This window comes from Pavona decussata, unplaced genomic scaffold (genome assembly GCF_977016875.1).
Source record: "Pavona decussata unplaced genomic scaffold, jaPavDecu1.1 SCAFFOLD_21, whole genome shotgun sequence".
In the NCBI taxonomy this organism is placed as follows: Eukaryota; Metazoa; Cnidaria; class Anthozoa; order Scleractinia; family Agariciidae; genus Pavona; species Pavona decussata.
Window position 1 is genome coordinate 2,708,057 of NW_028145444.1, and position 61,944 is coordinate 2,770,000.

General features: G+C 38.8%; 7 protein-coding genes and 1 pseudogene across 7 annotated transcripts; 2 read left to right on the forward strand and 6 right to left on the reverse strand.

The window, feature by feature from the left end:
- Nucleotides 1-1,711: 1,711 nt before the first annotated feature.
- Nucleotides 1,712-3,051, reverse strand: LOC146486227 (histamine H2 receptor-like). The gene has a single exon (XM_085099537.1). The coding sequence runs from the start codon at nucleotides 2,816-2,818 to the stop codon at nucleotides 1,724-1,726; it is 1,095 nt and encodes a 364-aa protein (XP_084955663.1). The 5' UTR covers nucleotides 2,819-3,051; the 3' UTR covers nucleotides 1,712-1,723.
- Nucleotides 3,052-8,969: 5,918 nt separating this feature from the next.
- Nucleotides 8,970-10,849, reverse strand: LOC146486228 (D(1A) dopamine receptor-like). Its single transcript, XM_085099562.1, has one exon. The coding sequence runs from the start codon at nucleotides 10,229-10,231 to the stop codon at nucleotides 9,221-9,223; it is 1,011 nt and encodes a 336-aa protein (XP_084955688.1). The 5' UTR covers nucleotides 10,232-10,849; the 3' UTR covers nucleotides 8,970-9,220.
- Nucleotides 10,850-17,563: 6,714 nt separating this feature from the next.
- Nucleotides 17,564-18,556, reverse strand: LOC146486229 (uncharacterized; annotated as a pseudogene).
- Nucleotides 18,557-21,848: 3,292 nt separating this feature from the next.
- On the reverse strand, nucleotides 21,849-22,853 carry LOC146486230 (histamine H2 receptor-like). Its single transcript, XM_085099590.1, has one exon. The coding sequence runs from the start codon at nucleotides 22,830-22,832 to the stop codon at nucleotides 21,849-21,851; it is 984 nt and encodes a 327-aa protein (XP_084955716.1). The 5' UTR covers nucleotides 22,833-22,853.
- A 4,226-nt stretch (nucleotides 22,854-27,079) lies between these two features.
- On the reverse strand, nucleotides 27,080-27,997 carry LOC146486231 (histamine H2 receptor-like). Its single transcript, XM_085096948.1, has one exon. It carries the CDS (start codon nucleotides 27,995-27,997, stop codon nucleotides 27,080-27,082), a length of 918 nt encoding a protein of 305 aa, XP_084953074.1.
- Nucleotides 27,998-33,503: 5,506 nt separating this feature from the next.
- On the forward strand, nucleotides 33,504-35,343 carry LOC146486232 (D(1A) dopamine receptor-like). The gene has a single exon (XM_085099548.1). It carries the CDS (start codon nucleotides 33,980-33,982, stop codon nucleotides 35,036-35,038), a length of 1,059 nt encoding a protein of 352 aa, XP_084955674.1. The 5' UTR covers nucleotides 33,504-33,979; the 3' UTR covers nucleotides 35,039-35,343.
- A 1,072-nt stretch (nucleotides 35,344-36,415) lies between these two features.
- Nucleotides 36,416-38,058, forward strand: LOC146486233 (D(1A) dopamine receptor-like). The gene has a single exon (XM_085099582.1). The coding sequence runs from the start codon at nucleotides 36,838-36,840 to the stop codon at nucleotides 37,828-37,830; it is 993 nt and encodes a 330-aa protein (XP_084955708.1). The 5' UTR covers nucleotides 36,416-36,837; the 3' UTR covers nucleotides 37,831-38,058.
- A 3,390-nt stretch (nucleotides 38,059-41,448) lies between these two features.
- On the reverse strand, nucleotides 41,449-60,707 carry LOC146486234 (uncharacterized). The gene is made up of 16 exons (XM_085099607.1): nucleotides 60,639-60,707; nucleotides 60,441-60,529; nucleotides 60,044-60,156; nucleotides 58,921-59,016; nucleotides 57,660-57,747; nucleotides 54,221-54,468; nucleotides 52,833-53,091; nucleotides 51,383-51,593; nucleotides 49,197-49,409; nucleotides 48,330-48,421; nucleotides 47,851-47,916; nucleotides 47,375-47,435; nucleotides 46,051-46,719; nucleotides 45,443-45,718; nucleotides 43,086-44,669; nucleotides 41,449-42,404 (listed from the first exon to the last, which is right to left on the reverse strand). Exons 1-16 carry the CDS (start codon nucleotides 60,643-60,645, stop codon nucleotides 42,373-42,375), a joined length of 4,104 nt encoding a protein of 1,367 aa, XP_084955733.1. The 5' UTR covers nucleotides 60,646-60,707; the 3' UTR covers nucleotides 41,449-42,372.
- Nucleotides 60,708-61,944: the final 1,237 nt, after the last annotated feature.

A 61,944-nucleotide genomic window follows, 5' to 3' on the forward strand; every position in this document is an offset into this window, starting at 1 on the left:
CTAGCCTTTGGTCCGGATTTTAATGAATTAATTACGTTTATGTTCATGCTTTTTAAACATGCCAGATATTGGACAAAGCCTTTTGACGTAGACACTACAGTTTTATTAGCAGTTTGCATGATCTTATAATCTCACTAACTACAATGACAAGCGTAGTTCAAAGCTAATATGAATCTGAGGGCAAATAATAATCTGAGGGCAAACGAACTTCGGTTCTAAGTTTTCTACTGATCTAGACATCTAAGTTGTGTGGCACTTTATTTCTACCTAAAGCAGAATGCCGCTATCTAACCTCATTGTCATTACTTTTTCTTAATTTTGAATGATAAGGGAAGGTTGACCAGATCAACATAAAGGAAACAAAACGGCATAAGATCGAACAGTGATCGTACAGAGATCATCTCTTCGATCGACCCACCAACCGATAGCAAGACTAACACCCACAGCATATCCTGGCAACAAGCTTTGCTTTCATACCTTATATACTAAGGTGGTACGCAAGGCTAAATTTGGCAATTCAAATTTCACAAAAGTAGATCGCTTTTTATCTCTTGACGCGAGTCAACTTTTTAATTTGTTCCGACCTAAATGACGTAAAAGTGGATTTCCACTGTCGCGTAAATTTTACGTGCGTACTTGTTGTACATTGGACTGGCTTTACGTACGTAACAATTAAAATAGGAAACGACGTATGAACGTCTTGCGTGAGGTAAAAAGGTGAGGCGTGCTGTTCAACTTTTTACGTTTACGCACGCGGCTCACACATCGCTTATTTTATTTACTTTCGTAAAGCCAGCTAAATTTACCTCTGTAAGCACGTAAAATTTACGCGACAGTACAAATCCACACTTTTGTGTTCAAGCCGGTTCGTTTGACGCGTTGAACTGAGCACCCTTTCACGTTGCCTGATAATTAGTGGTTGCATGACCAGCCAATCAGAACTTGCGTACTTTCATTACTTTGTTCAAATAGTTATCACTGGAAACTGACGCTTTTTAAGCACGGAAGAACTGTCAATTTCTAGGTGTCATCATCGAAACAGAGCATCTTACCTGGTGATTAGTTTATCAGTTGTAAATACTACATATCTTAGCAACAAAGTACCAACTCCGACGCTGAAAAATTGTTACCTATCGATCACTTGGACAGCAGCAAATTAGTTAGCTTTCAGCCTCAGCTGCGTTATAATTTCTCATATCGATCAGATTGATTTTATTTGCATTGACCAATAGTCTTTGTCGATTGTAGCTGACAATGCTGGCTTCATCTGTATCTATACTGAATTTTAGAAACAAGAAGAAAAATACAATTCAAGTAGACGGGGATCCGATTTTATATTTTTAATCATCCCGCGAAGCTACTTAAACATGGCATTGTAAAAAGAACTTTGAGCGGCAGTAATCGCTACTGCGCGAATTTATTACGTTAACATGAACATTATTAATCTATTCCCTACTGGGTTTTTAAGTTCAGTTCTTTCACTGATTTACCAAGTACACCGAAAGTGGCTTATCTCTTGGAAAAAAAATTCTTCGATGATAAAATACTTAGCCAAGCTAGTTTTTGTGTAATAAGTTGTTTTTTGAATGGCATATTGACCAACTGTCATGTATGTGAACATTAAGATACAGGTGTTATTTCCTGGCTGCGATCCAATCAGATGTAGCGGATACAAGTGCAATACTTGATCGTTACACTAACTTCACAAAATGTGAATCCTTAATTAACTCTTTGAGAACAAGTCAAAAAAAGCTGTTCGGAAATCCTCGCGGTAAAATGAATATATCAGTGGATTCACCGAGGATTGCAAGAATAGAAAAAACAATGAAAGTTTGACAAGCAATGGCGATACTAAATCAGGGCGACCAAAAACATGACTAAAATTGTAGAAAGCTCTCGGTATCCAACAAAGAATGAATATTAAAACGACGAGAACACACGATATTGTTCCTTTGTGCTTTCGATGCCCTTCAGTGAATTCCGTTTCTTTATCTAGATCACAGCAACCTTGGCCGTAGCGACTCGACAGCTCGGCAAAATTGTGTTCAGTTTGATGTTGGTTTCTTATCGCTCGTATTATCATGATATTCACAATTATCATGATGAAAACGGGTACCACCACAAATGCGAATATCAACACCGTGCTGTAAATGCGGTCGATATTCAACGACTCCTCCACTGAACTGCTGTGCTGCCACGCGTTGCGCAATAAAGCCAAGACAATGGGTACGGTCCATATCAGAAATAGAATCCAGAAGATGCGATTCTTGGTCATTTTAGCATGATACTCCAGCGGCCGCAACACGGCTAAATAGCGATCATAGGTGATTGCGAGAAGGTTAAATTTTGTGGCAGGGAACACCACGAAACGTGCTCCTCCGATGAACCAGCAGTGTTTAGTGAGAGAGTACTGACAACCCGTGCAGAAAATAGCGTAACCAGGGATGATCAATAAAGCCATCATGACATCCGCAAAGCCAAGACTGACAAGGAAAATGTTCATTTTGCTTTGTCTCATTTTCTTGTTAGCGAGGAATACAGCAATAGTGACGGTGTTGCCCAGAAAAATGACAATTCCCAACGCACCGAACAGAATCCAAAACGGTCTTTCTAAATTTTCCTGGCATTTAACAGACTGGGTATGTTTTGTTGGGAAATCTCCCATCCTAGCAGTGTTAGAGGTATTGACCTTGAAAACCGGATCAAGTTCCATTTGTGCTCTCAGCTCAGTTTTAATTTCGGTGTTCTCACGTTCGGGTTCATCAAGAAAAATGAAACGATAGGAAGAACTAAATTGTTTAAATAACAATAATCGCATCTTTTTTTTTAACAAATAGTACTTTTAAAGTGACATTGATGTGTGAAAGTTACAAGTAAAGTAAAAATGATCAAATAGCGGACGTAGGGTTTGATTTCCCACGAAATTCTTAGAAGTAAAATTAAAAGAATATTGATATCGATGAGTACGGAGAATAGGCACTTTGAGATAAGGGCAGGTTAATCTGTTCTGAACAGCTGAAGGTTGATTTCAATCAATTTTAAGTCTTCATTTCCAAGCAACAAAGTTCCGAAATTAAACAGTTTTCTGTTAATTGCGTCCGTCTTGTGCATACTTAATGAACCTATTTGCGAAATGCACCTGCCCTTTTCTGAAATAACCCTGTTGTAATTTTTCATTTAGCACTGCTCCTAGTTCTAATAAATGTACTTTTCTAAAAGGCTTCCTAGTTGGCTTTGCTTCATCATGGTGCAACCAGGTTGCAATGGGTACAACCAAAAGCCTTACATTTTTGCTTATACTTGCATACATACAATACAATACAAACGCAGGATAATTTAGTGTATACTTTTAAAAATCTATCGTTGTTAAACTTTCACTGTTGTCGATTTCCTCAACAGAACGCAGCAAAGGAAACAAAAAACATAGAAGAAATAGGGAGGACATTATGAGATTTTGTATTGTCAACCGTAACCAAGAGTAAATTGTCATTTTGAAGAAATCGACAACAGTAAAAGTTTAACAACAATAGATTTTTAAAAGCATACACCAAATAATTGTCCTGCAAAATCGCGCGGAATGTCGCCTGATACTTTGCCGACGAGGCCGTAGGCCGAGTTCGCTAAAATTAGGGGGATATTCCGCAAGATTGAGCAGGATAATTTTTTTATTCAACACATTGATAACAAAGCACAGTTTTATCGGCAGAAAAGTTAAAGACGATCTTTATTTTGCTAGTTTTTCCCGACACAGGAAATTACGTATATCCGGATAACTTTCGTGTACGGACGGAATATCGAGTGCACCATAACCATATTTGTGCAGTGTTACAATATGTTGAATAATAAGGGGTCTTATTCCATTTACTTAAAACTGGATATATGGATGACGCAGTTCCAGAGTTTTGATTGGCATAGCGGATACAAGCTATCAGCCTTATACCACGCCTGAAGCCATTCGAAATCGTCTTCTCGTTTTCGTTGCAAAATGAAACTCTATCATTTTCTCCCTGACTCTCCAGCTTGTTTGATCAGTGGCACGCCTTGTTGGTTATCAAGCATATCATATCCAACGCGCACTAGTGGAATAATTGTTACCCGTATTGAACAGATACTGAGAAGATTTTGTATTACAATTTACAAAAGCCACGTACCCATTATTGGCGTATTTTCATTTCCATTTAATGCTTTTTGATTGATACAATGTCCTGATAAAATATAGCGTTTTAATCTATCTGACTTAGTTGCGTGCATTACGCGATATGTCCGAAAGTAGCTCACCTTGCTTTGAACTTAGTCTGCTATATTCCAGATATTTGCCTCAATACCGACCACGATGTCACAAAAAATATGAAAATTTCCGATAGCGACAATGAGCTAACAACAGATTTGCTGACATAACTAAGCAGACCAGAGGCGGGATGTCGGATATCTTAGAATCGTATTTGTAAAAGATCGAGAATTTGTATCAGTTGCAAACATATATTAAGGTGCGTCTAAAATTAAATCCACGTTTTTCTTATATTTCTGTAAGATTTTAAAGTACATACTGATGTGCTTCCGACTTTACATATTTAGCCTCTGAACAGGAAATCTAAAAGTAGTAATCCCATATGAAAGGCCTTTTGAAAGTATTCCGCTTTGACCTTATAAGTGCTTTATATTCTACTTTGTAATTTTATTTCAGAACGTACGAAGCAAACGGGGCAGGCACCACTGTAATTTAAATCCTTTAATTGTTCTCTCTTCGCTTATCTATCAGTTCTCTCAACCTCGTTCCCAGGGTCTCTCCTTTTCCTGTCGGAAGAGGAGTGGCCCTGGGAACGAGGTTGCGATGCCCTTTGTTGCCACAGCTCAGGCTTTGTTCAAGTGGTGACGTCATTTCTCTGCTCAATGGAGACTGCTCTTGTTCCTGTGAATTTACAACCAATTAACTTGTATGCTGCTTGCCTGAATTCCGATCGATAATACCAATAAATAAAAGGGTTTACAGATGATTGTAAAAATAGAAGCAGCCATGCAACTTTCAGCAGAGTAGGAGTAACCAATTCGGGCCGACCAAATACAGAATTAAAATTTGTGAATGCTAATGGAAGCCAACTGATAAGGAAAATAAAAACTACTAAAATACACGATAAAGTTCCTCTTCTCGCTCGATTTCTTTCCAACCGAGTTTCCTGGTTTGTCTCGTCACTTGCGCGGTCGTCTGTGTTTCTTTGTCGGTGAATTCGTCCACTCTGCCTTCGTATCGCTTGAATTATCTTTATATTCATCCCAAGAATCACTAAGATAGGCAACAAGACGAAGACAAAACTTAAAATGCTGTAGTAGATCATGTCGATTCTCAGCGCTTCATCAGCCGTCTTTGCGTGTATCCACGATTGACGTATGAAGGCAAACGAACAACTGAAAGACCAAACTCCGAACAAAATACAAGTCATGCGTTTGCTTGTCATTTCGCTTTGGTAGCGTAAAGGTCTTACCACTGCAAGGAATCTATCAAGCGAAATGGCAGCTAGACTAAGCACTGTTGCACCTAAGGCAATGTCCTTGAGGCCAGCCATGAGCCAACAGAACTTGAAAGATGTGTTGCAACCGACGCATAAGACAACAAAAGGAACAACACACACGGCCATCATAAGATCAGCTACTGCTAAGCTAAGTAAAAAGATGTTCATGTAACTCTGACGAAGTCTCTTCGTGCTAACAAAGATGACTAACGTGAAAAAGTTGCCAGCAAATATTATCACCCCTATAGAGCCATAAAGAATCCAGAAAACGAACTCTAGTGCACGGCTGCATGAAGGAAGGGCTTGTGTTGGGCTGTAGGTCGAACTTTCCTCCATTTTCACTATTTTGCTTGCAGTAAGTGAGTCAATATTTTCTTCTCATCCAACCTGGCAAGCAGTGACCACCAAGCTATATTATTAGCCGGATATGAGTCACTCTACGTAAACCATCAACTCAACAAAGTCCTAGTCAGACACAAAGCAAAGCCGAATGGCATCCAATTTGCTTCTTCTTCGGCCAATCTGTTTGAAAGTTGAAATTTAAGTGAACGTCACGTCCGCAGAATAAACGGAAGGTATCTGTAAAGCTTTATCCATCCAAGCTCAGTTCAAATCAGTCAGTATGGATTATACGCGTATTTTTCTGTGCACTAAATCGGGAATTCCCGAAGTCGTATTTTCAGCATTTTAGTTAATTAATTTTTACAATCTAAGTAACACTGTATTGAGCTTGCACTTTGACCGCCCTTCAAATACCAAATCTTTTACTGATTGTATCAATTCCGGCGGAGAAATACTGAATTGTCTGTTACATGCTACGCTGCATAATGTTAAACGACCCGTTTAAATGTTTCACTCGTCTTACTGTAAGCAAAAAAAAAAGAAAAAAAAAACCGGGGTACTATTTGTATTGCAATTTCCCCTACAGGCTCAATTTTTTATTGACTATGAACTGTTTCCGTAGAATTCTCATGGGCAATATTTCCAGAGCAGGATATCAACATTTTAGCTACTAGATCACTTCCTGAAGGTTTTATATCTAATTGCATTTTTTTTCTTACATCTAATTACGCCTAAAAGTAAAGCTTGCAACCCTTTTAAACAATATTATTCTATATTTAAAGCAAAAAACGTTCTCTGGATAAAAAATTCTTATAGAGGGTGAAATAAGCTTTTGGCTACCAGACTGCAACCTTTGACGGATGATAAAAAGCACGCGAATGCATGAATATAATTATAATAAGTGCGAAAAATGGCGAAATAATAAACTAACTACGAGTAGCTATTTTAAAAGAATCGAACATTGTCTAACTTGGCACGGAAGTCATGACTCAAGAGTTTTTCGCACTCTGTGGTCACCGTTTATCAATCACACTTGCGTTTTCAAAGTCAATTGAGTGATTGTTAGTCCACGCATGATTAGAAATGTTGGATTCCTTGTGTCTCAGTTCTTAACATTTCTAATGTGTTCTTTCTCTCTTCGAGTTTGAAGGCATCTACCAGTTTCTCCGATGCAACTCCAATAGCAGTCTTTACTGGGGATCTTGTAAACTACATTAGTTTGGAAGTGACTGGGTAGCCTGAATTTCGGTGAGGGAAATTCTTGTTGTAGAATTCTATGAGGTTTTTTGACGACTCGAATACCGCTGTTACGAAGTGGTCTTGTAAGCGGTTCGGTAAGACCACTGATGAAGGTTAGTCGTCTATTCTTACTAATTCCTCGCGAAGCGAATCCGAGATGGAGAGGCCCCGGGGGGTACTCCCTTATATGGGCTATATAGGCTTGTGCAGCGCCAAAGGGTATCGTTTTTCGGCTGTTTTGGTCATAAATAGGGTATCGCTTTTAGCCATTTTGCGGCCATCTTGGTAATAAATAGGGTATAGATTTTTGCACTGTAGTCCTGGGTTCGATTTTTTTTTAGAAGAAGCTACTTCAGGTCATAAATAGGGTAGGGAAAATCGCAGATTTTAGTCATAAATAGGGCAAGGGTTTTGGGAAGCGGGCCGCACACCCCTACCCAATTTTTTCTAGAGTAACCCCCCCGGGGGAGAGGCCAGAGGTCGCACTATAAATTACTACATGTATAACTAGTAAAGGGCAAAACAAAACTGATTATGACATTGTTATGACAGAAATAGCTTTATAGGTTAACATTATGAAAGGTGTTCGTCATCGTGGTTTGAAATGATAGCTGAGTTTAATCGTTTGTCTCACGATTGAGTCACATAGATGTGGATCGCGACGTTTTGAACGCTATACTGCTGGTCTTCATCAGGCGATGGTGTCGACTGATTGCGTAACAGTACCTTGGTTTGTGTTGATTAGTGCGTTTCGATCCTCTCGAATGACTATGATTAAACCCAGCTATCAGCTATATAGGTTCTTAAACAGGTTCTTATTTTCTTAATAACAAAAAACTATGGTGGCTGGAATGTCTAATGTGTATAGTAGTGCCATAATGTGTGCACTGTAAATAAATATGTCTTCTTTATTACCATCAAAACAAAGAGATGTTTTATAAATTGTTGGCCTTTTCCTATACCTGAGAACTTATTTTATTTCACTTATAAATTCCAAATCTTAAAAATCAATTTTATAGAATATGAACCTGATTTAAATTTAAGGTGTAACAGTTTCTTATTTAAAGGGTGTCTAAATGAGAAATTTTAGCCTAACTGGTTCTTAAAATTCAGGTTCTTATTCGCGGGATTTTACCATATCATTGTAGAGCTTGGCAACGCGACAACGGAATTGTCTATTGTCAAGGCAACCAGAATTAAGGATATGAACTCGTCTGATCAAACTACTCCTAACATAATCTAAGTATGAAATCGTAAATAAAAAGCTTTGTTTGGTATCCTGGCAACAAACTACCCTAACCATCAGCCAGATCGTCCCTGGGTTTCCTTGGAAACTCATGCTGGTTAAGGGTAACATTAACTTTGGATAGAAAATGCACAACTTAGCATATTGTCTATATTGTGGTTGTAGATATTGCCTGTTTCTCGGCTCATGTCAGCGGAAAAGTGTTGGCGGGGACTTTTCCCGCCAAACATCTGTCGCACGTACCATTACGAACCACCAACAATGTATTGCAGGATTCATTTGTTTTGCTAAACCTGAATCGGACGTTTCCATTGTAAAAGCCTTTGAAATTCAATAGAAAGCTAACGCTCGAACTAACTAACGTCTGAAATGAGACATAAGCGACAATGAGATGTCATATGTGGTACTTTAGATGCCGACTAACGATAATGAACGTTAAAAGTACAGCGCATTTTACCAATTAGAGGTAAGCGGATAAAAGGGCCGCTGTATATATAGGGCAGGGAACTCAAAATCAAGAAGATAAGTAAAGAAGGCGGAAATAAAATTGTGTGCTAAAAAAACGCATTTCATTGACTTTCTGGAGAAAAATCAGCAGTCATTTTGTAAATTTTAATTCGTCATTTAATCCCTGGAGTTATCTGGAAGTATAATTACTCTCTTTACGCTAAAAAAGATCTAGATTTAGAAGGTCATCATTTATATTTTAAATTCTCAGTTTGAATTAAAGTCTACTTTAAATATGTTTAATCTTAAACCTACAGTGCCACTTGAACATATGTGTTTACGCCTAAAGCATCAGTGCTTCAGTTGCTATAACTAACGGTACAATACTGATATGAACTGATATCGTTTAAAACCATGCATGCATCAACTTTTAAGTCTTCTAGTCCAATGAATTTCGGGACTGAGACAGAGAAAAAACTCGATCAACTGACGAGTTTTGACATCGCATTAAGCGTAGAGCAGCCCGTCTAAATTCCACCCTGTAAAATGAATAAATAAATGGATTCAAAGAGGACTGGAGAAACAGACAAGACAACGATATCTTGATCAGCATCGGGCTAACTAAATCTACTCGTCGAGAAAGAAAACAAAAATTGTAAAATATACGCGGCAGCCAGCATAATATATACACCATAACTATGACGACGCAGGCTAAAGTACCTTTAAGTTTTCTGGCGTTCTGTGTGATAAGAGTTGGTTTTTGGGACAAACTTAAGCGCAGTTTAGTGGAATTTTCGGCCTGGATTCTTCGCAGTTGTTTTTTAATGGCGTACAGTATCCTTAAATTAATTGCCAGCAATAAAAAGAAAGGAATGATAACAAAAATAATAATGAGTATAATGGAATACACTCGGTCTATGTATATTGCTTCAGTCCTTGCATCGCTGTGCTGCCAGAAATTTCTTGCACCAGTTACAAGAAATGGAATTCCCCAAACCGCCGCTAGAACGAACGCCACTCGTTTAATTGTCATGTTTGAGTTGTAGCGAAGAGGTCTAAAAAATGCTTCGTGTCGGTCAAGCGAAATGGCAATCAGATTCAATACGTTTGCTCCGAAGGTGACGCCTTTGAGCGCCCTGATTAACCAACAGTGAGAAGTCAGTGAATACACACATCCCGAACAGAAAACAGAGTAGAAAGGCATCACTAACGCGCCCATAAACACATCCGAAACAGCCAAACTAACAAAGTATGTGTTCATGTAGCTACGACGCAGACGTCGCTCTTTCAGGAACACCGCACAAGCCAGGAGGTTTCCCGCCAAAATTACAACAGCTAGGATGCCATCCAAGATCATGAACATCGTGTCCAGTTGCGTGCTACAGGGAAGACCAAGATATCCTTTGTCGTCGGGCATCTTGGTCGCTCTTTCAAAGCCAGAAGAATTCATCTGCAGTAGCTCTCATTTGTAGTATACCACTTAGCTTCCTAAAATGTCTATAATTCTGCGGCTTTGAGTCAACAACGGATGCTAGTTTGTTTGAATCGAAATGGAATTTTCAAACTGGCAACCATTGAACGTTTTTCGAAATATAGTTGGTGCCAGTTGAGATGCTGACTTTTATATATAGTGTAGATAAATTTGACTGATAGCTTTTTACCCTTGAAAACAGGTTTTTTTGACAAAGAAGTCTCTTATCTTTTTCTCTCTACGCTGATTGAAGTTCTTTGTTAGATCAATGTCAACATCCGGGATTTGTGAAGGTAAAATTTACACAAGAAAGTGTTTTTAATAATGACAACCGCGAAACAGGTCGGATTTATAGGTTTATAATCAGCTTCGTGTTTCATCGTAGTTACTTTCAGTTTTAGCAAATATTATTTCTCGAAAGCGGAGCCTTCAATTCAGTAAAATACAATAAGGAATCGAAAGTTGGCAGACGACCTTGTTTTTCTTAATGGTTGTAGGCGATAGTGATCCTAATTAACTGAAACTAGGACAGTTTCTAGTAATGACTTAATAATACTGGCGTATTCTAGATGTAAATACAGCCTGATTCATGCGTTTCTCTTATCACCTTTGCGAGAATTGTACTGAATCTCTAAACAAAGAATGGGGCTGTGAAAAATTAACATATCGGATGACGTTTTTCTCGCTTCTCTCTCGCGTATATTAAGCTGATTTTAAAAAATTAACTTTATGGTTGAAATTCTTGTCACGTAGTGGAAAGACAAAATATATATTTTTAATTCTTCTAAGAACAATGATGCCCACTGAACACCTCTTAACTTAAGTATGCCCATTTTCCTAAATCCTGCTTAAATGGGCTTCATCTAAAGAGTTTTTTTATCGTTTAAAGTGTGCCAATTGAAAGTAGGATCACAGAAGGGAACCTTATGGCCACTAAACACCTTACGTCGGTAGTTTCTAAATATTCAATATTTTGATGAATACAGTACAGTCGCTCGATTTTTAATGAACACATCTCCTGTAAGTATTAATTACGCTAAAACTGAGCAAAAACTGAGGAAAACGTGTGGTTGGCGTGGTGTATTCAGTTTAAAACAATAAGTTAAATGCATGAAAAACTGGAATTAATGAATAAATTTAGTATAATAAATTTTAATAGCAAAAAACGTCAACGAATTTTCCCACAGATATGCTTCAGACTCGAGGAATATAGGGAAAAGTTAACATTTCACGATTTTTTTCAACAAAAATCGCCGGTGGGCCGCCACTGCGCGGAAGCTACACATTTATTTCTACAAATCGCAGTTCTTTTGGAAAACTTATTTATGAACTCGCATTTTAACTCAAATATTTTTAATACACAAGCGTAAAAGCAAATATCATGCTTACCGCAAATTGTGGTATTGTCCAAAATCTATGCTGGTGATAATAGTCCATCATGTATCATTCAGACAGTTTTTCCAAATTAACCTCCAACAAGTTTGTGAGGTTTTTTTTAGATGAAGCTGGAGAGTCCGCTTAAATATCGGGCAACAAGAGTGTTAGAAAACAAATGGTTTCAATTAGCAAAATACTCGGTGTGCACGTGCGTTTTAAGTTTTGGTACATTCTTTGCTGTCCTCTGCGAAACAACATCGTGAAATGGTCAAATTCAAGGTTTTAAGGAGTACGGAAATAAAGCAGGGTGGATTTTGCTTTCTCGCTGCTCTTATGAACTTGAAAGTCGAACAAACTTTTAGAGGACTGAGACGTTAGTTCATGCAGAAAATGCGAAGTTAATTGAATTTGTCCTCCTCACAGCTTAGTAAGATCCCTATAACTTCTCTCTATCTTTTCATATGTCTCTTTTGCATTAAGCTGACTATAGCTACGAGAAAAAGAAAATTGTCATGTTGATCCGTTTGCTTACTCTTAACTTAGCAGACGATGATTTGAGAATGTAGGCGAGGTAGTTATTAGTATCAAGCTAGTCACAATAGTCACAAAAGTGAGAAGAATATCTCCTTCTAATAACAAATTACTACAAAGTCTATAAAATATGTTAGTTACAAAAAGTTGTACCTTAAACGGCAATTATTGTAAAACTCTTTGAATTTAAGTCTCGATCCGATTTTCCACTTATCGTATAGAGTGCGTTTATCGACGCGTTGGTATATCGATAGAAAAACGATAAACAGAATCTAATCTGGCGAAGAAGGGACGGAGCAGTTTTTAAATAAACAAATTACAAAAGCTGTGTTTTACAATGGTTTAACGATACTTTCCAAGGAGTCGCTAACATTATCTCAAGGGATTTGTCAAGGGATTTCCTGAAACGTCAACATCTCGCTCTTATTTTGTGTAAGTCGTTAATAGGCCATTTCCGAGTTGCTTTGCCTCATTACGAAAGTGAGGCTAAGCGTAAAGGTTTTCATGTGAAAGTTAGCTTTAATTCTGAATATAAATAAAAACTAATTTTCATAATAAAAACTATGCACAAAGCTTCGCTTTCATAATGAGGTTCAAAGTAACTCGGAAATGGACTATCGTTTTGGTCTTCCTCACTGAAGGGAAGCTAATAGTAAAATTGGAATTTTACTGTGTTTTAGTCAAAACTGCGCAAAATATTTGACAAAGACACTTTACTGAAGAAAATAGTCAATATAGTCACACTACTGCACTACTGCACTACTGGAAATGAATTATTAACTACAATTCGTTCGCCTAACAGGTGCCGTGCTTTTTTTCTTTCTTTCTTTTTTTCGTGAAACTTAAATGGTGCTATTCTTTCATCTGCTGTTCTGACTTAACTTGTTTCAGAGCTATTTCATTAGTATCCTTATCAGAGCGCACTTTCCTGAGTAAAGCCAGGTGGATTAACTGCAGCTTTCCGTATGTGATTTCCAGCTTAAAAGGGAGAGGTGTTGATGATCTCTGTCGCGCAGAAAGGCTTTGTTTAAAAAACTGTTCAGTTGTACATGAAGGACCAATGCGACGTTCAGTTTTTAATAAAACTTGAGAATCCCTGCAACTTGTAAGTAAGAATACTTCAAAACGGGAAAATGATTATAAACAAAATAAAGAGACATGCATCCAGCGGTTAATTTCAATTGCGGTGCTAATAAATATTGTAATTACCATTTTTAGGAATAACGTGTAAAATATAGTTACTGAAAACTGAGTATTGACGAGTATATGGTTTTGGTTTTAATAACGTGTTTTTGCGTGTGAAACTAGATACCTAGCTACGCTAACATCAGTCACAAAACTGTAAAGACAGTAAAACACAAAGTGCGATTGGCCCAATCAAACTTTGCATTTTTGTGTATTATTATATGCAAGATGTCTGGGAAAAAGTCCATGAATTGATTTTTTTTTGTTTTTTTAGAAAAAATTAAAAAAAGCTCGGTACGGTCCGCGTTCCTCAGAAAAAAACAGTTGATGGTTAGAGATGCAGTGATCACATTACTTTTAATTTCCAGGTAGCTATGTTTTATGTTTTTAAAATTAGTATTTAGAAATTAAATAATACACGGAGCGAATGTTAATATATTGTCCTCTGCACGATTGGCTGTGTGATCAATTGTTGTCACAGTACAGTGTAATAAATTAAACACGAACTGTTTACTCCCAGTTCGACATGCGGTGCAAACGAATAGTTACTCTGTAGCGAAAATCACCTGCTGAATTTCCGTCGATCGTACCGTCGATCACTAACAGATCTGACTGCTCCTTTCAAAGCAGCTGAAGAATAAGAGGTTTGGCTTCCTACCACGAAAACGAACTTGTTCAGGTTGTTGAGTTCAATGTTGGAAAATGTGAAAGATGAATTTTAAGGTACCAAATACTTCTGTTCATGCATTTGAAAACTCTGGCACAATCTACCACTGCAGTAAAGCCTTAGATGAAGCATTTTTAGTGGCTTACGCTGTTCTTGGCCTCGCCATGTTCATTGGAAATACCTTCTGTTGCGCCGTCTTTATAAACACTCCTCAACTTCGTAACTGCTACATGAACATATTTTTGGTGAGCCTTGGAGCCGCGGATATTTTAGCCGCACTGTTCGTTATACCAGGGCACTGTGCATTTTGTACGAGCTGTTCAAAAAACTTCTTTTCAAATATTTTGGATGAAGGAACCTGCCGATTCCTAGACGGAGTGAAAGACTATGTTTGGCTCGCGTCCGTTCTAAGTTTGCTTGGAATCACTTACGATCGATACTTAGCAGTCATTCAACCGCTCCGTTATCACTTCAAGATGACCTCACGGACAGTAGTCAATATTTTGTTGATTACTTGGTTGTTACCTTTGCCTATATCGTTCGTTAAACCAATACTGAACGCTACAAATGTGGATTTCCTCAAAGATGGATCTCTTAGCGAGTCCGTCTTTGATGTCGCAGTGGTGATATCGCTGATCATTGTGCCAATGGCTGCTATAGTTATCGTGAACGTTATGATAACAATGGCAATCAAGAAACAGCTTCGAAGAGTAGCTAGCGAAAGGAAACGTGGAACCACAGACGTAACTAGACCAGCTGGAAACCGCGGGAAAACAATATCTTGCTTGATTGTCGTTTTGATATTTCTCGTCAGCTGGTTTCCTAGATCTTTGTTAAATTTTCTGTTTTTAACGAAAATTCATCACATAGAAGGTCTAAAACTCCTCGAGAAGATTTCCTTGATATTCCTCTTTTGCCAGTCCTCAATTAATCCCCTCTTATATTCCTTTTACAGAAGGGATTTCCGCCAGGCGGCTAAGCGTTTATTTAAGCGTATGGTTCCTTTTAAACACAGAACTTCGTGGTTTATTCAAATTGAAAGCCGTGGTGTTGCGAGCCACACGAATGTCGCAAACACAGAACCTGCGGCGAATTGTCAATTGACTGAAATTAATTAATAGCTACTGAACAACGATACGTACTTGAGAATTTTTTCCTCACAAAGCACAGAGGTTTCTTGAAAGCTAGTGTCGTTTCAAAGATCATTTGTAGCCGCTGGTAGCGAACTTTGATTTGAAAATCAGTTTTATTTGTATGTATTTCTCACATTCTCGGAAACAAGAAGCATCCGGATTATAGAGATGAACCGTATTCCAACCCTTATCGAAAACCAAACCACCCTCCTTTGGCTCGCTTTTCGATCGTTAAATTTCACGTTCCCTACTATGTACCCGAATATTCCGGGCTTTTGAAGGTATTTCATTCTCAATAATAATTGTGGATTCTCATTTTCGAAGGTTTGCTGTTATGATTTAAGAGGAAATCTGAAGAGCTAAAATTCGAAAAGTTTTTAAATTTTATAAAAACAACCGAGCTCTAAAGTTTTTCCAGGACACAAAAAGAAAGAGAGAAAGAGAAAAAAAAAAAATAGGGCTCGTGCTGATTTTGTACCAGCAGTAAACTGCTAATAAGTAGACAGGTGTTAAAAATACCATGTACAATATTTTTTCGCTTGTGTTCAAAATTATTTCTTCACCTAATGATTTGAACACAACATAAAAGGAAAAATTATAAAGCCTATATGGAATAAAGCCAAGCTTTTCATCACAACGGTTTTCAGTGCTCTTGGACAAAACCACACAACTTTCAGTTATATACTTTTGCATGCAAAACCACCTCCCGATTGATTTCACAACACTACGGGGCAGCCGGTTAAATGCAAAAGAAATGTATCCACAAATAGTTGTGGATGGTTATACAAAAAAAAGGTGCAAAAAAAAAAATGTTAATTACAGAGAGAAGAACCGTGTCGTTCATGTTCGTTCAAAGTCGACTTTTTCTAAGGGTAATTTACTTGATAATTAGTTTTGCTTACGAGAGAGCTAATTTATTACGCTCTTCTGCTGTTTAATCAGCTGTTGTATCACGTCATTTCGCACGTCATTTGGATTAAAATTCATGGTCCTCAGGTAGGTCTACACGCAATTGGGAAACTTTCCGACCGTTTGCCCATTTCCTCAGGCAGGAAAAATTTGTCTTGGAATTATTGAAATTGGCATCCGAGCCCGTACGAATATTTCTGTAATTTCTCAGACACATTTTGACTACCAAAAAGGAGAAAATTAAGGAAAACAATATGGCCGTAACAATATCAATGTTACCACAGGTGCTCGTGTTTACTCGCCCACGTACGTTATTTTCAGTTATTTTTAATTTACAGCCATTTTCAATATTAATGTTACAGAATGGTTTTCAGTTGAGTGTCAAATGTTATTTCACTTTTGCTTCAAGTTTGGGATCATTATCAGCATGTGGGCCCAAGTTTGTCTACGGCGTTCTGTGATTGGTGAACAAACCTTGCGCCACTTTCGGCTCAACCAATGACAAGAAGCGAAACCAAAACCAACTCAGTGCTCGCACGCGTTTTCCCGCGCTTGGTGCCCGTCACATGACATTGCTTTTAATGCGTCTCCTGTAACTGGCCAGTGTAAGAACTTTGGCTAGTTTTGGTTTCATGACACTCAATTGAAAACTTCTCTAGTTTATAACTTGGACATTCGCTTAAATTTCGAATTCATTTTACACATTTACAAGTTACAATATTTACAAGTAATGATGGGATCGTTGGTTCTGGAGAACTAAATATTCTTTTCGAGTTCATTTAAAATGCTTTTGCAAGAAAAAAAAATTAGATAACAAATTTGCGTCGTTTTGAACACATCTGTTTTAACTTAATCTCAGATAAATCCAGCTAGACAGGCTGAATGACGAAATTTTGATTATTCTTCCACCCTCTGTCAAATCCAAATGCTTGTGCCGGATAGTGCGATCGATAAGGACACTAAAAATACAACACTGTTTAGTGTTATTAGCACCTCTTCTACTCGGCTTATAATTAGTTAGCAAACCGTACGTCCTGGATTCATCACTTTACGAAGCTACAATCGTCGAAAAAAATCTTGGAAAGATTCCAAAGTTCTACTTCGATTCGACCTTCCTCCACTTCCCTGTTTCAATGTTGAGCTTCAAAAGTGAATCTTTACGCGTATATGAATTGTGGGGAATCCAACATTGAACAGGGGGGCAGGGGGGAAGGGGAACCGACAAACAAAGGCCTCAACATACGAAAGTAATAAATGTGCCGATGTCTTTATTTCATACCCACTTTCTGTTGCCTTGTTGAGTAACGTTCCCAGAACATTTTGTCGTTGATTGTAGTCTTCTTTTTCTTTTTCTCGACTTTTTCTGTATTACTTTGCTTAAAAAAAAAAAAAAAAAAGATTTTTTCCTGCTCACGTTTCGGGGTCATCGTGACTCCATTATCAAGTGACTTGTTAAATAGCATGCAAATAAGGAAAGATACAAGATAAGCATAAATTGCAATAAACGGCCTAAACAAACACCTTGGCGCGGATGGAATCCGTTCGCACGTTCAGTGTTGGTTTACGCATGCGAATGTTTTGCATTTCTTTGACGAGGTAGTCAAATTTCGCCATGATGTGAAATTGCTCCATGAAGCGTCCAGGCATTTCACTATTGTGTTGGAGGCTGTAATGTTTGTAAGTTGAAGATGACTTTCTAGTGTGCCCTTCTACTCGGTCGTGTAAGTGACCACGTGTATAACCCACATACCCTGCATCACACAGGTTACATTTAAATTTATACATTGTTGGTTGACAATAGGGGGCTTAATTTCGTGTCGCTTAAGTTGTTGCTCGAGCTTAGGGCTTACAAACACTGGTTGGACAGTCACGTTCAACTTCGAACTTAGGTTGTTCAGTTGTTGTTTAACATAATTAGCTGAAGACTGGTCCGTGAAGGGTAACACTACTCTCACAGTCTCCGATGGTACATCTGGTGATGGGCAGGGCTCTTGAGATGAAATCCTTCTCTCAACGAACCGCTTGATTGTAGTATCAACCAGTGGCTTTGGGTATTTCAAGTTATCAAAAACCCCTCTAAGGCGGTCACATTCCTCGGAGAAGAATGACCAGTTAGAAGATAATCGATAAGCGCGATCCACCATGGTGTTAACTAGGCTGCGCTTGTACTTAATGTCAACATGGCTCTGGAAATGCAGAAGGAGACCCGTGTTGGTTCTTTTGATGTAGACCTTGCTCTCAATCTTTGGTGCACGGTTAATCAGTTCAGTTCCTAGAAAGGGAAAGGATCCTTCCCGTTCAACTTCCATGGTAAACTTAAGGGAGGGATGGGTAGAGTTAAGGGTGTCTAGAAACCAGCCAACGGTCACCTTATCAGGCGTTACGGTCAGGGTGTCATCGACGTACTTTCGGTAACACCGCGGAAGTTGACCGTGTTGTTCGAGGTTCATCAATCGAGCACATGAAGACGTTAGCCAGCAACGGGCCAAGGGGATAACCCATAGCGACTCCGTCCGTCTGTTCGTTTAAAGCACCGTCAAACTGGAAAATCTGGTTTTTCGTAGCTGCTCGGAGGAGGTCGATTAAGTCCATTTTAGAGAGGTTCAAGCTGTGCGTCTCGTTGAACCAATCCTGGGCAAAGGCTTCTTCAGCTAAGATCTGTATTGTTTCCTCCCTCTTTCCTGGTTTTTTATATGCCTTTGCTTCAGCAAATCCCTGCTGATCAAATACTTTGCTTTTTGTTGCCTTTTGGAATATAACATTGCCACTTTCAAGCGATCTCTCAAACAATACCTCGTCGTTCAACGAGCTGAACTGATTAAACTCGCCCACTAAATTCATGCTTTAACTTGAAAAAATCAGTATAATGAATGATTTTTTTAACTTTAAGACCTATGTATTTCTTCTGTACTGTATTATTCCTCGCTGTAACTTGTCCTTGGCAATCAATTAAACAAATAAAATAAAATAAAAGGTCCGATTACTTCCAATTTCGCGTTTTTCGAGATCGTCTTGGTTGGGGCTCAAAACACATGCAGTCGATTTAATTAAACGTTAAGGAAACTAGGATACACAATGAAAACTAAACCAAAGAAATGGATGTTTAAAAATCTTATTCTTATAGATATTATACCGGTATTGGCCGATGAATTAATGCTATTATTTAAAATTGGATCATAAGATAATGCAATTTTCGAGTTTTTGATTGAGTTAGCGGCCATGAGAAATCAGCGATTATATTATACCCGAGAAATAGCGACGCTTAAATCGTCGTCTGCTGTTTCTAACAAAACAAAATCAACAGGATCTACCAATATTTCTTGATTGTTCTTTTACAAACAATTATTTCACTCGTGCTTCAAGGATATGGGATGATGAAAGCCAAAACTCGGCGCTCTGTGCCTCGGTCGCTATATATCTATCATTTCATATCCAACGAGCGCTCGTGGAATAATTGTTGAATAATTTGACTTTATTGCCTCCTTTAGTCATTAGTCATCAAGTCTTCATCAGAAATCAGAAACCAGAAATCATTAGAAATCTTCTCACGTCGATTGTATTTTCGTGGCAATTTGCATAATTTCATAAGAGAAATTTGTATAACGTATTAAAATTCTGTTTACGTTGTAGACGTTCAAATTCCGTATAAAAACTAATATATTTACTGTAATTTTAGCAGCCAATTTACTCTCTGCTAAGACGGTGTCAGAAACCGCGAAAATGATAAGTATTTTAGGGGCATGATCTGACCTTGGTCTCCTCCAAAAAGGGAATTAAAAACATAAAAAAAAGAACATAAAAATCAAGTCGAAAAAAATTAAAACGGACTTGACCAGCCCATTAAAGTTTTGAATCCAAGACATACCGATCAGAATTAAATAAACCCCGACAGAAAATGAAAAGAAAAAAGTCGAGCAAAAGTTGCACAGGTTTAAAGCCGAAAAAACGTCCATACATTTACTGCATTTTCCCAGCGAAGATAAAACTGTCAACAGTGGTCTATTTGACGCCGCAGAATGCTTTGATCAGTATTCACTATGTTCATAATAGGGGAACGGTTGTTCTTTTAAGGGGGCATTCTGGTCTAAAACAAGGACGATTGTGACCAATACTTTAAAAATTCATAAAAAATTCAATATGAAGCCAAAATGGCTGACATTTTCACCAAGGAGGTACTTGATCATACTTTCTTCAATATTGATCTTAAATTGCTGACTATGCATTTCTGAAGTTAATTATTAACCCTATAAAATAAAATATTATTGTTAGACTAAATACACTGCCCCCTTTTGTTTCCAATGAAAATGCAGTCAAATAAACTTATGTTTGGCACATGAACTCTACATAAAAGGGGCTACAACTTAATGGGGCAAAATTTGGTTACGGCTAAAATTGTTGTCATGGCAACCAAATGACCATTTAATTTACTTTTTTGCCTGTAAATATGCTTCTATTTTATATGGTCTAATTTTGTCCCATTAAGTTGTAGTAGTCGTCATGTCAAACACTTGAGCCAAGTTTGACTAACATACCTTAAATCTAAGTGACAAAAAAGTAGGGGGCAGGCCCGGCAGAAGGCAAAATGGCCATTTTTCAGAAACTGCCCTTAAACATTTGTAAAAGAGAAAAAACAATGAAAATGACTTCCAATCTCTCAATTACCTAATTTGCTTTGATATTTCACCATAATAGTATATCAAAAAGCAGTAAATGTCACCAGGGAATGGTTTTTTATGTCTGTTCAATTCTTTTTTCCCTTTCTTGGTGGTCCTCAGTTCAGTCCAAGATCATTGAAGCTTCCCACCTCATATGTCACACCTTGTCACCTGGCCTAGACCAGGTGCCATCAAAGCTCACTGGTACTTCAGCTATTGCGTTCTCATTGTTATCTTACTCGTTCATCTCTATAAATGCAAGTTTTCTAGCTTCAGCTCTATTCTTGGCCAGTTTTTCTCGGATGACATCAGTGTGGGCTCACCTGAAGAGCATGTAGAGTGTGAATGAATCTTGTTTCAAAATTTCTTTAAACTATCCATGCTAACGAGGCAATAGCCATTTGCTGACTCGAAGGCGTCATAGGAATACTCAACTGAGAGGCTTTCGGTCTCAGAAACTTGAATCTTTCGGGAAGATGCAGGCACATGCATGCAGCGGGTGGTGGAATTAGCTCGCCGACCCCATCGTCTTCATCGACAAAAGCAACTCCCGTTGTTGACCGTTTCTCTCTATTCTGGCGCTTTAAATCATGGATTAAAGTGCCTCTGAACCACTTTTTTCCTTTTTTGAAACATTTTCCATTAAAACAGCTTGTTTGCGTCCTTCTTTTGGCATTGTAATTCGAAAATATTATGGAGCAATGTGGAGTTTTGGCCGAGAAACAAATTGGCTTAGTAACCTAGCTTAAAAGGGAAGAGATGTATTTGTGGAACGGACTCTTATCACACCAGACTGTAGGAATGTGTTTTAACAAGTTATGACGCATTGATCGCAAAAATACGCAAAAATTTGAAACCGTTGCCATGGAAACGGAAAAACAACAAAAAGCCAAGGCTAAGAAAACCTCATTTTTACTAACTCGAAAACTGGAAGTGGAAAAACTGACATCGAAACTTTAAACTAGACAGATTTGCCCAACTGAAGAGGCCATCAAAACATTTTCGAAAAAAATTAAGTTTTTTTTATTTTTTTGACCAGAATGCCCCCTTAAGCGAAGAAAGGTCCAGGATCGAAAATCCGCACCCGTGGGATATTCCCTTGGAAATTTCCATTCAACGATCAAAACTGACTGTATGTTTTAGTTGCTCTTGAATGTCAATAATTTGACAACAGCCTGTCGGAAATCAGCCCTAAAGAAGGAGTAGATAAGTGGATTTATCGATGACTGTACAATGAAGAACAGCATGGAGACTTTTTGCAACAGCGTGTTAACCTTCCCTAGATCTCCACTGACCAAGAACTGAATATTAAAGCTGACTCTTGGAATCCACGACATCACAAACACGATCACCACAAGAGCGCAAGCTAAGGTACCTTTTCGTCTTCGCGCCATTTCTGCCTGATCTTCATCCGGGTTATTATCATCATCCGGGTTATCATCCTCGTTACCTTCATTGTGCGCATGCGGATTTCGCAGAGCGAAAACCTGCCTCGCTTGATTTCTGATGGTCAATATTATCTTCACGTTGATTACGGAAACGATCACGCAAGGGATGAGCAGTACAAAGACTAGAAGGAAGTTGTTGTACGTACTGTTGATAGCATCTAATTCAGCTCCAGTTTTCGTGTGTTGCCAAAAGTTGCGGCTTAAGGCGATGCCGAAGGACAGTCCCCAAATAAGGCTTAAAATGAAAATAACTCTGCGTTTGGTCATCAGAGTCGGATAGCGAAGAGGCCTGTAGACCGCCAAATAACGATCGAAGGAAATGGCAAGTAAATTGTAGATACTCGAGGCTAGAGCAATGTCCTTAGTACCTTCCATGAGCCAACAGTACTTGCTCAGTGGGTAATCGAAACAGCCAACACAGAATAACGAATAGCCTGGACCAACGCATGCGCCCATGATGATGTCTGTTACAGCTAACGACGCCAGAAATCGGTTCATCGCTTTCTGATGGAGACGGGGGGTTGCTGCTATGGCTACGAACACCAGGAGATTGCCAAAGAGTGTGATTGCCCCGACGATGAGGTTTAGGATCCTGAATGTTGTCTCAAGTGACTGGTCACAGGATGAATGTTTCCCCGTTATGTTGGTGATTGTCGCAGAGCTGTTCGGCAACATCCTTGTTTGACAGCCGTGCGATTTATTCAGCTCTTGATCTGTTAATGTTTTGGTGCCGGGGATGTTGATGTGGCTGTTAATGAAAGATCGGCTAGAGAACTGTTTCTTTGTAATATTCTAAGCGTTATATCCTATACTACAAATTAAGTAACCTTACGGTGAAGAGTTTTAAAGCTTGCTGCTAAATTAACTCGGTTGGAGCGTTCCGTTGAGTTTTCCGTGGTACCACTATGACCTTCCCCGACGTAGCAAGTCTCAGTCTTTTCTGAGTCACAATGAAATGATCCTGATTTTAATAACTTCTTTAAAAAAAGTCACCGCCGCCAAATAAAGGCACTCAACGAAATTGCGTTAAAAATCCTTTGACGAGAATGGCAGATATCCTTTTAAACTTAAGAATGACATGCAGCTTTTTGTTTTGGTTTGAATTATTGTAAAAGCGATAAAGGCCTAATATAAAAGCCATTACAGCGTAATTATAAAAAAAACATTGTTCGACGAAGAAACTTGACACTTTCCGTCAAAATTGTACTCAAAAGTTTATATCTACTTCAAGGGCCAAAGGTGTCATTAACATTTGAAAAACCCAGGGTTGATTTAAAAAGAAAATAATTATAATAATCATAAATGAAAACTTCACATATATTTTTAAAGTCTTTAATTAAATGCAAGGTACTTTAGATGAGAGCTTTTCGGTAGTTATGAGAGGACAAAAGATTTTCTAAGATTGTCAGAGAGAAGATCTAACACCGCTAGAGACTGAGTTCAAAATGAACCTGAAAAACAATATATCTACACTGTTACAATAACATTCAACTTTGTCGCTAGCTATTTCTACATTTCAAATTCAATTCTTTAGATAATAATCCAGAATCCAGTAATTTCAAAAACACTTACGAAGAGAGAAGACTAGCTTATGGTTTGAACAGAATAATATATCTTATCTGAATTAAGTTTTGATTGCATCAAGATGGAATTAACTGACAGGCCAATAACCGTAATCGGGTCAGTTATAGAAAACGAAAGTTAATTTTCAACGTATTGTAACGACTGCCAACTGGAACAAAATCTTTCTGACCATTACTGGTTTTCACCAGCAGCCGGCTATTCATTCGAGTGTCCATCAGTCACCTTTAAGTTTACATTCTCAAATTAAATGGCCGTGGCGGGAGTGGAGGTGGATTTTTCTTAATCCCCGTAAAGCGATTTAAGCAAATTGCCATAAAGTGAGGAAGCAACCAATTGAAATTTCCTTTTAAATCAAAGCCGGCGTAGCTTATCGCTGACTAATACTTAGTTCATAGGGTTTTTCTTTTTAATTTTTTTTTCCAGGAGGGGTGGGGGAAGGGGTTATTTGTTTGGGGTAAAGGAAACGAGCAACTAAGCACAAGAGGTTTTAAGTGAAGAGATGAAGAAAACATATCGGTCAGCCGCTGACCAAAGAGCCTGCGGAATCTGGATTCAAAATGGTGGAAGAGTGATTAATTAGGGCTGCTTATTCGAAGTTAAAAGGAAGAATGCATTCATTTTCTTGATCTCCTCATTCGATAAAATGTAGTATGAATGTAAAGATTAACGAGACCTCTTCACCCCCGGGGGGGGGGGGGGGGTACTCCAAAAAAAATTGGTTAGGGGTGTGCGGCCCGCTTCCCAAAACCCTTACCCTATTTATGACTAAAATCTGCGATTTTCCCTACCCTATTTATGACCTGAAGTAGCTTCTTCTAAAAAAATCGAACCCAGGACTAGAGTGCAAAAATCTATACCCTATTTATTACCAAAATGGCGGCAAAATGGCTAAAAGCGATACCCTATTTATGACCAAAACAGCCGAATAACCATACCCTTTGGCGCCGCACATACCTATATAGCCCATATAAGGGAGTACCCTCCCCCCCCCGGGCTCTTCACCCACAGCACCACTCTATTTTGGAAGCGTAGGAGGTCTTATTAAAAAAAAATGATTGAAAGTTGCTCGTGTCAAGTATATATTTAATTATCTGTACTACGATTCTCTAAAGTCGTCAGATTTCCTCCTTTGCCACGAAATATATGCGCTATTTTAATTTGTCCCCTCCGCCCAATCATAATGTGCCTGTATCTCGTTTGCTCGTTTTTTAATCTCTTTTCGTCTCCAGTCAGAATCAAATAAAAACCTTCAAAACCTGTAACTGGTTGAAACTGGGTACGTGCCAGGTTTTAACTGAGACGGAATTTCTAAAGACATCGAAATCCATCCAGTCAGTGCTTTGGTTAAATTGAAATATTAAAATTAAATTTTTTTAAGGCTTGTAATCATATACAGTTAGCTCTTTGGTTTTTTTTTTTTTTTTTTTTTTTTTTTTGTCGCATACTGCTGAATCCAAGCTTCTTGGAAACAAGTACGCTGAGTGGTAGCTATAACTTGCTGATCGGAGAGATGTGGGCTAAAATCTTTAGATTCTCAAATCCTTTGGTTGAGAACAAAACGATCAAGTGGCAGTGGCTAGGAACTCAAGTATCGGACAATGATTTTCTCGACGTTTTAATAGCTGCCTTTATGCGCCTTAAGAACAAAACAGATGTTTGGAAGGTTTTCGAATTGATGCGTCAGCCCCTTTATCGTTGCGATTTTACCGAGACATTGGCAAAAACATAACAACAAATACACGTGTAAAGAAAGAAAGAAAGAAAGAAAGAAAGAAAGAAAGAAAGAAAGAAAGAAAGAAAGGTGAAAGAAGCTTGGCATTAGGTCCCTCCGTATAACCTAAGCACAAACATGTAACTAATTAAAGACAATTGCCAAGAAAGAAAGAAAGAAAGACCATTGTTAAAAAAGAACCATTCTGCTGCACGCTATAAGAATTATGAACATTGCACTTTCACACTAAATTACGTTACGTTACGCTGTTTTTGTATATTTGTCTTAGTACACCCACCGGTACCCCACAAAAGGTGAAAGGAGCTTGGCATTAGGCCCCTCCGTATAACCTAAGACCAAACATGTAACTAATTACAGACAATTGTCAATAAAGAAAGAAAGAAAGAAAGAAAGAATGCATGTATGAATGAAAGAGAGAAAGAAAGAAAGAAAGAAAGAAAGAAAGAAAGAAAGAAAGAAAGAAAGAAAGAAAGTAAGAAAGAATGCATGAATGAATGAATGAATGAATGAATGAAAGAAAGAAAGAAAGAAAGAAAGAACGAAAGAACGAAAGAACGAAAGAAAGAATGCATGAATGAATGAAAGAGAGAAAGAAAGAAAGAAAGAAAGAAAGAAAGAATGCATGAATGAATGAATGAATGAAAGAAAGAAAGAAGGAAAGAAAGAAAGAAAGAACGAAAGAACGAAAGAAAGAAAGAAAGAAAGAAAGAAAGAAAGAAAGAAAGAAAGAAAGAAAGAAAGAACGAAAGAAAGAAAGAAAGAAAGAAAGAAAGAAAGAAAGAAAGAAAGAAAGAAAGAAAGAAAGAAAGAAAGAAAGAAAGAAAGAAAGAAAGAAAGAAAGAAAGAAAGAACGAAAGAACGAAAGAACGAAAGAACGAAAGAAAGAAAGAAAGAAAGAAGGTAAACCTTTTTAAAATCTCGGCGTCGTGAGCATGGAACAATAAAAGCAATCGGAGTCCCTGATGTCGTTGCTATTTCTTTGTTTATTTCTCTCTTTGATATCATACCAAACACGTCATGTCAGTCAACCAGGTCACTTTCCGCGATGCTTTTTTTTACAATACACGCTGTCAGCAGTCGAATTTCCCTGTTGCAGTTGCTTTTTGAACATGATTTGAAATACGTTTGGAACAAATAATTCTGAAGGTGAGTTTGTGTAAAACCATAGTAACTTAATAAAAGGCACGGGTCATGAAGCCTCACAAACTTCTTTGTTATTTGTTTTTGTGAACATTGAAACAAAGGATTGAGCACGGTCGTGGCCCTTCCAACATAAATTTGCAGCATCATTGTTTTAATGGCAAGGTTATAAAACCAGACCCTCAATTAACTATGATAAAACAAATCCTTTTGTCTTCCTCTGAGGCCTAGTGAAATTATGCGTGGTTTGAAATTTCAAACATGATTAAGTTTTTATTACAGTTCTCCATTGAATAGCTTGCTGTCAGCGATGCAAATTAATTCGATCCTTCCCTATAAACGTCATTGTTTCAGAAAGACAGAAAAATTTAATAGTATAATTATAACCGGTTGGTGTTTAACGCACTTGTGGGATATTCTCTGGGTACTTTCAAACTTGTAAAAGGCACCGGTCATGAATTAAGCCTCAGTTGTTTTTGCATGTCAATAATTTGAAAGCAGCCTGTCGGAAATCAGCCCTGAGAAAGGAATAAATAACTGGATTTATCGATGACTGTAAGATAAAGAAAAACATGGAGAGTTTATGCAATAGCGTGTTAACTTTCCCAAGATCTCCACAGATCAAGAATTGAATATTAAAGCTGATTCTTGGAATCCACGACATCACAAACACGATCACCACAAGAGCGCAAGCCAAGGTCCCTTTTCGTCTTCGCGCCATTTCTGCGTGATCTTCATTCGAGTTATCATCCCGTCTCGCTTGATTTCTTATGGTCAGAATGATCTTTACGTTGATCACGGAAATGATTATGCAAGGGCTAAGGAGGAAAATGATGAGAAGGAAGATGTTATAGAAGTGGTTAATCGCGTCTAATTCAGCTGCAGTTTTAGTGTGTTGCCAAAAGTTGCGGATTGAAGCAACGGCGAAGGACAGTCCCCAACCAAAGCTTAAAATGAAAACAACCCTGCGTTTGGTCATCAGAGACGGATAACGAAGAGGTCTGTAGACCGCCAAATAACGATCGAAGGAAATAGCAAGTAAATTAGAGATACTGGAGACTAGAGCAATGTCTTTTGGAACTTCCATGAGCCAACAGTACCTGCTCAGCGGATAATCCAAACAGCCAACACAGAATAGCGAATAACCTGGACCGACGCATGCGCCCATGATGATGTCTGTTACAGCTAACGACGCCAGAAACCGGTTCATCGGTTTCCGACGAAGACGGGAGCTTGTTACTATGGCTACGAAAACCAAGAGATTGCCAAAGAACGTGATTGCCCCGATAATGAGGTTTAGAACCGTGAAGAGTGTTTCGAGTGATTGATCACAGGATGAATTTTCCGTTATATTGGAGAGAGGAACAGAATGTTTCGCTAACATCCTCGTCTGACAGCCGTGTAATGTTTTTCAATTGTTGCCCGTGAAAGATTTCAGTGAAGGTGGCTGTTGACGCCAGGGCATCGAACTGTTTGTTTGTTTGTTTTTTTCGTAATAAGATCAATGATCTAAGAGTCGTGTCGTTTCCTTGACCACAAAGCAACCTTCCAGTGAAGAGTTTTCCTGAGAATACCAGTCTACTGCTGATAAAATCAACTCGGAGGAAGCATTGCGTTGCGTTTTCGGTTACCTGACGTAGGATCGGAGGTGAGCCAGGTTTCCTTGTTCGCCACACTGCAATGACCCTAACTTGATTAGAACAGTTTTCCATTGAGTGTCGAAAGTAATTTCGCTTTTGCTTTGGTTTTTGCTTTACCACGCTCTGTGATTGGTTAGCAAAATCCGCGTCACTTTCTCAACCAATGAGAAGCAAAATCAAAAACAAAAGGGATTTGTTCTCACGTGTTTTCCCGCGCTTGGCGACGGCTGCACGTTTTTGCTTCGAATGCTGATTGGTTCATTGCGCTGTTTGAGTCTTTTTCATTGGCCAGAGTATTACTTTGGTTTTGGTTTTACGACACTTAAGTAAACTGAAAGTCTTAGTGACAGTCGATAAATTATTGACAACACTTTTCATTAGAATAGCAGATGTCTAGTTCTATACATGGGGTACTTAAGTTATTAAGTTTAAGACGATTTGAACGATATAATTATATAATTAAAAGGCTCCGTGCGAAAGCCATTATAACATAACTGGAATTAAAGGTTATTTCGACACTAAAGTAAACCTAAAGTCCCTCTAATGGCTTTTAATAAGAATTGCTGACAGTCGATAAATTATTAACAACTCTTTGCATTAGAATGGCGGCTGTCTAGCGTCATATATGGGGTACAAACAATTATTCAGTTTAAGGTGTTTTTAACCATACAATTATATAATTAAAAGGCTCCGTGTGCAACATGACAGGAATTAAAAGATATTAGATAAAAAGAAGAGTGACGCATTCCGCTAAAAACCAAGTGAAAATGGCTTCATTCACTTTATGGTCGGAAAAGTGGTCATTAAAATATAAAAGACTAAGAAAGAAAAAAAGGAATTAATTGTCACGAATGAAAGTTGCATCTATATTAATGATGAATTAATTTACTGCACTCTTGATGACAGCTTTTTGTTTTTGTTTTGTCTTTTTCGGGGATAAACTCAGACACAATCTTGTATACTACCTGAAAGATTGAGTTGAAAACGAAAATAAGCAAAATATTTCTATGATGGCGTATTTACTTTGACGGTAGCAATTTTTAGTATTTCATATTTTCTTTAAATAATTAATTTCAGAAATACTTGCGAAAAGCAAGGCCAGCTTTCGAGAAGAATAGAAAATCCTATAAAAAATTTATCTTTTAGGATCGACTTCACCGCCTCGGCTGTTATTTGACCATTACTGTCTTTCATCAATGTCCACCTTGTTTTTTCAGTAAATGTTGTTTTCCCAATCAACGAAATGTTTCTGAATTCATGATCATTGCTGGCTTGATGACGCACTTTGTCAAAGTTGTTCAGTTCAGTTCAGTTTTCAGTATACGATGGCGATCTATAGATGAATAAATGAAAAAGTAAACATAGACTCCCATGATCATGAGGACACTATAGTTAATACGCATTACCATTTGAATTAATATGGACTCTTAATAACGTGTATTTAGGTTCGAAACCGAGAGTCTGACGATGTGTGGTTGAATTGGGCCTGGCTGTTTAAAAAGGAAGGTTGAACTAACCTCGGGTTAGGGCTAACCGAAGGTTAAATTTCTTAACCTCAGGTTTGTAAATTAACTCGTGGTTAAAACGCTTTCCAAAGTATTTTGTGTTTTTCCAAAATAGCTTTTTTCAATATAAATAATGTCGGCAGGTCTCTAAAATATGCTCAAGTTTTAAAGTTTTCGCGGACGCTGTCCCATAATACTCTTTTCGTATACCGTTGCCATGGTGAGCAAGTTGAGAGCTCAACAATGGCTTCCCCCAGGTGTCTCACGCAAAGCCCGAAAACAAAATTTTCTCCCGTCCGAAATTGCCGTTTTGACGGAAAAAGTGGAAAAAAATCTTTCGGTTATTCAAAGTAAACTTACAAACGGCATCACGACCCAGAAAAAGAATGACATTTGGATAAAAATTGCGGATGCTGTGAACGCTGTGCAACCGCCGAAGTCCGCGAAAAGTGGAAAAGCTTGCATTCCCAGGCCAAGAAAGAATTTATTGAGTTAGCGAAGATAAAATTCATTTTTGATTGTGGTACATTCGTCGTTTGTCGAAGGCCACTAAATAATCCGGGGCTGTTTCACAATCAGGGCAAAAGACACATCGGTAATTACTCTGGGAAAACGGTGGATTTATCCATACCGAAAGTGTCGCCTAAACCTTGAAGGAAATTTCCACTAGGAGCGGCGGTAAGGCGTGATTTCGTCGAGTGTTGCGACTTGTATCACCAGCAATAAGATTGGTAATAAATAAAATAGACTCTCGTCGAAAGTGGTAACGAACTGACGTAGCTCTTTATCTGTGAAGATGTCGATTTCGCCGTTTTTATTCTCCGTACGGTTTCAACGATGAGCTGAGTTCACCGTTTTCTTGCTTTCTCCGAAGTTTCAACCATTAGTTCAACGTTTTCTTCAGTTAACGCGTTCCAAATTAAAATATGGCGTTACGATTTGGATCAATATTCAGAGTAAACACAGGGATGTACACAGGGAAGTTTCTGAAAAATGACTTATTTTTCAGGGTACATTATAGCAACCTATATGTCGGAAAAATAGTTTCGCACGTAGCTGTCAGTCAAGTTAATTCGGAAAGGAGTGGAAAATCTGCCCAAAATGAAAGGCGCAGTTTTCACGGAACGGCAAAATCTCCACTTTATTCCAAGAATGATTTTTATCACGTTTTGATCTGAATCTAAAAATAATGCTTCAAATGACAAAAAGGATCATTGCTCTGTTTGCTCGGAAGTACAAAAGCGATATAAGATGTTTGGAATTAACTATTCTTTCAAAGAATATATAAGAGATTTGAGGACTAAAAGCTCGAGACGGTTCAGAATTTCTGACCCCCAAAAGATACCTAAACCTTAGCGGAGTCAGAATTTCTGATCCCCCCATCGCTTAACTCAACAGAGGCGGTTATTTATACCAAATTCTAAGAGACAGTCAGAATTTCTGATCCTCCCATCACTTCAAACTTGCAGTGTCTTGATCTGAATTTATTTTGTTGAGCTTGAGTTTCACTAAAAAGTAAGTTTTAATTTTGGCTCAAATATCTCTTGGACTAGAGACTGGGAAATTTGTTCAAGGTGAATTAATTTTGTTAAGCTTGACTAGGAAATATCTTGACCTTGCAAGAGAAAACTTGTTGAAGATGAATTAATTTTGTTGAGCATGGTCGAAATATCTCTTGACCTTGACAGGAAATTTGTTGAACGTGAAGCCAATTTCATTAAGTCTTGAATTGTGCACCATTCTGCTTTCCATAATAGTGTCGAGACAGAAGCACTCCAGGCTGTTCACCATTTAGTTTTCTTCGGGAAAAATAAGCGCTGGAACTGGCATTTTGAAGTGATTGGCCAACAATTTGACCTTTTAGTTGAAATATTGAAAGAAAAGAAGGCGAGTAAACAAAAAGAATTTAAATACAATGACGACAGCAACCTGTTTTGTTTTGTTTTTTTTAATTAGAAAAATAAATGCAAAGGTTTTTGAAGGTCGAGTGCGCTCCATCTGGGCATTGCCGCCGGGTGGACTCTATCTCAACAATAGAGTGTTCCTTTTCAGGGACTATCGGCTGATAGTTTTCCCGCAGAAATTTGATGTTCTTAAAACAAATGTTAGTTCGAGAAGCGAAGCCTCGAGGGCTTAATCTTTGCGCTTTTACTGTTTATTGTTCACGACCAAATTTTCTTCCACGAACTATGACAGCCGAAAGTCTCTCGACATAAACCTATGTTTCAAGATCACTCAACAAAGTTGCAAACCTTATCCAGTCAACTCTCGCCTTGCGGACTCCTCCATAATACGGACGGCAGCTAAATCCCCGGCAAAAATAGAGTACCGAGACGTTTGACTGAAATAAATTCCCGCTATTACGGACTCTTGCTATTAAGGACACTAACTCGCGGTCCCGAGGGTGTCCGCAATAAAGGGAGTTGACTGTATACCGCGTTCATAAGGGTTTACTAATAATAATTTTTACAGGGGACTTAGAAACGTACATAACATTTATTCAGGAGGCTTCAACACAAATACAAAAACATCCTGAATACGGAATGTTAATGGCCATAAAAAGAGCGAATGGTTCTTTCAGAAATTGTTAGTACGGGTGTTAGTTTAAAATTTGTCTTCGGACATCTTTGGAAGCATTCGAGAGCCCTGTGGATGTCTTGGGTCTAGAATTTAGTGCTATGATCCCTGGAACTCATGCCTATCGTACGGCAACCCAGAGGACGGTTTGACTATGTTTGACTGTACTATGTTATCAATACACTGATAACATAGTACAGTTTATTTATTTTTTTACGATAGCCAACCAGCAAAACAGCTGTCCACGGTTGTATTTTGATTCTCGGTTTGGTCTCTAGAATGTCGCTGTCGGGTTAAGTTTTCTACGCAAATAGATCAGCTTTGCAGTAATTTCAGTTACTACAGTTTTATTGCAGAAAAGCTGGGGACAATCTTCCGAGGTCGTTACTTGTTTAAAGCGCTCTGCCATTTTTCTCCCCGACACAAGAAATAACGTTCATCGCAGGACAACTGTTGTCAGTGCACGGACGACGAATATCAAGTGTACCACGACCATATTTGGGCAGTGTTACAATGGGTTGAATATACGTCCCAATTTTGTGGCGTATAAATTGTTAACTGAATTAATAATGTCAGGTCTCACTCTGTACATATGTCTGATCTGAATAAGAACCGGGGCTGATTCTATAAGGGCGAGAAGTAGTAATAACCACTGTTTATTTTGTACTCCATTTTTAGCCAATGTACTTCCTGCGTTGGTTATTCGGTCGTTGATGAGTCGCTTTCCTCGTATCCTGGTTTGCTTAAAAATGAACCAAGTTAGGTTTCCACTTTACTCCGCTAGCCGATTCTCGATCAGAATATTTTTTAAAAAAGTCGTTATTGCTTCACTACGGTTTTCAGTCATACTAGTCTGTAAGAGCAGACGGCGCCTTTTCCGGCTAATAAAGGAGCCCTCGCAAAAGGCGTATGCTATCGCAGAGCTTTTTTTGAGAATTCCTATTTCATGGATAAGTCAATATTTTATTATTATTTGCCGACAGCAAACATCCTCTCGTCAGGTAAATATCAGTTCTTTGTAATTGAAAACATTCATTGGTTTTTGCTTTGATAAAGCGCAGTAATTAGGTTGAAAACTTGAAACTAAAGCTAAAAATCAGTGACATCAGAATCGCGTTCCTGCTGAATATGAGTGCGAGTTGTTGAAAGTTGCCGTGGAGCCAAATAAATTGACCTGAAATTTTGAATTGAACTATTCTAGGATTTATTATTGTTTGTAAAATCTGCAGTTGCCCTTATCATTATTAACTGTGGTAACACATCGTAACGAATTTTACCACGACATCACACTTATTATAAGGCGGAAAGGCTCGGACATGTGAGACATCTTTCGATGCATGTTACTGAGTCTCGAAATCACTAAATTAACGTGGACAGTCCAACAGGTCGGCTGGTACAACTTGCGAAGTACACCCATTCTACATGTCTTATGTGGGATTGGACCAACACGTGGAGTTTGAAATTTGAATGCATGGCAGAATGCACACTCAAATGTTGCAAAGCAATCGTTTGAACAATTAACGTTTTCTGATTTGTGTCGCCGTGAGCCGAACTGAAGACGGAAAGTCGAAGGTTCTGAGAAAGGAGAAAGACAGAGAATTTCGACAAAAACAGATCCTTGTTTTATTCAAATATGCCTCTCAGATGAATTTCTCATCAGTGTTGGCACCGGAAAATTCCTCTCTTTCGCCTGACGAATTCATTCAGCAGACGTCGGATAAGACTGATCACCGCTTATGTGATTATGAGTTGGATAAAATATTTTGGATCCTAAACGGTGTGTTGGGATTAGCCATCATACTCGGCAATACTTTCACCTGCGCTGTGTTTTTATCCAGGTCGCATTTGAGGGAAAACTACATGAACATCTACCTGATAAGTCTGGGAGTCGCTGATATCTCAATGGCGATTTTGGTGGTACCTGGATACGCCGTGTTTTGCAGCGGTTGTACTTACACGTGGAGCAAATACTGCTGGTTTTTTGGAGGCGCTCGGGACATCTCTCTGCCTGCTACTGTGCTTAATCTGATGGCCATTACATACGACAGACATCTGGCTGTGTTAAGGCCGTTGCATTATGCCTCGACGATGACGAAGCGCAAAGTTTTTGGTATTCTCTTAGTTGTCTGGATAACACCTCTGGTAGTTTCATCTGTGAGGAATATCTGGCAACATTCGTGGGATGAAGAGGCGGTGAAGCGCGCGGAGACGGTGTACAACGCAATACTGTCCACAATATTTGCTTTCCTACCCATCCCCATTCTTCTGTTCGTGAACTTGAAGATTATGAGGGCCATTAAAAGCCACCGAAGAAGGATTCACGCGGAAATGGTCGAGTCGCTATCCTTCACGAATACCAACTCGGAGATGAGACCGACTGAAGAAAACCGCTTATCCTTTATCGATAACAGATTTAGACAGTCGATCATCAATGAACAAACTTGTAGAAACATCTCTCGGACGAAAACAGGCACCATGTCATGTGTTTTGATTGTTTTAATATTTATTGTTTCCTGGATTCCGAGAGCTTTCTTTAATTTTTTCAGGCTTTGTGGCCGGGACGATTTAACCAGTCCTCTGCTTAGCAAGCTTTCTTTCTTTTTCCTTTTTTTGCAATCTTCTGTCAACCCTTTGATCTATTCCGTTTACAGAAGTGATTTCCGGCAAGCGGCCAGGAGGTTAATTAACATTCAGCGGGGCTGAGTCATTTTCTAAGCAAAGATGAATTTCAATTTTACTAACACACTGGCGCGAAAAAAAAAAAAGGTTTCATTATGTGAATATTTTGAACGTGCATTTGTTTATATAAGCTTGATGGTCGGTATCAAGAAGGCGTAAAAACTCTGCAAGGTTATTTACAGAGTAAAATACAGGCAATTGTATCCGCTGGCATATCATATTTTATTGGGAAATGCTGACTTGTAACAAAAAAGACTCCAACAAAAACAAGTTCGTTACCAACCAAGAGAGGATGTCATCACCGTTTCAAGTAACTTAATTAATTTAAGACTTTTATGCAAAAGGAACCAGAATATCGACAAAAAAGAATATTGTCAAGACTGCTTTCTGTCACTTTTTACGTTGAAAAGAATCATTGACAGTGGACGAATACTCAACCGAGGGCAACTGTAAAACTGCATTAACAGAAATATTTCTAAAAAAAAAAATGAAATAACATATAGAGCACCAATCAAATTTTTAAGTCATATCTGGCCACTTGCAGACAACACACACGCATAGCACACTCAAGCAAAAATAAACCAAAGTACACACTCGAAAGAGCCAATAAAAAGCATGCTCGTATTTTAACAAATGGGTATATGGCACTAGCTCAGTCCCAGGCCTTTCACCGGCTTGCAGAAGCTTCTCGTTGATGTTTTCTGAGTTTTGACATATAATTTTTCTCGTGTATGTTTTAAAGAAAAAAGCAACGAGAAAATTAAGAGAAACCACAGAACCCTCCCCTTTGCGAACCAAGAGACGTCGTTTTCCATGACCAGCGGAAACTCGTGCAACCCGTACTTCACCTTAAACACGTGATCACCGTTTAAGCGCTAGATAGCAGCTGATTACGAGCTGGTTATTGAACGGATGTAGCATGGCAGAGACAATCTTGACTCAAAATTAATTGAACTCTTACTTCCTCTCATTAAAGGGACAGCGTCACACAAAAAAGTCGCAATTCCCATTACCTAATTTCCATGTGATATAACCAAATGACCACCAAAATACAGAAAATACAATTGAAATTGAATGTCAGCATTCTACTGAACTGAATTAACGGGACATGTACATTTTATGGATGAAATATGAGATTTACAAGAATGGAAGAGGATTTAACAGTTCATCAAATTTAGTCGACTTCGGAACTCTAGAGTGTCGAGAAATCAAATTTGTCATTCTGAATGTTTGAACTTTGAGCTTTTTTTTCCGTTGCTTTTGCTTTTGTCACTGGCGTTTTTTTTCTCCCTATTTCAACATAACTGAAAGCAATTTCAAGGTACCGGTCAAAAATGACGAAATGTGATACTGCAGCTTGGCTATTACTCTTTCGGTGTTTCTTAGAGGAAGAAAGACCACCTGATTAAAACTTAGAACAATACTTGTAAATATATATATATTTTTTCAAAGCGGAAGCTTCGAAATTACAAATTCAATTTTCAATTACTTCAAACAACTTTTTTAGTTCTGTTTAATCTCTGTAGGTGGACCCAAAACTTTTCTACACAGACTTAACATTTAATTTGCTTAATTCCAACCGTAAATGCATGTGGTGTTTACTCTTCTGACACCAATCGTGACAGGAACAAACTGCAAAAAAAATTAAACCGGTTTTCTTGAATGCTTTAATTGGGCATCTTTCGCAATTTTAATAACTTTTTTTGCCTAATAGACTTAGTGCGTGCACGGTAAATTAACTTCCTCGGAAGCTTAGGTGCTAGTTACAACTTGTCAGCCGTCGCAGAGTATTTCAGTTACTCCTTCTTTCCCTGCAGCCCGCAATGTCTGAAGGTTTTGCAAATAACTCATCTTTTATGTTACCTAGCTCAGATCAAGGACTCCCCACATTTCAGCGTTATGGCGACAAAATCAATGACGAAAACTGCAGCAAAGAACTGGATTTCCTCTTTTGGATCGTGAACGGCGTCATTGGGGTCGTCATTCTCCTGGGAAATTCTTTGACCTGCGCTGCATTTCTCCGCTTTGAGAATCTCAGACGGAGCTACATGAACTTGTTCTTGTTGAGTCTGGCCGTTTGCGATGTTCTAATGGCTGTTATAGTGACCCCAGGATACGCAGCGTTTTGTACGGGATGTACATGCGCCCTCAGTGGACTTTGCTGGGTGTTTGAGAGCGGCAAGGACATCTGTTTCTTGAACTCCACGTTCAATTTACTCGCCATCTCCTATGATCGTCATATGGCAATTTTTCAGCCGCTTAACTATCAAATCCGAATGTCACAGAGGAAAATTCGTTGGATTCTGTCGGCCGTGTGGGTAACACCTGTGTGTCTTACCTCAGTTAGGAGCATATGGTCGCACTCGCAACCAAGCGATGTAGTGGAGGAATGGAACAGAATCTATTCTTATTGTCTTCTTTTTGTGTTCGTTATTGTTCCTATTGTAATCGTCAGTATCATCAATAGTGCAATTTTCATCGCTATTAGGAGACAAAGACGGAGAATAACAGTTTTCAACTTCAACAACAACAACCACTTGCATGGGAAAACGAGGAAGAACGTAAAACAGTATCTTCAGCTGAGTAAAGGCACTCTTTCATGCGTAATAGTAGTCATAACCTTTGTAGTCTGTTGGGTTCCGAGGGGCTGCTATTATTTCTTTTATCTGATCAATCAACCGGAGTTAGTGACTCCGCTTCTTCGTAAAATGTCCGTGACTTTCCTCTTGTTTCAATCGTCCACAAATCCACTTATTTATTCTTTCTACAGGAGAGAATTCCGACAGGCCGTCAAAACTTTAATTAAATGTCATTAAGAGATCAGCTCTGTAACCAACTTTATTACTAGTCTGCGTCATTCAGGTGATTTATGTCACTCTTGTATGTGAACGTTTGAAGCAATATATTAAAACGCTTACAACAAATTGCTTTCCGGCTCACGTTTTTAATTTTCCTACTCGTTCTTTATATACATTTGGTTTTTAATAGAGTAACATTTCGTTATATTTTTTGCCTAGTCACCGTAAAAGCTTTACTAAACAACCTCGGCCCCCTTTTTCAATTCTTCCTTTCTGCATGATAGGGAACCGTTTGGTAGTCAGATTGACTAGCTCTCCTCTACTTAGCCCCCCCTCCTCCCCTCCCTGCGCACCTTTCCCATGTTCAAGAGAGAACGAAAACAAACTTGAAAACGTTAGCTACCAATCATGGTAACAACAGTGGTCAATTTAGGAACTAGAAAAATTGATCAGGGGTTTCGTTTCTAAAGAAACTGTGGTTCTGGTTCGGTGTAAGAACTAGAAAAATTGATCAGGGGTTTAGTTTCTAAAGAAACTGTGGTTCTGGTTCGGTGTAAGACTGGATAAGGTCATTTCTGTGGTAAAGAGATTCGAGTGCTGACGTTTCGAGTGTTAGCTCTTTGTCAGAGTGAATCGGAAAAATTGGTCTACAATGGCAGATGTTGAGGTCTAATTAAATTCAGTGACCATAAAGAAACGCCATCCAAGAAGGTTGCTCTAAAGTGATACTGATTACAGAGGGCATTCGATATTGCAGCTTGATTCAATAGGCATTTGTAGCTCCGATCAAAATTGTATTCATAGTGACGGCCACTATGGTCGGCGATATCATGCTGCTGTAATACGCACAAACTGGGATCAGTGGAAACTGGTCAATCGATTAACAACAACAACAACGACAACAACGATTACCGAATATACATTCCGACTAATTTAAGGCCACAAAATACCAATAAAAATTTTAAGCGATTCCGAGTTTAGTTCCAAGATAATATACTGCTGTTGATCGGTTCGTTTTCAGTATGTTATACTTGTTCAATAAATTCGAAGGAAAACAAAATTGTCTCGAGTTCAGTATTACTTTGCTTTTGCGTTCACGCCCAACGTGATTGGAAACAAAAGCTTCTAAATGGTCGATGAACTCCCGGCCCTGATTTAATACAACGACGGCCAAGCAAATAGTTCAGCTTTGAATTAAGTAGATGATGGCGTTTGTACGTCTCACTTACATGGTTAAATGTTGACTGCTCAAATTACAGATTACTGAAGTTTTCCTTAACATACCTGCAACTAAATAAAAATGCTTTTCGTTATAATCTCTTTGAGTTCAAGCAGAAATGCCAGAAAGCTAACAAATGAAGTACCTTCACGAATAAGACGCACAGACCGAAAGGTAATCTGAAATCGTGGAATACCCAATTGAAACTCCATGGTAGTTTTTAAAAGTTCAACAGCCAATCCTTTCCGAGTTTGATTGAATTAAACTGACCACGTGACCTGACGGTGTTCATACATCCGTAGAGGGATAAGATCATTGCAACAAAATACCCGGATGGATAGAGCTCGTCCGCGGGAGAAAACGCTCCCTTTCGATTTTCTGATTCATTATCAAGACGCCACTGTCATTGCACCATTTTACATATTGTACATACACTCTTGTTGCTTTTATCAGTTGCCTAAAAAGTTCAACTGGTGAGCTGTAGTGATCGTTTGAGTGAATTATGTGCGGATAGAAATTTAGTAGTGAATATTAACAACAAGAGAGTACACTTGTCTCCGTTATCTGTCTGAATGTTTCCCTTGGAAAAAGGAACATATATATTTTTAAGCCGCCCAAGCTAATATTTGTTAATCAACCCTTTGTGACCATGGCCGATACTGATCGGCCATGACACCAGTCAGTCAAATTCTGCTCAGCGGATTCTCAATTCTTAGTTTCCAGACCTCCCACACCAAAACAACATCAGTTGCCACCTCAGCAGAAGAAAGACCCTGGGATCATGGGAACAAAGTGGTTTCGTGCTTTTCTCGTCCGAGTTCCGGCGCTTTCAAACAGCGAAAAACGTACAAATTCCCACTGAAACAATTGCTACCCAGGCTCTCGCCATCTTTGATTTTGTAATTCGTTACTTTTTGAGCCAGTTTTAAACAGTCAAATTTCTGCAACAACTGTCAATCGATCAGAATCCCTCGACAGAAATACTCTATGGTTTAAACGAACCCTTTCTGCTAAGCTTTACGGCTTTCCAAAATCAAGTCACGTCATCTCCATTCAGCATGAAAGGTGTTCACTGGTTCACTTTGGATAAGCCATTTTCCATCATCCACCACCCTAAGGGGGTCTAATCGCTTACAAATACAGCTTTAAAAATACAGGTGTCGGGAAAATCCGATTTTGGAAACTGTGTGATGGACATCACAAAGTGTCCCCTACCCTAAAGTCTTACTAAATACACAAATAATTCTGTCAAACATGAAGTCATATGAAAACGACAAACAGGTCTGTCTTATATAAAGTACCCAAAATCAGTGTTAGGTGCATTTCTGGATATAAGTGAGACCCAGGGACAGCTAGTCGGGTGGAAAGGATTTTCGTGGGCAAAAGTGTAGTAAACCTTCGGCCACGAAAATCTCTTCCACGCGACTAGCTGCCCCTAGGTCTCCGAGGATGATTCTGAAGATGTGTCAACATTTTTGTGCATGCGGCGCTCACTGCTTTACTAACCCTGAATAGGAGCATGAACAACAAATTGGAATCAAACAAATCCTCAGGCGTTTACCGCTTGTTTCAGGTCAAACCTGAGCGCCGTGAAACCAAAACCATAGTAATTACTCCAGCGAATCACAACGATCGCAAACAGCGCCATGAACCAATCAGAATTCGAAGCAAACACGTCACCGGCACAAAGAGCGGGAAAACGTGTCCGAGCAAGTCACGCTGGGTTTCGCCTCTTATTGGATGAGAAAGTGGCGTGAGTTTTTCTAATCAATCACAGAGCGTTGAAAAGCAAAACCAAAGCAATCGACACTCAGCTATGAGCAGAGACGTCACCAAAGCCTCGACCCCAAGCTCCGTCAACCTCGCTCCCAGTGTCCTCTCTCTGCCCCCCCCCCCCCCCCCCCCCTCGAGGGAGGAAGTGAGGACCCTGGCAACGAGGTTGAAGCTCCGTGCGGGCACTCATTGCCCCGCAGCAGGCTTTGCCCGGAGAAGAACGCTTACGTACCAAGGGCCTCTTCACGTCAGCCCGGTCGACCAGGCTGGCTCGGTTTCAGAGACCTCGGCTCGCCACTCTTTGCATTACAAAAATTTCGATGTGTTTGTATGAGAAGGCGAGCTCACTGGCCCGTGTTACCGAGATCTCGGTAACCGAGCTGGAGATTTTTCCCATATGAACACTCCAGCCCGGAACTCTCCGGGACGAAACGTTTTCAACCGCGCATGGCTTGTAAGGTCGCTGACAAGTCAGAACGCGGTTCCACAGGTATTTTGGGAGCCTTTGGGACATTCTTCATCTCGGTAACCGGGATTAAATTCCCATATGAACAGAAGACAAAATTCGTCCCACCTACCGGGCTCACATGAAGAGGTCCTAAGCAAGGCGAGCGGGGGAAATGGATGCAAATGTACACAATCTATTCAGTAGCAGTAAATGCATAGTTTATTAGCAAAGTGAGTCTGACTGGCTATGATCAGCTATTCGGCGATACGATAGACCTTTCTTACAATCAATATTTATTTTGTCTGGGTTGTTACAAATTTTAATATCGAAGAATATAAATATACAAAGGTACAAAATAAATACGAAAGAAGTTCAAGTTTTGGAGGTCATTTCTTACAAATATCTCAGGTTAAAAAATTTGCCATTGGAAATAGTTACTAATTCTTTATGTACTTGACAACGACAGAGTTGTAAATGAACATTCACGATTGGGATCAACAAGTTCGATTAACCAGTTGGGAAAATCACAAACTTCACACAGAATGAAAAAGTCCTTACTGTAGGAGTAAAGAAACTGCAAGAAAAAAGTACGGAAAGATATCGACGCTGCGCGGGCAGGTCCTGTACAAACATGACGCACACTTTCAAGTAAGCAAGAGGTAAAAAATAATACTATTCTGATAATTCAAGGAAAACGTCAAAGCCCTTTGTAAATTGACTACCAACTCCGACAATACTGACGCCAAAATTCATAGTTTCTCGTACAAGTTTCCAGCTAAACCTTAAACTTATATTTCTAATAACTTGGTGCACTCGTAAGTGTGCATTAAATTCCTTCGACCCAATAAAACAGAGTTCACAACACATACCAGAGGCCAATACAAAGGTACTCAACTTAAAACAAAACAAACAAAACAAAAAAAGAAGGAAAAGCTCTTTATATCTAATTTGTAGCTATCTACTTAGAGGATTACCAAACTTGAACTAGCGAGAAGATTACCAAACTTTAATTACTATTTTTCTGTTCAAAGTCTTAATTACGATTGCGCGTGTATAATGGAAAAATATTATTTCTTGGGCGGGCGACGTCAGTTATGAATTTATTACCAAGTGTACTCTGTCAACTGAATCTTGCCATCTTGGCCGGGATTTCTGAAAATCGAAAAAAAAAAATAGATACACATGTAAAAGAGCTCATTACTAGAAGAAACCCTCTACGGAAAGCAGAAATAGTCTACATTTCGCACGATTTTTTGCGATTTCTCAACTCTTCCTCTGCCTATTTCTTGCCTAGTTCCGTTATGCGGTTCTGGCAAAGCAAAGTAAGATACTACGAATGAAGTGAAACGATAAACAAACCGATAACGATACGACAAACACGTAAAGAAGGTCGCTAGGTCAAAATCGAGTGTAAATATATAAACGCGGCGAAGCAAAGAATACTGGCCAGGAAAGTTCGAGCCAGCAACTCTCCAGCAGACGTCCTCCATATCCCTTGTCTCAACTGTTGTAAATCAAACCTTCCATGCAAGGATCGGCCATTGTAGCTATATGCGCACCCACACACAACGCAAAGACGAGTAAAGTGGTCCTCGTCGACTCGACTTACGAAAGAACATGCACTGGTACTGGGTACTGATTTCCTTCTTTTTCTCTTCATGGCCAACAAAAGGTTTTCTAAATTTTCTACCTGGAGGTCAAAGTCGACTCGCGCGCGAGTTTCACGTTTCGTGCGTGGACCGCGCAATTCGAAATTCGCGCTGCAATGTTTTGCAGAAAGGACTACATGTAAGAAGAATCACAACACAGGTCGATCTTGAAACTGCCGCTTACCTTCACTGGGAAATCCCGGAAATTCTCCATTCCTCATGTGACTTGCGTACGCAGCATTAAACAGCTCCTGTTGACGTAACATACCGCCGTAGCCAATCATCCGCTCGGGCTGGCCAGATGCCATCATGGCCGCATCCATTGACGACGCCGCCGCCAGCTGCTGCCTCCGTTGCTGCTCAAGGTAGAACATCTGTTCCCTAGACAATGGCTGCCTGGAGCCTGGCACTCCCGAGGGATAACTGCGATATTGCATAGAATTCAGGTCTACAAATTGTGAATTGGCCTCCGCTGGCATATCTGGGGATTCCATGTTCCGTTGGTGTGCCATGGCAGATAAATTCGGTCGGTACTGAAGCGCAGGGGGCATCACATCCGAGGGGCGTTTGTTGCCGTACATATAAGCGCTCATATCACCCCCGCGTGCCGGATTAAATCTCTCGTGGTTTTCATTAGGGCTGTGCAGGTAGTTACTCACCATTACATTTTCCCTCATCCTTTCGCGACTTGCTGTGTCCAAATTCAAGTACTGGCTTCTGCTCTCCGCAGCGGGACCTCCTGCAGATGGGTTCATTCCTCTCAACATGGATGTAAAAGGCAGCCGATTGTTCTTATCGGGCGCCAGTTTCTCAATGCCTGCCGCTGCCGCTGCCGCAGATGGAGGTCCCACGTCGTTGAGTTCTTGAAGAAAGCTTCCTGGGGTGACCGAGGTGGGGTCGAGCTGCAGATCATGCCAGCCCTTGTATGACGCCCCTCTTGGGCCACTTTCCTTAACATGTTTATTCACACCATCAGCCATTCGCTGACCAACAGCGTCTGTTTTAGCTGGCTCTAAATGGCCGTTTTCAGACACACTCTTCGTTGTTCTGTCCTGCGCCGACTGTTTTTCCTCGGGTTCACTCTCGTTAACCTCTCGTATCGGCCTTAGCTCTGGTATTTTCTTGTAACTACTCAATTCGGAAGCCGTGTTCTGAGGTGCTTTCTTAATCACGCTCTCCCCAACATTACCTAAATGTTTTCTATCATTAAATTTCATCCCAAATGCATGTTCATAAGATTCCTGACGCCGCGGATCTCCGTAGGGCCCTAACCTCTCCGCGCTCTCGTTGGGCGCACCTCCATAAGGCGTTCGCCCGTGCGTATTTTCATACGCGACTCGCCCTGTAATGTTCTCAAAGGGAGCTTTACCAGGCACCCTGTTAAAGCGCTCGTCTGATGGAGTACGCCGATCCCTGCTCTCTGGTGACCGCATGACTTGTCGTGCAGCAGCAGGAGGCATACCGTGGGTAGCCTGTGGTGCGATAGGGCCCTCTGGTGCACTATGAGCAGGTGACTCGTCTTGGTGTTGTTGGTCATCACGTGATGCGCCGCTTAATATGTGACTGATAGAGAGTGTGGCGGGAACTCTGCTCCTCGGTTGCTGCATTCCTTCCATGCTTGACTCCTCCCTGCCATTAGTATGATCATCTTTTGGATCTTTTCCTTCACCGTCTCCTTCGCTGCCGCTTGAACTTTCAGAAGGTTGTTGGCTTGCAGCGAAGTTCGGTGCGTGATCTTTTGATGGCTCTGAAGGATTTCTGGGCTTGCCTGGAAAATGCACAAGACAAAAAGATTTCTGAGCATCACTGACTTAACCTGCAGGCAGAGGTCTCCTTATCCCCTCCCATATGCTGGAAATAACAATCTCAGGTTACGTTTAATTAACCGGTTTCCGAAATACGAAGACGCGGAACATCTGTTAGATTTCTCTTTCTAAGTACATTTGAAAAGACATTAGTGCATACTTTCACTGACACATGATAATTTAAGAGCCATTTTGTAACTAACTCATGAGGGATTTCTTGTTCATTGTATGTATTCCTATTCCAAAATAGGGTTAATCAAACGCACCCTTAGATAAAATAAAATAAATTATTATCTCTGTCAGTTAGTACGAGCGGTGTAATTGGTCAATTTTGCGGGCCGTATTTCACTGTACGACCCGCTAAGTTTAAAAGTTTCCTTTCCCGCGCGCCCGATTAATCTTAGAGATATAATAAATATCTTATTAACCTCGTTTTCTCTGTCCATACTGTAAAATACGGATCCTCGTTTTTTCCCATTGATTTATGGCCCGCTCGCTTAGCGCTTGGGCCATAAATAAAAAGGAAAAAACTCGGTCCGTAACTTACAGTACGAACCGAGAAAACGAGGTTAATAAAAAATTCAAGAATGTCTAGTACATTTTCAGGATACTACCCTGCGAGCAGAGTCTCTAGATCAGTCGGGAAGACTGATCTAGGAAGATCGAAGAGACTCTGCTCGCAGGGTATCAGGATACAGGACTTTAGCGTGGATTTTGTATTGTAATGAAACAATACCTTCTTCCCGGAAAGGTCCTTCTGTTGATGGCAGCCTCTGAGGGGCAGCTTCAGGGGTCCCCCGTCGGTCTAGGCGCCAAGGCTCTCTCCCAGGTGCCATAGGCTGACCATACGGACCAGCACCCGGTGCACCATAGGGCATGTTCCCATTGCGTGGATAACCAAGGAATGCCTGATTAAAAGACTGTGGTCTATAATATTGCGGTGCCCCATGGGGCTGCTGAGGTTGCCGTCCTCTCTCTGTACCTCCAGTGACTGAGGGAGGAGTAGGTTCCCCTGAGGACAAAAAACAACCGAGTTTTTACAATAACTGTCAAAATTCCTGTGCGCTGATTGGCTCATAGCCAGTCTATAAGAGTGGTTAAATGCAAATGTTATCTCCACTAAGTGAGATTGGCCAGATGTAATAACATTAGTTTTTGTTCAGCAAAAGCGTACACTAAATTCTGTCTGATATCTTTTTGTTCAGGACTAGGAGTGGGGGTGGTATTCAAAGGCTAAAATATTTCAAGGAGTGGGGGGTGGGGTGGTTATGTTTTGGAACTAAACAATAGCCAGGGTCCCTGGCACCTAATATGACAGTGATTTCAAGACAGTTTATAGCCCACCTGAAGTTGAAACAGGAACCGTTTGTTGTGGCGATGCTTGCTTTGCCTGTTCAGACTGGTTAGGACTGTTCATGTCATTCTCTCGGCGACCCATCTCCACATTTCCACCGGCCCCTGGCATGCCATATGGAAATGGCATCCTTCCAGCCATACGCTGCGGGGGAAAGCGTGCCGACTGCGGTGGCTGAGCCATCTGACCCATGGGATTACCCTGAGGGTATCTGAACCGGTTAAACTGCGGCCCTGCCTGCGACATGCCAAACCTACCAAAAGCTGCTGGGTTAAAAGCATTCTGGTAGAACTGTGGGGGGTACAGGGGTCTGCCATCAGGGGCAAAATGAGGAGGGCCTGGGAATGGCATCCTAGAAGGATGATGGGAAGGCATCATGCCCCCATTGGCCATGCTGTTGGGCATCATACGATTTGGAAACATTGTCTGCATGCTGGGAGGTGCCATCTGAGGTGAGAACTGGCGCTCGTCTCTTTGAGGAGCACCTCTGAACATCTCGACCCCAGTTCCTGCTTCACCGCGCCTTTTCTTGTCCTTTTTGGTTTTCCTTGCAAGTTCCTCTTCAAAGTCTTCATCACTGTTGTCATCATCTTCAGGAAAGTGTTTCTTTATTTGGCGATTGAAAGCAGCCTCCAAGCTATTGGCCATTTTTGTGTACACTAGCAAAACAAAACAAACAGAGGTCAACAACAGCAGTTTTTAAAAGGCTAATCAAGAAAAACTTCAACAATGTTTTTTTTTTAGACCAAACTGTAAAAGCAGTGATGAGTTTGTTTTCCATAATTTAATGAATGACAAGAATTACATGTATAAACACATAGATCTACATGAATTGTTGAAAATGGGTCTGCTCAAGTCACGCTTCCTTGATAGCATGGTGCAAATGTGTGTGGGTATTTTTTCCAAAGTTTCCAATATAAAAACAAAAGACCTGTTGCATAGCCTTTTTTCCCTCTACTGTCTTTTCTTTCTTCTCTCTTTTACACCATCCTAAACTTTCTCATGGCCATAAAACCCGTGATTTGGTGTCATTTCTAGAAAAGCACTCAAGTTTTCATTGATCAGCCACCTTTTCAAAAATTTTTCAACTCCTATTTTTACTCTAACATTGAACTATGTAAATACTGTAGCTTTGATTTTAACAGCCATAAGTCATCACCTCTGTAAGCTACTTCTCTTTTATATATACATGTACATGTACCCCACATTATAAATAAATGCTATTTTTTGATTGAATAAATAAAGAAACAACAAGCAACCAATTCGAAACACAAAATTAATTGATTGTCTTGACACACACACAAAACCACTTACTGCTGTCTGAACCATTGTACTCCAAACAGTTCTCAAACATTAACTTCATGTCTGCATTGAACTGAAAAATGACAACAAAGAACTTCTATTCAATACGAAAATCACCTTTTGAACAACACGTCTGGATAACTTTTTTCTATTCCAACTTTGAACTTGGATATCTCAATAACCAATATTGAAATATTAAAAAGGCTGGTCACCCGTTTGTGCAGTTATTTGGTTCTTGCCACAGCACTTGATAAACAATAAATTCAAATGAATAGGCATTGGTCGTTTGGAAGTTTACGAGCTCCTGGTATGTCATAATATAAAAAGAATTGCTAAAATTATAGTTTGGCAAAGGTTTCTCAAAACTGGTGTACACACAATGTGCAAATTTTTTTTCCTGAAGGACACGGGTCCACGAAAGTAGGAAGTATCCTTAACAGCAGCCATTCCACAGTTTTTCTAAAAAAATTAAATGTAAACATTCTCACCTCATTTAAGGTTTTGTATTTGCTGTCATCAAGCTTTTGTTCAATGGTTGACAAATCCATTGGTTCCTGAAGAAATAGAAAATACCGGTAATACACTTGCCAAAAGTTTAGGGCACGTAGATGCAATCTTCATTCTCATTTTATAACTAAGTATAAAAATACGGCATACATACAAATAATTATGGTATCATCCTTCATCAGCATTTCCATAACTAAAGCTGTATCAGTTTTTTAACAGTTACTGCTTAAGAAAGTCATCCATCTCTCATTTGGTAGCTCTGTTGTACATGTAGTTTTCATTACCAACACAATTATTGCAAGACTTAAGACTCCCAGTAACAACTTTATATAATTATCATAATAAATACATGTATTTATATAATGTAATAGGTCTTTTTTTCTGTTATTGCACTGTGTATTTAACTTAAAATAAAACTGTAGAGAGGGCAGAAAGAAGAATCACTGTTTTTATCTCTTACCTCTATAATTTCATAATACTGAGGTGCATAAGATTCTTCTACAGGCTCCAAAAATGGCCAAGCATTGTTATGCTTTTTCAAAGCATCCAAAACTGAATACAAAAAAATAAAAAAATTAAAAAATTAACATCATCACATTGTTAATGCACATGTCTGTCACTGTTAATATTCACTCATTCCTTTAGTTTTTCTGTCTATCCGTAACAGAGTCATGAAAATCCTCCAGGAACTGTAACATGAAAGCGAAAAAATGAAACTTTTTGGATTTTGGGAAAAGTTGAGATCAAAATCATAACTTGTGTTTGAGGAAAGAAAAAAAAAACTTTTATAGCTAGGAGATTTGGTGACCTGGGATTGTTTCTTGACACTAGGCTATTGTTATGCTAACTCTGGCTTTTGTTCAGGAAAAATTCTCAGGACTCATCTTAACTCAGGAGGGTTTTGTGAATCTGGCTCCTGTAACAGAAAACAAGAGATCTGGGGGAGTGGGCATCTGATGTAAGTTATTATTCAGCACATTGTAACACTACCAAAATATGGTCATGATGCACTGAATATTCATTGTTCATAGTCAAGAGATATCCTGCGATATACATAATTTTGTGTGTCTAGGAGAAAAATGGCAAAATAAAAATCGTCTCTAGACAGTGTTTCTGCAATAAAACTGTTGTGGAATATCCCCTGATTTTAGCCAACTTTGCCTACAGCCTCGTCAGGCTATACATGTACACTGCACTATTTTGCAGGATAATTGTTAATTACATGCAGCGGAAGGGTCCAGTGCAAAACACGGTCACTACAGGACTTACAATGATCAAAAAGCTTGTCCTGAGCCAGTGACAAAAAACAAAAAAAAGTGTACATTACTTTTGTACATTCCAGTGTACAAGTCTTCATCCCTGTCTTCAAGGCCAATGTCGTCTGCTGCTCTGGTACGTGAACTGGACCTCTTCTCTGTCTCATCTGAATCCTTCATTTCCTCATCTTGACCAAAGCTCATTTTCAGTTCCTCAGGGACAAATTCACCACTAGCCATCATCCACTGTCGTTCTTCACGCATGCGTGCACGTTTAGCTCTCTCTGAAAACAGAAAAAAAGAACAAATGTGACCCTGTAACCCTTACAAGTTGTGCTAGCAGTGGAGGATTTTGCCAGCTTCCAAAGGTGACCAAAACATGACCAGCAACTTCAATGTAATTTTCCCAGACAATATTGATCAAGGATATACATCATGAAAATGAAGTAAATACAAACCAAGGATAATTAAAACACCTAGTTACAGTGTATGTTCCAAAAAAATTCTTCCAACCTGTAATATTATCACATTAGAATTTGAGCAACATAAAACCATTTTATTAATCATAGTCCAGAAGGCAATTGCATAGGACTCTTGTCTATTTCTTGTGCTTTAAGCAAACCTATATATTTTTTGTTCATGGGGGAACAAATACCGCCGAGGGTAACAATTATGTCTAAAAAGTCAGTCAATGCAAGCAGCATTGAACCTGAAACAAAATAAAATCTCACCTACTTCAATGGGTTTGCACTGCAGGGACTGCAGGGAATCGACACGAATACATAGCTAGCTTGAAGATACATGTATGAATACTTAACAACCCCCAAATTTGCAGAACACACTCAATTGGCGAGAAGTTGTCACAATTTGGAATCGTGTAGTTCCAGAAAATATCCATGTCCTCCCCACTAAAGGTTTTTGTTTTGCACCACGCCTCCCCCCTGAAAATTCCAGTTCAAACTTTGCTTCTAAAATTTGCTTTTTAAGACCCAGGGTTTTCAAAAGCACCCGACACCCGATGCAAGTCACCGGCTACTTTAAGCGTTTGCGCCGGGTACTTTTTGTCTCCAAAGTATGAATTTATGTCAATAACGTAGCTGATTATGGACGTGGATATTTTTGCCCAGATTTTAATTCCAATTTTTATAATTAATAGTTATGTACATCTTCTTCATGTTCATTAACTACTATCCAGCATTGTCTTTGGGTTGTTTCAAAGACATCAAACATGAACCGGAAACTATTTGAGGTTCCGCAAAGTTTCTGTCATTGATTCTGACAGCAACAGGGACAGTGCAATGGGGGAGAGCGATTTCAGTGACAGTGACTTATAACTTAATAGAATTGAGGCTGGTATAAAATCATAATGCAACAACTTTTGGCTTGAGCTGAGATAATCAAATAAGTCTAAGCAATTGAAATTTGTCAACTGAATGAAAAGCTTTGCAGCATTCTGCATTTTATCTGAGTAACGTTATTATATTGTGATGATTATTGATAGAAATGCTGATCAAGTGATTTATCAATTGTATGAAAAGCACTGTAACATTTCATATTATAAATACGTCTCAGTGAAGTAAAAGTAGTGAGTACTCAATTCAGATTCCAGCAAGCCATGTATCGACTGAATAAAAATCGTTGCTGCATTTATCTGAGTGATATTTTGAAGAAAACTCTTGCTTATAATTCAGTTTACAATGACCTCCAAACAAACACTTTTTTGCCCTGAAAATGCACCAGAATGCATCTCTGGGTATGCAAAATTTAAAAATTTGCAGTGAATTTAAAAAATTAAAATTTAAAAATTTGCCCCAGCAGGAATAGTTTTCCCCCTCCTGCACCCTCCCTCAGCCGCACGGCACCGCTAACGCGGTGCAATTGTCCTCTGGCTACTTTCACATTTCCTCCTGGTCCTTTTTTCCATTTTGAAAAACCTGAAGACCCCCCCTCCCCCTAGGAATTTCCAATGACCTTCCTTGGTGTGGGTACATGTACATTGTATGGATTTTTTCTGGAACTGTACATCGTTTGGTACTCATGTTTGCAACATGCTTGTGAATTGGAAACAACAGTTTGTGAAATGTACAGGTAGTATTGAAAAAAAAAAGTGGTTTATTTTACAGTAACAGGGAATTTTTGTCTTGGAGGACATTTTGGCCCAGCCTTCGAAATAAAAGGAGAAGATTGTCATGCAAGCTCAACAATGTAGCAATTTGACACATTGGCTCAAACCCTGCATCATGATCATCAAACTGACCTTGCTGTCTCTTTTCTGTTTGCTGTTGTTTCTCTCGTTGTCTTTCCTCCTCTTCTTTCTTCCTCTCCTCTGCCAGTCTTTCTCGTTCACGTTGTTTTTCATTTTCTTCCTGCAGTTCTTCTTCTTCTCTTACCTGCACTTTTGACGCTATTCTATCTGATGCTCTTCGCGGTGTCATCTCCATCAGCAGTTTTTTCCTCATGGCTTTATCCTGCATCAAGATATGCGGTAACGTCAGAGCTTATATAGTTACCCCATTAAGCCCTAACAGTGATCAGCATCAAATTTCTCCTTGTAATATCAATGCTTATTCAACCCCCGAGGTCATGTGAGTTAAGGATATGATCACCCAAGGTGAATTTTCTTGGTATTTTAATACCTTCTCCACAGTATTTTTATAAGAAAAGTATAGGGACACGATAGGAGAATTTGTTCTTTGATATTAGGGGTTAAATGGTTAACTACTGATTAGCCTGGGAAATTGTAGCATTTTAGTTCATGACCACCTACATGTACTTTCCTTCATGCGCTGCTTCACTTGGTTCAGCTTTATAGTTTATTTTTGCCAAATGTCAGCCCTTCACGCACAAGACAAACGTGGAGCTGTTTTTGCTTGTGATTAACAGCAGTATAAAATACAATCATTTGGGTTTCAAACCCCAGAGGTCAACTTATTTGTGGAATTTAAGGACGGTGCCTACTAATACCGAAGTACTTTTGTCCGGTTTATGACTATGCAGGAAAAGCAGATCTTAACAAGGGCTATTAGAATCCAAAAAGAAAATTGGGGGTAACCATGCATTTTTCATAGATAACTAAGCAATAACATCTCTAAAAAGTGCCAAAATATAAAGCAATGTACGGGATTTTTTCCTAAATTGACGCTTAATTATCTCTGAAAAATGCATGGTTACCCCCAATTTTCTTATGAGATACCAAAAGCATTTGCCAAGTTCTGCTTTCTCCGTATAGTTTTAAACCGCGCAAAAATATTCCTGTATTAGTAGGCACCGACCATAGGAAACCCGAGTATCTCGAGATGCGCAGAACGTATGCGCAGCAACAATAGTAGGCACCGTCCTTAAGCAGGGTGAATGTAATCAACAACCTTTCAAAAACAAATTTTGATTTATTACATGTAGAGCACCACAGCAGTCTAACGATTGAGCATGCGCCCGGCTTATCAGCTTCCAGTCACTTTCTTCAGATGTTACAAGTAAATGCTGCATCGATTTACAACTCAAATGTTCTAGAGAATTATACATTTATTATTTTATCCTGCATTATTATTGCCATCAAACAAATAATATAATTACAATGAGAAAGATGAAACAGGCGGCAGATATTTTGTTGAAGGCAGCAAAATCACTGGCTACTGGAACATTTTGAGTGGACTGTTGTGCGTGTGTAATCTGTGGAAATAAATGTATGAGCAGGCTAACAACTGTACCTTAGCTTCGATCATTTTGCCAATCTCTGGAACAAAATCCACACTTAGTGTCTCGTAGAGCATCTTCTCATCTTTATGCTTGCTTTTCTTGAATGACTCAGCAAGCTGCTGCCACTCTTCCTCAGTAGAGCACACCACAGTCCACAATGGCAGATCTTTCTTTTCTTGTTCGTCTTTACCTTCTGATGCTACTTCCTGCTCGTCGTCATTCTCATCTTCATCATCAGCATAATCACTACTTGGATGCTCACTGCTCGGACTAAAATTAACCAAAAAAAATTAAGATTATAAGATAAGACACCTTAAATTTATTTATACAATGTAACCCTTCCAGGAGTTATTAAAAGCAACTGCTATTAGCAGGGGCCCTCGCAAAAGAAAAAAATACTTTTGAAACTAAAAGCTATATACAATATACATCAAGTTAATACAAGTGTACCGAACTATCTCCAATAACAGAGCTTTTTTCAATTCAGTGTCATCAAACCAAAGACAAAGTAATTACTGTGACGAATCACAACAAACGTAAATAGTGCAAAGAACCAATCAGAACTTAAAGGGGCAGTATCATGGAAGATACAGTGTATCATGATTTTGGGCAAAAATTCACTAAATTTAAACTTTGACACTGTGTCAATTAATTTCTAAATCACTAATTTAAAGAAATACTAACAGTGATTCTACTGAGACAAAAGGTTGAACCAAAATGTAGTTTAACCTATTTTTAGTGTGTTACGACAGCGAAAATTGAAAATGTCGGCCCGACGTTTTCAAATTTGAACCCATTTTTATTTTGGTTGTCTGCCGGCAAAAATATCCGTGGATAGTTTCTTTGCATTCAATGGTCTTTTAATGGAGTTTTGGTCATTATATCTTGGCTGCTATCAACCAAATAGCATCTTTTCGATTTTAAATGTGTTACTAAAAATAGCGTGATACTGTCCCTTTAAAGCAAATACCTGTACATGTCACTTTCAAGGGAAAATGCGAGCGAGCAAGTCGCGATTAGGTTTGTTTCTCATTGGTGAATTTTGCTACCCAACCACAGCGCATCATAAAGCAAAACCAAAGCAAACGTGCAATTACTTTTGACACTCAATTGAAAACTGCTCTAATATATATACTGTAATAACATGTACATGTAGGTGATAAAGAACATAAATAAAATTAGCCAAAAAATAAATACAGAATCATGAATTCAACAGGTCTGTTTAAAATTTCACAACCATCACAATATTGCAATATCTGTTTAAATCCGTGGCAAATGAAGCAAATTGCTTTGCCGGATTACGTGATTATGTACAGAAAGTTGTGAAAATGTTTATTAGTTTTCATGTATGAATTACTCCATTTGTGTAAAATTCTGCACCAAAAATTAGAAAATCTACCTTGATTCAGATTCACAGTCAGAGTCTGATGAAGATCCTTTGGCCTTCTTTTTCTTCTTGACTTTCCCCTTCTTCTTCTTGTTTTTAGCCTCCATCTTTTTCTTTTTCTTGGACTTCTTGTTTGCTTTGTTGTCTGTCTCTGATGGCTTTTGTTCTCGGTAAAGTCTAGTGCCGTAGAAGTACCAGAAAGTGCCACCCTCAGCGTCAAATCCCAGTGGCTCTACACGTAAACTGTCTGCATCTAAACCCTACAAAACAACAAACAACTTACAATAATTAGTATTATCATATGATTATTTCAAATAATTTATTAGCTTCTCATTAATTAAATGATGGACATTGATCAATAATGATTAACCATACAGGACAAGAGAAAAAGGCAAATAATCTTCTCAAACTCACTAATAATTCACGAAAAGAAAACAAAAGAAATCACTACCATGAAGAAGGTTTACAGTAATTACAAAAATCACAAAATTTGGTAGCCTATTGCTTTGAATATTTTTCCGAGCAAGAGAATGATTTATTTATTGTTTGAGAAGCGAAATCAAACACTCGAAAGACTGTTTAATCCGATTTTCAAACACCTGAAAGTTGATTAACAAAAACTTGGCTATGCTTTATTTTTTCAATTCCACTTCTTGGTACATGCACATTTGGTAATCGGATGGATCACTCCTCCTTGTGTTTGATACTCCTGTACATCAAAGATAATATGCAGGCTTGATGTTTAAGCAAACTCTCCCAATGAGTGCCATAAGATATGTAAGAACAGTGAAAATAATCATTAACTTATTATGAATTTTGAACCTGGTGCCTCCAGGGTTGATGGCAGCCTGTAACTTGTAATACTTATTGTGGTTGACTCATACAGTACTGCAGTACTCTCTTGAGTTGTAAGATGATAATTGCATCTAGTATTGAGAGTGAAAGACGTGACACTCGCCTTGCAATAAGCTTTAGAAACTGTAATTGCTGACTGCTTGAACTTCTTGCGAGATTTTGATAACCTCTTGTACAACACAGCAACAATATGAGAGCAAATTGGCCGCCAGTTTTTAAGTCCTTGCGACAAGTTGTGCCAATTTTGGTAGACCATAAAACTAAGTGTCTATTTACCTGCTTATTAAGACTTTTCATTCAGCTGAGTCTTTGATGTTTTGATGGAAAAAAGGATCAAATTTGGCTTCCTAAGCATTGCAAATTACTGTGAACAAACCTAAATGTTGAAAGACCTACATTTTTTTTTTGCACATTGATTGGTTGCTCAAACGCTGTATAGTACTTTACTCTCACCGCACTGTCCTGGATTTTCCACTCAAGCTTTTTTCTTTTTTTACAGACACTGTATTCCTCTCACAGTATTTTCTTAGATTTTCTACAATAATTTGTTTGGTCAATTTGCTGTAAATAATCAAAATTAAGTGACTAATCAGGGCTTGAGACTAACTGTTTATCTTGGTATCCCAGTCGCTAGTAACAGACCTGGTTTTACTAGCCATAAAAAAAAAATTCCATTCACATGTGGCAGGAAGCAGATTCTGCCATTTCTTGCTTTTGTAACAGAAAACTTGGAAAAGTGAATTGTTTCTTTTTTATTTTTACTGTTTCAACTTATAATTTTTTTTAATTGAATCAGTGAAGTTCAAGGAAATCAAATCCACTAACAGTCTTGGCTTTGATGAGTTTCTCTTCTCTGGATTTGTGTAAATAATTTTCATTTTCACTTGACCTTGCAGTGCCTTACAACAGTTATTACTAGCCAAAATGGCTGGTGAAAGAGCACAATTTACTGACTGAAACAAGACTTTTATGAGGCTCTGGCCAGTTGGCTACCTCTTGCCTCAAGCCCTGATCATGACTAACTGAGACTGGCTATTCACTGGTTTCTTCTATGCTAATATAATTATTGTTCATCTCAGTGTCAGTGAATAGTGGCATGCAGCTCTCCACCACTGTTCACCTCCAGTTTGATGAATGTTGTTAATTATTTGGCAGGTTATAACAAATGTTATTGAAAACATTGAACTATATTCTTGCAAAACGGAAGCTTCAAACTTTCCTCAGTTTGGTTCAAGAATAACTCATGAAAAAAATATTAAATATTGCAAGTAATAACTGGCTGTTAAATTTTTATTGGTCAATTAATAAACTACATGTTCACAAATTCTGAAGCCTGTGAAACTGAGGGCCAGTCCACATTTTTCTGTTTTTAATATTGTTCTAACTTGAAAATGGAGACTTTTTTTATCTGGTTAAGTCTTCTGTCTCCACGTACATGCACATGAATACTCAGTGAAAAATTATTTTCATACTGTTCAGAAATGAAGAGTTTAAAGAAAGATGCCCAAAATGGAAAGTTGTGAAAACAGATTTACTGTTTACATCTGGATGGCTAAGACAGAGGTTGTAGAAAGTGATAATGTAACAACAGTGATAGAAGTCACTAGAAAAAAGCATTTTAAATTGTTTTCAATCATTTATGCATGCCCAGCAAAACAAATGAAATCAGTTACAAATGAATGAAAAACATGTTTTTAAAAACCTGTTTTCAAATAAACCTAGCTGAAATTGCATAAGTGTGGAAGGGCCTAAACTGCATCACTTAACAATATATTTATAATAATAATATTTAATAATAATAATGATGATCATGATCATGATGTTATTCTAGAAGTATTATACCCTATACAAAAATGGCTGACTTTTGAATATTCCTCTGTCTGTATTCAAATTAGCCCTACTAGCCTCACTCGAGTTAAAATATTCTAATTTGATTTTAACTCATGAACGAGGTCTACAGGCTAATTTGAATGCAAACAAAAGAACCCTAAAATTCCAGCCATTTTTTGCATTGCGTCTATGCAACAGTTATGCTCTTACAAGAAAAATATTAAAATAAATTTATGGTATACATGGATGTACCCGTAGCCATTTCTGCGACAACAGTACTTTCTCCATTACTATAAAATTACATCCAACACTGAATATTACAAATTGCCTTGATCCCAAAAATTGTCAATGTTACTTTCACCACCAAGGGATATTAATTTTTCAAGATTTGATAACATGCTAATCATTCACTGTACACCACATTAAATCTGTAATCAGAACTCTGATATTAAGCACTAAAAAGTAACATTTTATTGAATCACAGTACAGTGTGTAACATCGCAACTTCAACAATGAGATTCAAAACCCAACTTATTACTTTTTGAGCTTCGAGGCCACAACCTATTTCAGTGCAAAGACAGTATTTTAGCAACTATGTTAGGAATTTTCAAATCAAATTATATTTGCTTTCGTGAATTGTCATGCAAGCTAGGTTATGTAATCGCTTTGTTCCATCAAAAGCATGTACTGCATGTAACTTCTTTAGGTCAGATATAGATGACCTACTGCACTTACAGTTACACCACAGCACGTAGACTCACTATACCTTGAGAAGCTCTGGAACATCTGCCACATCAAGTCGAAAGTCACACAGGTTGTGAAGAATCTCTACTTTTTCTCTCGTGGTAAGTTTGCTGAAAAGCACAAAACGGAACAATATAAAGAGAGTCCGCTTGAGCAATTTACATATTGAGATACAATTAATATATACTAAGCATTTTAATGACCATGATATATTACAATCACTACTTCAAACAACAAGACAAACTGACAGATTGTTCATCAGTAATTTAATTAGTAAGCTGTATTTTGTGATAAGAATAGAGTAAACCAAATTTTCTGTCCATTTTCATCTAACCCTGGAGGTCAGGAGTGTAGATTTAAGTGTTTTCAAGGACCAGAAGTGATATTTGAACAAATATTGTTGACAGTTCCAGAAAACAACATTGAACGAGAACATCCATCAGAAATGTCCGTTAAAATACAGTTTATATTAATAGTATGTTGTCAAAACCACAAACGCCATTCACAATAGTCCAACGACAATAAGTATACAGAAAAAAATTACTGTATCTACTGTATTGTTAAGCAAATTATAAGCTTCGTCAGTTTTGTGAAGTTCGTTGTGCTGACTGAGGTTAAACGACTTGACATAAAAGTGACATTTACATGTAGTGTAGATTTGATATTGCAAAACTAGTGAACATAAAACTTGCCATATGCCAAACTACAAAGATAACCCAGGGATTTAGCCATTTACAAAATCCCCTTTATTTAACATAATATTTTCACAACTGCAATGAGAATAACACATGTCAAAGTCTCTTTTATAATCTCTGACATCTTAGAAAACAATATTAATTATATTTGAAAACATTCTGCTTAATTCTCTCCCATATTCCCAACTTTATCACATTGAAAACAAAACGAAGCTGTCCCAATCAACTGATGGATGTCCTAAAATGGAAACCAGGGGTCGAGAACAGCGATAAAAAACCGTAACAATAATAAAAATAATACAACTTGTAACTCACAACATCAATTACATTTTATTAAAACGTCAACTTTGCGTCCAATTGCCGTGAGTGATTATCTTTCACACAATAGACAGAGAAAACAACGAGGCAAAGCATTAGTAAGTTTTGGGCCACTTCCAACGAAGTTAAATCGTGCGAGAGCAATTCTACCTGTCTAGTCAAATTTCACTATGAACAACAATACCGCCTTGTCCAACCACATGCGCCTGAGCGCATCAACAAAAGACCCAGAACTCTGATCAACAAAACCAGCATAACACTAAATAATACCTGTATTCTTTATCTGCAAGTGGATTTTTCCTCCCTAGCTCATCTTCCCAGCGTATTTTTAATACTTGTGACAGATAAGGCTCAAAGTTCTCTGCCCTGCAACGAACATGGAAAATGTCACGACACGATGAAATTGACAACGAACGCGAAATGCCACTACTAAGACCACAACAAATGGGCTCTTGTGGTTAAATTAGCAGCGCTAAAATATAATTCGTTTTCACGGCCACAAATCTCTAAATATAACTCAGAATTCACAAGCAAACCGTATAACCACCAGGGGATGTAAATTTACAAAAGGATCTAGATCGATGAATATTTCACGTGTCAAAATTATCAAATCACGAGTTTATGTTCTGCTTTCGATTCTTCAACCGACTCTAAAAAAGTTTTTTTGTCACTAGCGTGGTTTGGATTTATCAGAAACCTTTCTTCTTCTGTAGATCCACAACTATCATAGAAATTTCAAGACGGCACGTTTCGTTTGTTAAGGAAATAGCTAAGGAGGAGTCCAACATCGAAAAGTGATACATGACCAGAACGCGAATCGAACACCAACGAATTCGTTGGAAATCGATTCTTGGCGTGAATCGACAGAGAGAAAAAACATGATTTGGAACGCGTTATCACGGCTAAACGACACTAAATAGACTTCTCTAAGGTTCTATAACAAATAACAGTTAGGTAAGCGACGGTTTTCAACGTCTCGTATGAGAAGTGTACAACGATGAATAAGAAAATTACTTGAACTCATTTGTCAACTAGAATTGTGTCTAGGAAGTTTCTTGGATCAGGATTTCACTCTCGAACTAGTAATAACAATTGCAGGAGCAATATTTACACAGTTCCCAATTCCCGATAATTTCATTTTGGAGGACACGGCTTACATTATTAGACAATGAGGCAAATTACCATGAGGCAGACTAAGGGAGATGAATTTGAAACATTCACGTTTGCACACGAAATAAACTCTAAGCTCGTACATGGCACATACAATAATGACACAAACAAAACCAATCAATGAATGGATAAGAGACTTAAAAAAAAATTTAAAAAGAATAGCTGATGGATGAAATAAAATAAAAATAAAAACAATACCAAAGTAGAACCGAAACTGCCTTACGTTATGTCTTTTATTCCATACAATCCTCTCAATAATCGCGCATGAAGATCGGCAAGAAATCGGTTGTTTCCCTCTTCATAAGAACCATCAATAACAAGTGCATCTTCTAAATCCTTAAAGAAGTAAAACAATGTCTTAGAAGCTTAAAGATGACCAAACTAAAATCGATATATGCCCGTCTAAAACTTTAAACCTACGCTACCAGTTCATGGCTCCGTACGTAAGCTTAAATTCAAATTTTAAATAAACAATGCACGAAATAGTTTGGGCGAAGAAAGGTCAAAGGCTTAGAAAATAAAGAGAGCCTAATAACCAACTCTTTACAATTACATTCTCAGGAAGTGATAAGAAAAAAAAAGCGGGACTTGTTCAAAAGGTAATAGAAAGATTTTGTTACCTCGATTTCGAAGTCAGTCAGTCCGAAGGCAGCGCGGAACAACGAACAGAAATGTGCTATCGATGGTACCTCCCACCAATTTCGGATCTCTGCAAGCCGGAAAAATATGATAAGTAGAACATTTCAACTTTCCAAAGTCACCTCGAATAACCGTTAAAGCAGCAGACAAAATCTATTTACAAGGATGTTCAACACTACCTTCCATGTCACCCAAAACAGATGGCCGACTAAGTACAATGACGACACAAGATGAAGCCGGCTACATCCGGGCTTTTCCCTCGGAGCCACGCCCCACGGAGGTCTGGGGCGAGAGGGGAAACAATCCGCCCAGTTCTAGCGAAGAGAACCTAGAGAAGCACCGTTGCGATAAATGCGGTCGAAAAATTAAGGCAAGGAGGGGAAAAAAACAGACTGATAATTTTCTTCGCTTTGCTACCCACTTTCTCAACGCGTAAAACAACCTATTCTCTCTACAAATTCCCGTGCTATGGTAATTGTCAAATACAAAATATTAACGGCAGACTGATCCCAACGGCGGCGGTGACGAGCTTGAGAGAACAAACAACAAAAGCTAGAATAACTGAAATATATTTGTTTTTTAAAAAAACAAATATGGTAATTGTGTTGGAGTACAGCCCGAGGGGGAGGGGAAAAGGGTTCTCTAACCATAAGGGTATGGTTTTTGAGCCGTTTTAGTCTAAAATAGGGTCTATATTTTAACCACTTTGGTCCAAAAGTCTAAAAACGAGTGTAAATTGTACAGAAACGTAACGGGTATGGATTCTAGGGACCAATAGGCGGGCGTTTCTCAAATACCCGAAAAGATTTCGGACCCCAAAAAACTAATTTACATGGACAAAATTCATAACCAAAAATTCAATTGTTGATAATTTGTAAAGCAAATAATTTTAAGTTTTCCAAGAGTAAGAAAAATATTGGGTTAGTTTGTACGAAAAACAACCAAACAACCAGTTATCAGTGTAGAACTGAGGATAAGAACATTACGTCTCCGTCCCGAAAGCTCTTCGGGAGCTTTGAAAAACGTATAACGGCCGAGAATAGGTATGAATTTTAGACGGCATGTTTAAAAAGCGGTACAGGAAAAACACGTACAGTAGTTTGGTTTAAAATAGGGTCGTGGTCATGCTGGACATCTCTACCAATCCGTGGAGTTCTCCCTGGATACTAGGAACATGTAAGGCTCCTGCTGGCTGCTGACGGGTAAAATAACCTTCACCCTGAATCCAGATGATGCTGGTGTAAGGTGGGAGGTGGTTTGAAAGTCTCAGGACTAGAGTGGAGTACCCTTTGGAGTACCCCTGGGGATCCGGTACATGTAAGGGCCCCTGCCCCTGCTGGCTTCTCAGGAGTAAAATATAAAGTCGACGGTGGTTTGAAAGTCTTAGGACTAAAGGTCCTAAAGTGGAGTACCCCTGGAGTGGCTACTGGCTGCTGGCTGCTGAGGGGTAAAGTAACCTTCACCAGGAGCCCGCTTCTGCCTTCA

Bases quoted from the DNA above. Each gene is read 5' to 3' on its own strand.
- LOC146486227 (XM_085099537.1), bottom strand. From the start codon at position 2,818: ATGCGATTATTGTTATTTAAACAATTTAGTTCTTCCTATCGTTTCATT.
- LOC146486228 (XM_085099562.1), bottom strand. From the start codon at position 10,231: ATGAATTCTTCTGGCTTTGAAAGAGCGACCAAGATGCCCGACGACAAA.
- LOC146486230 (XM_085099590.1), bottom strand. From the start codon at position 22,832: ATGTTGCCGAACAGCTCTGCGACAATCACCAACATAACGGGGAAACAT.
- LOC146486231 (XM_085096948.1), bottom strand. From the start codon at position 27,997: ATGTTAGCGAAACATTCTGTTCCTCTCTCCAATATAACGGAAAATTCA.
- LOC146486232 (XM_085099548.1), top strand. From the start codon at position 33,980: ATGAATTTCTCATCAGTGTTGGCACCGGAAAATTCCTCTCTTTCGCCT.
- LOC146486233 (XM_085099582.1), top strand. From the start codon at position 36,838: ATGTCTGAAGGTTTTGCAAATAACTCATCTTTTATGTTACCTAGCTCA.
- LOC146486234 (XM_085099607.1), bottom strand. The intron at 60,157-60,440 runs GTAACAAAATCT...TACTTCTTTAAG, and splicing joins TGACTGACTTCGAAATCGAG to GATTTAGAAGATGCACTTGT. The intron at 44,670-45,442 runs GTATTGTTTCAT...TGCATTTTCCAG, and splicing joins AGGACCTTTCCGGGAAGAAG to GCAAGCCCAGAAATCCTTCA.